At 43.1% G+C, this 72,089-nt stretch overlaps 1 protein-coding gene across 1 annotated transcript; it reads left to right on the top strand.

Annotated features, from left to right (window-relative positions):
* The first annotated feature begins 41,270 nt into the window (after positions 1-41,270).
* Positions 41,271-57,140, top strand: LFNG (LFNG O-fucosylpeptide 3-beta-N-acetylglucosaminyltransferase). The gene is made up of 8 exons (XM_077449150.1): positions 41,271-41,784; positions 51,622-51,670; positions 52,673-52,772; positions 52,888-53,041; positions 53,171-53,256; positions 53,679-53,844; positions 54,574-54,659; positions 54,774-57,140. Exons 1-8 carry the CDS (start codon positions 41,383-41,385, stop codon positions 54,838-54,840), a joined length of 1,110 nt encoding a protein of 369 aa, XP_077305276.1. The 5' UTR covers positions 41,271-41,382; the 3' UTR covers positions 54,841-57,140.
* Positions 57,141-72,089: the final 14,949 nt, after the last annotated feature.

The following is a 72,089-nucleotide window of genomic DNA, read 5'->3' on the forward strand; positions in this document are numbered from 1 at the left end:
AATTTCAGGGAGGTGGCAAAACTTATTTCAGGGAGGTGACGCAACACGACGCGACAATTCCCCCCCCCCCCCCATGACACAATAGTATATGTGTGAACATTTTCTGTGTGTGTGTATAATGTGTATAATGTCACCCACATGCAGCCTATTCCACACATACAGTGGTGTGAAAAAGTGTTTGCCCCCTTCCTCATTTCCTGTTCCTTTGCATGTTTGTCACACTTAAGTGTTTCGGAACATCAAACCAATTTAAACAATAGTCAAGGACAACACAAGTAAACACAAAATGCAATTTGTAAATGAAGGTGTTTATTATTAAAGGTGAAAAAAAATCCAAACCATCATGGCCCTGTGTGAAAAAGTGATTGCCCCCTAAACCTAATAACTGGTTGGGCCACCCTTAGCAGCAACAACTGCAACCAAGCGTTTGCGATAACGTGCAATGAGGCTTTTACAGCGTCCTGGAGGAATTTTGGCCCACTCATCTTTGCAGAATTGTCCTAATTCAGTTACATTAGAGGGTTTTCAAGCATGAACGGCCTTTTTAAGTTCATACCACAACATCTCAATAGGATTCAGGTCAGGACTTTGGCTAGGCCACTCCAAAGTCTTCATTTTGTTTTTCTTCAGCCATTCGGTGGTGGACTTGCTGGTGTGTTTAGGATCATTGTCCTGCTGCAGAACCCAAGTTCGTTTCAGCTTGAGTACACGAACAGATGGTCGGACATTCTCCTTCAGGATCTCTTGGTAGACAGCAGAATTCATAGTTCCTTTTATCACGGCAAGTCTTCCAGGTCCTGAAGCAGCAAAACAGCCCCAGACCATCACACTACCACCACCATATTTTACTGTTGGTATAATGTTCTTTTTATGAAATGCAGTGTTCCTTCTACGCCAGATATACTTGGACACACACCTTCCAAAGAGTTCCACTTTTGTCTCATCGGTCCACAGAATGTTGTCCCAAAAGTCTTGGGGATCATCAAGATGTGTTGTGGAGAAATTGAGACGAGCTTTGATGTTCTTTTTGCTCAGCAGTGGTTTTCTCCTTGGAACTCTGCCATGCAGGCCATTTTTGCCCAGTCTTTTCCTGATGGTGGAGGCATGAACGCTGACCTTAACTGAGGCAAGTGAGGCCTGCAGTTCCTTGGACGTTGTTGTGGGGTCTTTTGTGACCCCTTGGATGAGTCGTCGCTGCGCTCTTGGGGTAATTTTGGACGGCCGGCCACTCCTGGGAAGGTTCACCACTGTTCCATGTCTTCGCCATTTGTGGATAATGGCTCTCACTGTGGTTCGCTGGATTCCCAAAGCTTTGGAAATGGCTTTATAACCCTTTCCAGACTGATAGATCTCAATTACTTTCTTTCTCAATTGTTCCTGAATTTCTTTGGGTCTCGGCATGATGTGTAGCTTTTAAGGATCTTCTGGTGGACCTTACTGTGTCAAGCAGCTCCTATTTAAGTGATGCCTTGATTGTGAACAGGTGTGGCAATAATCAGGCCTGGGTGTGGCTAGAGAAATTGAACTCAGGTGTGGACAACCACAGTTATAGTATGTTTTAACAAGGGGGGCAATCACTTTTTCACACAGGGCCATGATGGTTTGGATTTTTTTTCACCTTTAATAATAAACACCTTCATTTACAAATTGCATTTTGTGTTTACTTGTGTTGTCCTTGACTATTGTTTAAATTGGTTTGATGCTCCGAAACACTTAAGTGTGACAAACATGCAAAGGAACAGGAAATGAGGAAGGGGGCAAACACTTTTTCACACCACTGTATACACCTCATATCACTCAGGCATAGCCTATGTAGGCTGCATGGGTGAGTGATGTGAGTTGTATATGTGTAAGCCTCATTCACACGGAGCTGCACAGACACAACCACTGGTCAAATGTGAAAGGCGTGTGGATGTGAGTGATTGGCCCCAAATGTGTGTCTGTGTTTGGGGCAGCTTCAAATAGACGCCAGTGCACTCAGCACCTGGAGGTTGAGACACAGCAAAAAAAAAGCCTGTTAATGCTATCCTGGCATCATCGCTCAGGATGAGGCCTAAAGTTGGCCATACACGGGTTGAATTTTGGATGATTTCTTCAGAATTGGCTGCAGTTCAAGCTGAACCTGTCAACACCGGGTGAAAAGTTTCAGATGAACAGAGACTGCGGAGATTCCTCTATGTACACAGTTTAGCATGGATGGAGGAATCTACAATATTAGTTCTATCTCGTTCAGCCCATGGTCTGAACAAGGCAAAAATTGTGCATGTATGGTTAACCCAGTGTTTCTCAACTCCAGTCCTCAAGGCACCCCAACAGGTCATGTTTCGATTATTTTGCACAGGTGATTTGATCAGTTTCACTGCCTTAGTAATTACCGCAGCCGTTTCATCTGAGGGAAATCCTGAAAACATGACCAGTTGGGGCACCTTGAGGACTGGAGTTGAGAAACACTGGGTTAACCTAACAATGCTGGAAAGTCCTGGTGCCAAAAATATACAGTTCAGAGAACAAGGTTTACCCCTAGATCTATCTAGGTATCAAGAGATACATTACAAAGTGTAATAGTGCTGTACACAGTGGAGCAGCCATGAGCTTGACCTCAGGAGTTAAAGTGGTTGTAAACCCTTACAAACCACTTTGACCTACAGGTAAGCCTAGATTAAGGCTTACCTGTAGGTCCAAGAAATATCTCCTAAACCTACACGGTTTAGGAGATATTTGCCAAAACACAGGCACAGCTGTCTACACGCCATAGACATCGGCGCACAGACGCACTGCGCGCCGCTGTCAACGGCAATATGCCGCAAGTGGCATGAGCGGGAGTGACGTCATCGTAGCTTCGTCGAATGAGCAGCGAGACCCACCGAGAAGATGGATGCTCCAGACTACAGGGGACAGCGGTGACTTTGCTGGCTCCTGTGTCAGGTAAGTGACACATAATGGACTACTATGCGATGCATAGTAGTCCATTATGCTTTACCTTTGCAGGGTACCAAAGAGGAAGTAAACCGATCAGGGTTTACTTCCTCTTTAAAGGGGTTGTAAACCCTCGTGTTTTTTCACCTTAATGCATCCTATGCATTAATGAATGAATGAATTGTTCTCGACTCTTGATTGGATAGATTAATAGCAGCGCAGCCAATGCCTCCTGCTGCTGTCAATCAAATGCAATGACACGGGGGCGGGGCTGAGTCCGGCATTCATGTCTATGGATGCAAATGCTGGACTTGGGAGCACACCCACAAGTTAACCCCCCAGAGAGCGCTTCTCCTAGGGGATTATCTGATAAGAGGAGGAGCCACGAGTGCGCCGAGGGACCCCAGAAGTCGGTGTTCGGGGCCGCTCTGTGCAAAACTAACTGCACAGTGGAGGTAAGTATGACATGTTTGTTATGTAAAAAAAAAAAAAAAACGCAAACCTTTACAATCACTTTAAAGTCAAACTTTACGACATTCTGGACGGCAACTCCTCTAAAAGTAAGCATAACATAAATAAGAGATCTGTAGCACACGAGTCCTACATTATAATAATCTTCTACATATTTATCAGGCTGTTTTCCAAATATTAAAGCACGGCATTCAAAAATGTCAACTTCCTGTCAAAACACTATTATTAGAGTTGATGGATAGACTTTGAAAGAGAAAAAGTAAAGTTAAGAAACGAGCGTTTTAGTTCTGACGCAATGCTTGTTTCATTATAGGTTGGCTGGAGTTTCCTGGCTTGACTTGGCTTTTTCTCAGTACGATTGACAGGAGGGAATGATAAGGAAGAACTCTGATTACAAAGCATCCCCTGGAAAATAGAGAGTGATGGGGATTTGGCTGCAGATGTGCGTGTGTTGTTAATGGAGGTCAGACGTGAACTGCACAGGGACTCGCTTAGATTGCAAGGTTCGCAGCTGTTTCTCTGTGAATCATTATCGGATGTGATGTAGTCCTGCTGGCTGCGGTACAGACGCATATTCTCATGTCACAAAGGAGAGGTGGAATACAACAAAATCACATCCAGGATTTACACAAAACATTCATTTTCTCTTTTCTCCATTTTTTTTTTATTAGTGATGTGTACAATGTAATAAAACACAGACAATGGGCACACAATGCACAGTCCTAGAGCCAGCAGAGTATCTGTAGAGGTCCAAAGCATGAATGGATGACAGATTGGCATTGGGCGTGTATGGTGATATTACATTGTACACGTGAAGCATTGTAGGCTACATACAGTATCTCACAAAAGTGAGTACACCCCTCAGATTTTTGTAAACATTTTATTATATCTTTCCATGTGACAACACTGAAGAAATTATACTTTGCTACAATGTAAAGTAGTGAATGTACAGCTTGTATAACAGCGTACATTTGCTGTCCCCTCAAAATAACTCAACACACAGCCATTAATGTCTAAACCACCGGCAACAAAAGTGAGTACACCCCTAAGTAAAAACATCCAAATTGGGCCCAATTAGCCATTTTCCCTCTCCGGTGTCATGAGACTCGTTAGTGTTACAAGGTCTCAGGTGTGAATGGGGAGCAGGTGTGTTACATTTGGTGTTATCACTCTCTCTCTCTCATACTGGTCACTGGAAGTTCAACATGGCACCTCATGGCAAAGAACTCTCTGAGGATCTGAAAAAAAGAATTGTTGATCTACATAATGATGGCCTAGGCTATAAGAAGGTTGTCAAGACCCTGAAACTGAGCTGCAGCACGGTGGTCAAGACCATACAGCAGTTTAACAAGTTCCACTCATAACAGGCCTCGCCATGGTCAACCAAAGAAGTTGAGTGCATGTGCTCAGTGTCATATCCAAAGGTTGTCTTTGGGAAATAGACTTATGAGTGCTGTCAACATTGCTGCAGAGGTTGAGGGGGTGGGGGGTCATCCTGTCAGTGCTCAGACCTTACACCGCACACTGCATCAAAATGGTCTGCATGGCTGTCGTTCCAGAAGGAAGCCTCTTCTAAAGATGATGCATAAGAAAGCCCGCAAACAGTTTGCTGAAGACAAGCAGACTAAGGACATAGATTACTGGAACCATGTCCTGTGGTCTGATGAGACCAAGATAAACTTATTTGGTTCAGGTGGTGTCAAGCGTGTGTGGCGGCAACCAGGTGAGGAGTACAAAGACAAGTGTGTCTTGCCTACAGTCAAGCATGGTGGCGGGAGTGAAATGGTCTGGGGTTGCATGAGTGCTGCCAACACTGGGGAGCTACAGTTCATTGAGGGAACCATGAATGCCATCATGTACTGTGATATACTAAAGCAGAACATGATCCCCTCCCTTCAGAGACTGGGCTGCAGGGTAGTATTGCAACATGATAACAACCCCAAACACACCTCCAAGACGACCACTGACTTGCTAAAGAAGCTGAGGGTAAAGGTGGTGGACTGACCAAGCATGTCTCCAGACCTAAACACCCTATTCAGCATCTGTGGGGCATCCTCAAACGAAAGGTGGAGGAGCGCAATGTCTCTAACATCCACCAGCTCTATGATGTCATCATGGAGGGTGGAAGAGGACTCCAGTGGCAACCTATGAAGCTCTGGTGAACTCCATTTCCAAGAGGGTTAAGACAGTGCTGTAAAATAATGGTGTCCACACAAAATATTGACACTTTGGGCCCAATTTGGACATTTTCACTTAGGGGTGTACTCACTTTTGTTGCCAGCAGTTTAGACATTATTGGCTGTGTATTGAGTTATTTTGAGAGGACACCATTATACAAGCTGTACACTCACTACTTTACATTGTAGCAAATTGTATTTTCTTCAGTGTTATCACATGAAAAGATATAATAAAATATTTACAAAAATGTGAGGGGTGTACTCACTTTTGTGACATACTGTATATGTTTCTGTAAGTGAGAACTAGAGATGACCATTAACGAGAGCTTTGGTTTATTTTTCTGTTAGCACAGAAATGGTGCCTAGTGGCCCTGCATTACAGTGCCCATAGCTGTTCCCCCTCCTGTTCATTCACTGGAGGGAAAATCAGTGAACAGACTTTCACTGGTCTCCCTCTGCTCTGCCTAGTAACACACACATTTTGAGTTAAAAGTTGCCACTGTCACCGCATTCAACATATTTTTTGCATATTATTTACCTACTTGTTTAGATTTAAAATGCCTTGAGACTGCTGCTGGCTGCTACTATCTTGGATGTGATGTCAGCAGTCCCAGCAGAATCGGAGCCATCTGATTGGTGGTTCCTTTAATATTGCCCTTTTTGCTCCTACCACAGCAAGTACAAATGGTTATGTATGAAAATAGAGGAGGGGCAGGGGAGCTAGGACAGCACAGACAGTATTTTTACACTTCCAGAGGAGGAGAGGGCTAAGACATGCAAGCAGAAAGGGGGGCATGCTAGGGAATTGACACTTTCTAAAGTGGCAGTTCTCTAGGAAGTTCAAAAGTGCATTGCAAGACAATAAAACAATATATGGAATGAAAAACACTGTAAGTAAGAATTTAACATACTTGAGTTTTCTATGCTTTTACCTGAAAAGTTGGTGACAGGTTCTCTTTAACACCCATAACACAATCAAACTGGGAGACGATTATCTCATGCCTTTGTGTACCCAGATAGCCATGGAGTGCTATTACATACAATGCAATCAGTGGCGGAACTACCGCCATAGCGACCCGCGCGGGCGCTATGGGGCCCGCAGCCGAGTGGGGCCCAGGGAGGATGAGGAATGCATACTATACTTGCCAAAAATTTTTTCCTTGGCACCGCTAAAAGTCCATGGCTCTGGTCATTTCTGTCTCTGTCACCATTTTACAGAAGACCAGTCAAGTAAGAACCAAGAGGCGGAGCCCAGGTGGCAATGAAAGTGTCTGCAATAAAAATGGAGCTCCTGGTTCTGCAAAAGGCGCGGAGACGAGCACAGTGAGCCCTGAGTGGTGCTGAGGCCCAATGGAGGTCCCTGGATCCCAATGCCGAGATATCCCTGTCTGACTGAGACTCAGCGGTCTCTCTCACTGGATGCCTCCTATCACATCGTGCTGCCCAGAGCGTCAGTGAAAGTCTGAGCAAGTAAATCTCCGGCGGCTGCACACCCAGGTGCATGAATGGGGGGCAGAACTCCTGGGGGGGTGAACTATCTTGGGGGGTCTGTACTCCTGAGGGGGTGAATTCTCCTGGGGGGGTCTGTACTCCTGGTGGGGGTGAATTGTCCTGGGGGTCTGTATTTCTGGGTGGTGAATTGTCCTGGGGGTCTGTACTCCTGGGGGGTCTGTACTTCTGGGTGGTGAATTGTCCTGTGGCGGATCTGTACTCCTGGGGGGGTAAATTGTCCTGGGGTCTGAACTCCTGGGGGGGTCTGTACAGATGGTTTGTCCAGGGCGTCTGTACTAATGGAGGAGGGTCTATATTGATGGAGGAGGGTCTGTACTGAGGGAAGACTATGGGGGAGGGGGTAACGCCATGTTTTTCCGCACCGGGTGACACCAACCCTAGTGACGCCACTGGTAACTGGGGGCAGCTGATGTAAGGAGGGACTCTACTGGGAATGCCTGATGTAAGGAGGGACTCTACTGGAGGCACCATGTAAGGAGGAACTCTACTGGGGGCACCTGATGTAAGGAGGGAATGCCTGATGTAAGGGGGGACTCTACTGGGGGCCCCTGATGTAAGGAGGGACATTACTAGGGGCACCTGATTTAAGGAGGGACTCTACTGGGAATGCCTGATGTAAGGAGGGACCCTACTGGGAATGCCTGATGTAAGGAGGGACGCTATTGGGAATGCCTGATGTAAGGAGGGACTCTACTGGGGCACCTGACGTAAGGAGGGACTCTACTGGGGGCACCTGATGTAGGGAGGGACTCTACTGGGAATGCCTGATGTAAGGAGGGACTCTACTGGGAATGCCTGATGTAAGGAAGGACTCTACTGGAGGCACCTGATGTAAGGAGGGACTTTACTGGGGGCACCTATTGTAAGGAGGGACACTACTAGGGGCATCTGATGTAAGGAGGGACTCTATTGGGGGCACCTGATGTAAGGAGGGACTCTACTGGGAATGCCTGATGTAAGGAGGGACTCTACTGGGGGCACCTGATGTAAGAAGGGACTCTACTTGGGGCACCTGATGTAAGGAGGGACTCTACTTGGGGCACCTGATGTAAGGAGGGTCTCTATTGGGGACACCTGATGTAAGGATGGATTCTGCTGTGAATGCCTAATATAAGGATGGACTCTCCTGGAAATGCCTGGTGTAAGGAGGGACTCTACTGGGGGCACCTGATGTAAGGAGGGACTCTACTTGGGGCACCTGATGTAAGGAGGGACTCTACAACCATGGCACCGTGATGATTGGAGTGCTAACACCAGGCATTTGGAGTATCTTTATCTGTTGATTGTTAAACTTTCTGGAATACATATATTGCTATTGTGGTGTAGGATCTGGGTCTGTTGTCCCTCCATCCATCTCTTTCCTTTCTCTCTCCTTCCCTTCCTATCTTTCTTTCTTTCCTTCCTTCCTCCATTCCTCATTCATCTCAGACTCGAACCACACCCACTTTGAGCCATGCCCTTTAAGCCACACCCACTATTTAATTTAAGCACCACCATTTTTTTGTGGGGGGTTGTTTTCAGGGGGGGGGCATACAACATTTTTCCTATGGAGCCCTGTGATTTCTCGTTCAGCCCCTTAAATGTAATTGCACTTTGATCAGTGGTCACACTATTGTTCCTCCAGGGACATCTTTAGGGTTCAGTCAATACTGTGATTTTTCATCCCTAGAAGGGTCTATAAACAACATAAGATTGCTGGACTGTAATGGGCGTCTTGCTGCCCTAGGCCCACCTGAATAATGATGGCCTTCTCCCAAGACTTCCTGCTCTGTTGCTCCCTCATTGTGAGCAGGAACCTCATAATCCTCTTGTCTTGAATTGTATTGTAACTGAACAGTATCGCTTTTGAAGCTCTGTTGGAGCTATATAAAGCTTGTATAATAACATGATAATAATTGTGTATCTTTGCTCTGTTCCCTCCAACTTGCTGCCCTAGACATTGTCCCCAACTACTCTTACAGTAAACACTACCTTGCCAGACAGTAAAAAAGCGTAAATAAAGAGACACAGAGAGTAAAGAGAGTATTTCACCAGGCTGCACATGATCACACCCAAGTCTCTCTGAGAATATAAATGTATACAGAGACATGAGAGTGCAGCTGGATGTGCAAGCCCAAACAGATAACCCCCACCATCCCACCCCAGCAACTCTATCATGATGCACCCACACAAAAAAAAGGGTTTGGTTTGGCCAAGTTCTCAGGTTTAATGCTATAGAGAAGGGGACTGTACTGCACATCTGAGATGGCCAATATGATTGAAACCTGTTTTCCATCCTTTGAAAGATGGCCAGCTGACATATACTTTACATAATGACATACGATTGGGTCACTATGACTATAGTCTTTGGGAAGCTTCCCCATCCCAAAGGAAAAAAATAAAAGCTCTCTTGCAGTGGGGCTGTCCCTACACTGCAGGATTTAATTTAGCTCTAGGGGGGTCACAAAAACCAGTTTTACTTACCTGCTCCTCAGCTCCCCCAGCAGCGGGCACTCTCTTCAACCACCCTATGCTCTACAGGTGAACTGTTCTTTGGTGTCTGCACATCCAAGGTATGGGTTGTGGGGGCAACCCCACTGCAAGGGAAGATTATTCCTTTCCATGGAGTTCAACTATAACAATCATCTTTAAGGTAAATTTGAAAAGGTAATTATAGAGAATGCCCTTAACAGGTATATCAATAATATGTCTTTGGTGTAGTGTCTCTGAAAATCTAATTTGAAATGGAAATGAGATTCTGAGATTGATTTATAAAATCAAAGTACAATAAAAACTGTTATGAGTCTCTTTTGAGACTCTTTTGATATTTAGGCCCAGACCAAAGGTTTTAGGATGTGCCCATGATGTGCCTGAGTGTGGCCAAGGTTTAGTTAAATTGGGGTTGTGTCCTGATTTCTGTTGTTCTAAGGAATAGTGATATGATATCATCATGTTTTGGGAACTAATTTTAGGTAAGAAAAGTAATGTTAAATCAGGATAACAAGTCCTTTGAAACATTTGAAAGGACAGTTAAAGAAACACGTAAATTGCAAGAATGCAAAAGAGATTTGACAGTATATATATATAACGTAAACCTTTACATAAAACTGTCATCCACTATTTCAGATTTCACTTGCAGAGTAAACACTTAGCTCAACCAGCTCTTCCAGAAAAAAAATTACGTTCCAAGTTTATAACGTAAGGTGATAAGCTATGGAACATGCCAGGCTGTAATGTAAAACATTTGTCATTAAAATAACTAGCCTACATATAGCACTATTTAATATTCACAGCGGTGGCATCTCATTCTCTGTATTTGTAGTTGGAAACATTCAGTTGTGTTTTTAAAGATAGTGTTGACAGGTCCTCGGAACAACATCACCACTTGTAGACGTTGTCATCGCTACAGCTGCTTACAAACTAGATTGCGGCCAACCATGCATGAACGACCTTACCACTGAACGATTTTCTAACAGAAGATCTGTCTACATACATTTCAGTTTGCACTAAATGAACTTGCATTTTGTGTCTACATAAAGGAAGAGGATAGGCTTGACTTAGGAAAAATAATAATGGTCAGCCAAGGTATTTTAACCCAACCGCCGATCAACTCTTCCCCTTGGCCCCGTAATGTCAGCGGATTGTGAAGGAGCCTACAAACATAGGAACGTGTATTCTTCAAGTGCTTCACAATTGCTCTAGGAACCCAAAAAAACACCGAACTTGAGTGTTGGCTTGCCTTTTCTGGCATCCCACTCCTGTTGGCACAACAATGTAATAGGCCCTATGCACATGGACGCACTTCAGCATAAATTATGCCTAGAATAAAAAGCATGTCAATTTCCCATGGATGGGGAGTCACTGGTGGCCTGGGTTAGGATAGTGCCAACCAATTTTAGTCTCAAGACGATAGATCTTAGGAGAGCTAAATATCAATAACCTGTAGGGATTTCTAATTGTTGATAGAAGAGTGTTTACTGCTGAATGGATCTTCATTATTTGTAATGGTAATGGTGGTCCAAAATTCACAAAAGCTGGTTCAGTGTCTGAGACACGCTTCATTTACTGCTACAGGTTAAAGCTTTTTAAAATAATCCAAACAGTGACTCTGAAAAACAGAAGAAACAACTTATTTATGAATAAGCTGGACTCAGACACTGCCGAAAAATGGTAAAGGAGTTAATGACCTGCCCTGAAAATGCACCCAGGGCCTTGTACAAGGAGAACAAAGATATCTCTTTCTAGTTTCTTTCTTTGTCTTATTTGTGGAAAGTAGGACAATAGAAGTAGTTTTACTTGTACACTGACCATTAATCTTCGCTGTGACCAACAGCCAACCTTCCCCTGTCCCCTCTCCCCTTCTGTTGTCTCTGGGAGTTAAACCCAAAAGCAAACATGAGAACTCAGGAAGATTGGGGCTGTCCTGCTAACCTTGTCTTTACACCCTGTTCAATGGTTTATATGGATGCTTGTGTCCCGTTAGTCCAAATCTACAATAGCAGGCCATAATCCAACTCCGGAGGGACTGCAGATACCTATGATCAGAGATCTCTGCCAAGGGATCTCTAGCCACTCGTCATTCCCCTTGTTGGCTGGCCCCAGAGCTCCATTGAACTGTAATAATTAAAATGAAAGAGGAGCTTGTTCCTTTAAGATTCTGACATTCTTTTTTATCTCCCAGGCATCAAAAGGAGAGCTGAGCCAATGCAGGCACCGATTAAACCCTTAATGACCGAAACCATGTTGCTCCTTATTAAGAAGGGCTACCAGCACTTTACAGCTTTTTTTGTATGTATCGGATTTATTTTAAGTCTAATATTGCATTGATTTGGTTTTATAATAAAAAAAATAAAAATATAAAGAGTTGTTTCATGAGTGGAACCTTCAAATCCTTCTCAGGTCTGTAACATAGATAGCTCTTAGGCCGCGTACACACGGGCGGACTGTTCGCCCAACCTTGTCCGCTGAACAGTGTTTGGGCGGACAGTCCGCTCGTGTGTGGGCTTTCAGCGGACAGTTTCAGCGGACAGTTGGACGGACAAGGTCTTTCGGAAATTCCGAAAAACTGTCCGCTGAAACTGTGTTTGAGCGAACAGTCCGCCCGTGTGTGGGCCTGTCCGCTGTACTTTCGAAATGAGCGGACTGTTCCCGCTCGGAAAGTCTGCCCATTTCGAGCGCGTGTACAGGTAGGCGGGGCCCGCGAGGGAGACGTCGCGGGCTCCGCCGCCTGGAATGGGCTTAAAGGGGAACACCAACGCCGAAAAAAATCGGCGTGGGGGTTCCCCCAAAGTCCACACCAGACCCTTGTCCGAGCACGCTACCCGGCCGGCCAGGAAAGGGGGCGAGCGAGCGCGCCCCCCCTACCGAGCCGTACCAGGCCGCGTGCCCTCAACATGGGGGGTGCCTTGGGGAAGGGGGGGCCGCGCGGCCCCCCCACCCCAAAGCACCTTGTCCCCATGTTGATGAGGACAAGGGCCTCTTCCCGACAACCCTGGCCGTTGGTTGTCGGGGTCTGCGGGCGGGGGGCTTATCGGAATCCGGGAGCTCCCTTTAAGAAGGGGGCCCCCGGATACCGGCCCCCCACCCTATGTGAATGAGTATGGGGTACAATGTACCCCTACCCATTCACCTGTGAAATAAAGTACAAATAAAAACACAACACAGGGGAAAAAAATATTTTATTGCACAGCTCCGGGGGTCTTCCGTCTTCGGGGGTCTTCTCGCCGGACTCCTCCGCTATGTGTGTGTAGCTCTTTTGCCAGCGGAGGAGTCCGGCTTTCTTCCTCCCCGCCGCCGGCCTCTTCTCCCGACTTCGGGGGTCTTGTCCCCCTCTTCGGTTCTTCTGCCGGGCCACCGCGCCTGGTCCGGTGGCCCGGTCTTCTGTCGCCGTCTTCCGTTCTTCTGTCGCCGCCTTCGGTTCTTCTGCCGGGCCACCGCGCCTTCTTGTAGCTCTTTTACAGGCGGTGGCCCGGTCTTCTGTCGCCGCTGTCGCCTTCCGTTCTTCTTCTTGTTCTTCTTGTTCTTCTCCAGGAGATGTTGACACGTCGCTCCCTCCGGCCGGAATGCCAGAGCCGCCCTGCGCTGTGACTTATATAGTGACAATGGGGCGGTGTCACATGGTATATGTCACATGGGTTGGTCACATGGTGACCCCGCCCCCTTACGATGTCATAGTCCCCATGTGACATCAACCCATGTGACCAACCCATGTGACATATACCATGTACCATAAGCCCCCCTTCCCCAAGGCACCCCCCATGTTGAGGGCACGCGGCCTGGTACGGCTAAGGAGGGGGGGCGCGCTCGCTCGCCCCCCTTTCCTGGCCGGCCGGGTAGCGTGCTCGGACAAGGGTCTGGTGTGGACTTGGGGGGAACCCCCACGCCGATTTTTTACGGCGTTGGGGTTCCCCTTTAAGCCCATTCCAGGCGGCGGAGCCCGCGACGTCTCCTTCGCGGGCCCCGCCTACATGTACACGCGCTTGAAATGGGCGGATTTGCCTCCTCCTTACGTGGGCGAGTCCGTTCATTTCAAAAGTTGAGCGAACTGTTTGCCCAACCTTGTTCGTCAAACAGTCCGCTCGTGTGTGGGCAAGTCCGCTCATGCAAATTTTGAGCGGACTGTTTGATGAAACTGTTTGCCGAACAAGGTTGGGCAAACAGTCCGTGCGTGTGTACGCGGCCTAAAAGGAAGAATTATGTTGACGGGTCAGCGTTTTGGCTACATATTAGCTACGTAAGTAATAAAGTATATAAACCCAATCACTAAAGTCTCATATGAACTTTAACATATAATATTCATTTCAAATGTAATTTTTAAATCTGGAGCTTTAATTAACATAACACCTAATGTATAGTTCCTGCCATGAAGTAGTCCAGGCACTTTCAGCTGTGGAACTGTGCTCCTGCATTGGTCACTCTGTATGAGTAGTCCAAATATGAAATAAAAGGATGAGAAAAAAATGTGAAAACTGTATCTTATTTGGAAAAAAGGCAGCTGCATCTGATACACATTGTTCTAGCAAACTAAATGATTTTTTTCTAAATAGAGTATATCCTGGACTTCTTTAGAAACTGGAGCGAACCCATCAAACCTATTGAGATAACATAGCCTAAAAGTGCAAGGTGGCCCCCACACCTATGCATACTTAATTAGCAGATACTGATTTCTTAAGCCTAAAACTATCTGTGTTCACAAGGCCTTTGATGCTTTGGGACCCCCATTCCACACTCAATGTGCAAGCTTCTTGAAAGTATATCTAAATACTAGGATACAATAGCAATGTGAGGTCATAGGACAGAACCAGTTAGAGTTGAAGGAGACCTCAGAGGTCTGCTCTCCTGGAAGTGTTGGTTTTTAAGTGGACTTTAGGGAACCAGTGCTTTGCAACTGAGTAGCACTGAGCATCATGGGTAGCAGGACAAGTAAGTATTCAGTTACTTGCTTTGCATTCCTGAGATTTTTTTATTACATGATAGAGTCTCTATAAGATGATTTTTGGTGGTTTTCAAGGGTGCACTGCAGAAGAGTCTGATTGACTGACCAAAGCTCTGAAATACAGGGGGTTACAGTAGGATGATATCAAGACCCTTATATATGTGTTTGGGGTCTTATGAATACGGATGTAGATTATTTTTTTCCTTTGGGTAGGGGGGCTTGAGAAGAAAAATGCAGAGCGAGTAATGCACAGACTGACGTTTTTGTGGGTGTGGGCAAAAGAAGTGAATATGATCAATAAAATTCCTTCATTCGTATGGCTTATGTGTCATGTGATAGAGCCAAGGTGGGGCCTAGGGGCCTTCGTCCGCTCCTGGCCGCGCCATATCTGAGGTCTGAATTTTATAGGTGACTGGACCCACAACATTACAGAGATTCCTGTGTACTATCATATGGGCATTGCTAACTTGGACAGAAGCCATTGAACAGGGGATATATAGAATGTGCTGGCAGGCACTCTGGATGGGTTTGGACCCCCGGACCCCTGTTTTCTATGCCCCGATTACAAAAACATACTAAGTAAATCTATAAGAATTACTCTTTTAAGAATGGATACTGCTGTTATTTTTTCATAGTGTATGTTTTAAATGTATTTTAATGTTAATGTAATTTTTTTTTTCTTCAATGCATGAGGATGTTTCGTTGGCAGTCCCCCATCCATCACCACCAAGGTCACATTTTGCAGTTTTCCTATACAATGGATGAAATGGTTTGGTCCCATCAGCTCAATAGGAAACACAGTCTCTATGGCTATCAAGACTATAGTTTTCCCTAAACAGTCTGACCTCACCTCCAGTTTTGCTTAGGGCAACGCAGCTAGTGATGATAAATTCTTTAAATATGATATTCTTCTTATCATGGGAAACAGTTTTGTTCTTACCAAATGTTCATTTGAATTGTTTTTGAAATATTCTAGTAAAAATGTTATTTTGATGTCTCTTTCTGATTTTCCTTTCTTGGTATGCCATAAATTTCTCATCCTAATTATGTAACGATTTGTGGGTGCTCTTTCTAATGTCTATCTAAGAGAAAGTTTATCCTAACAGGTTATGGTAAGTTGGGCCAAAGGGAACCAAAAAGCCCTCCATGGACTAGTACATAGAACAGCAGAGCCTTCTTAAAACAGAAGGTATTTACATATCTCCTTGTGTCATAAATACTAAACTTAAGGAGATTATTTCTCTTTTCATTGCATTGGGTGGAGGTTTCTAACATTCCTTTATGACCCTGTGGCCAACTCTACAACCACAACTGTTGAGTAACAGTGTAGTATACTGTTTGCTGTTATGCAGCAATTTATTCCACACTGCATACAGCTTCTTGTTGGCCATCATCACTGCAGTACATAGAAACAATGGCTTCTATGGATGTGGGCTTGGGAAGCAACCTGGAAAGTATAACCCAATAGGTTATGATAGGATAAGCCAACATAAACCAACAAGTTTGATGTCTGGCTATATAATGCTATCCATACACCAGTCCAAAAATTGTTCAAACCGTTTTCGTTTTCGAAAAACGAACACTCAGTTGTAAGAGCAAACAATATTGCCACCATGTAATGACCGCATTTTGAATGATAAATCATTTAATGGACTTTAATGAATCCGTTTTTTATCTATTTCGTCACATATCTGCAGTGCAAACAGCTGAATTTTTAAATTAACCTTTGAATTTATCGCTCGTTAGCAGAATTTTCCAACCTGTTCCTTTGATTTTTGGGCTCTATTTGTGCCCATTAACTGGAAGAAAAACAAACAGAAAAAATTTCTGCTAGTGTATGGCCAGCATTGGTAATACATTTAGCATCTTTGCTGAGAAACTTGTTTCCAGCAAAAGAAATCCCTTACTAGAGTTGTGGTCAGGTGAGAACAACAGTATAGCACAATCTTTTGCTTATCTACTAAGCATGAAGAACAGCTTGTAAAGAGCAAATATGACTGCAACCTATGTACATATACAGAAAAAAAAAGGGTTAACAAAAAAGTTTTTATAACCTTATAGTGTGCTAATATAGATGACAAGAATATTTTTTTTTAAATGTGTATATATATGATTTTTATTTATTTATTTACATCTGTAAACCAATAGTGTATACTAAAAAAATTATAACATGTACAAAATACATTGTTTCTGAGAACTGAAATAAAATGTAAAATGGTACTCACATGCTGCTTTGCATTCATATTAGAAGCTATCTAATCACAATGTATACACATGAACAGTCATTGCTTGGCTTGTCTGCTGCTGGACGCTAGTGATACACAGATGCCTCCGAGCAAAGGCAGGAAGTCATCTGGCAGGACATATGGACTATGCAATGAACAATTAAAAATGACATGAAAAGATGGAAGAAAAGAACATGGTTTCAGACATCTAAAAATATTCAGAGGCGATCGCTGCCGTTAGCATAGAGCTTTACGTTCCATATTAGTCCTTCATGACTTCGGGGGAAAGGGGCACCATAAATGAGTTTACAGATATTATTAGAGATAGGAGCCTTGTCACGGCCCCTAATGTTCTGGGTCTGCAGAGTCTCCACATGTGCTAGCATACAAGCAGGCCATTGTTACTGCCATTCTGAAGCCTTCTGTCACTGCACTGGGCTTGAACTTGCTGTGTCACTAACCTGTACATCTGTCTCTTTCTCTCCAAGTCCCAGAAGACAGAAGGCACTGTGAAATGTCAAGAAAAACAGCTTTGTCACATCAGAGCTATGGTGGAGATGTCTGCAGGCCTATCACCACCACCAAAGAAATACTAATAGTCCAGGGATTCATTAATGATCAATGTGCATAATAATTTTATTGAAAAAAAGAATGTATTTTACTTAACGTGATAATAAAGCCTATTTTTTTGAAGAAGAAGAAAAAGAGGTCCACAATTGCATTAGAACAGTGGTCTTCAAACTGCAGGCCAGGGGCCAAATGAGGCCTTTTGCTTGCTTTTATCTGTTTTTTTTTTTTCCTCCACTGTCAGCAACGGTGGAGAGCATAGTTCGTGCCACTGACACCAACAATGGTTTACTAACCCTCTCACTGACACCAACTATGGCACGCCATTCGTCCCATTGATACCAATGATGGGGACACTATTCTTCCCATTGATACCAATGATGGGGACACTATTCCTCCCATTGATACCAATGATGCAGGGCACTATTCTTCCCATTGATACCAACAATGCATGGCACTATTCTTCCCATTGATACCAACGATGGAGGCACTATTCCTCCCATTGATACCAATGACGGGGGCACTATTCTTCCCATTGATACCAACGATGCAGGGACTATTCTTCCCATTGATACCAACGATGGAGGCACTATTCCTCCCATTGATACCAACGACGGGGGCACTATTCTTCCCATTGATACCAACGATGGGGGCACTATTCCCCCCACTGACACCAACAATAGGGCACTCCTCCTCCCACTGACACCAATGATGGGGCATTATTCCTCCCACTGACACCAACAATGGGGCACTATTCCTTCCATTGACACCAATGATGGAGCACTATTCATCTCACTAACACCAATGCAGAACCACTTTTCCTCCCGCTGATACCAATGATGGGGCAATATTCCTCCCACTGACACCAATGATGGGACATTATTCCTCCCACTGACACCAATGATAGGGCACTATTCCTCCCATTGATACCAACAATGGGGCACTATTCCTCTCACTGACACCAATAATGGGGCGCTGTTCCTCCCACTGACACCAATGATGAAGCGCCATTCCAATCACTGACAGGCCCCGGGTCAATATACCCCCCTTTACAGGTGTCTACTTAGCCAGTCAGCTGCTAAGGAGACACCTGTGTGTGTGCACTCCCTAGTGTGCTGTGCATACAAACCACCACCCTGCTCCTTCCCCCTTGCACTTTGACAGAGGGCAACAGGAGCCTATCACTTGCCCTCAGTACCTACATCTAGAACTCACAAGAATGGGAAAGCAGTTCTGATCATAAGGACTCAGTGGCGGTGAAAAAAGGACCACAGGTAAGTGTTTAGGGATGAGGGCAGAGAAAGGTACTGGGGCTTTTTTTTACCTTAATGCTTTAAAGTGGTATTAAATCCAAAAGTAAACATTTATTACATTGTAAAAAAGTCCATAAATGCAGCGCTAGTTTCTACTATAAAGTGACCTTTAAATCACATATGATGACAATAAACGTCCACAACAGGAATGATGGAAGGACAGATGAAAGGCCCCACACCAGCTTCAGTGCGATAGGGACAACACAAACATCAATGGATAGTACATATAGATCGAAGCAGGCAACTCCACACATGGAAGAGATGTGCCAGGCCTTTACTGACTTTGGGCTAACCAAAATAATGAATATAAGACTCCCATAATGAAGTATTTAAAACTAATATCAAGGCTTTGTTATAATTGTACGTACAGTGCCTTGAAAAAGTATTCATACCCCTTTAAATTTTCCACATTTTGTCATGTTACACCCAAAAATTTTAATGTATTTTACTGGGATTTTATGTGATAGACCAGGGATATGCAATTAGCGGACCTCCAGCTGTTGCAGAACTACAAGTCCCATGAGGCATAGCAAGACTCTGACAGCCACAAGCATAACACCCATAACAGGCAGAGGCATGATGGGACTTGTAGTTTTGCAACAGCTGGAGGTCCGCTAATTGCATATCCCTGTGATAGACCAACACAAAGTGATACATAATTGTGAAGTGGAAGGAAAATGATAAATGGTTTTAAAAATTGTTTACAAATAAATATGTGAAAAGTGTGGCGTGCGTTTGTATTAAGCCCCCTTTACTCTGGCAACCCTAACTAAAATCTAGTGAAACCAATTGCCTTCAGAAGTCACCTAATTATTAAATAGAGTCCACCTGTGTGTAATTTAATCTCAGTATAAATACCGCTGTTCTCTGAAGCCCTTAGAGAACCTTAGTGAACAAACAGCATCATGAAGGCCAAGGAACACACCAGGCAGGTCAGGGATAAAGTTGTGGAAAAGTCTAAAGCAGGGTTAGGTTATAAAAAAATATCTCAAGCTTTGAACATCTTACTGAGCACTGTTCAATCCATCATCCAAAAATGGAAAGATTATGGCACAACTGCAAACCTACCAAGACATGGCCTTCCACTTAAGCTGACAGGCTGGGCAAGGAGAGCATTAATCAGAGAAGCAGCCAAGATGCCCATGGTAACTCTGGAGAAGCTGCAGAGATCCACAGCTCAGGCGGGAGAATCTATTAGTTGTGCACTCCACAAATCTGGCCTTTATGGAAGAGTGGCAAGAAGAAAGTCGTTGTTGAAAGTCATTGTTAAAAGAAATCCATAAGTCCCATTTGTAGTTTGTGAAAAGTCATGAGGGGGGCACAGCAAACACGTGGAAGGAGGTGCTCTGGTCAGATGAGACCAAAATGGAACTTTGTGGCCTAAAAGCAAAATGCTAATTGTGAAGGAAAACTAACAATGCACATCACCCTGAACACACCATCCTCACCGTGAAACATGGTGGTGGCAGCAATTTGATCATGCGTGGGCTCCATCGGACCTTTGCTGTCCAAAAATCTGATGGACTTTAGAAATAGAACATGTTTCAAATTTTTCCGACGGACTCAATTGCTACGGAGAAATCTGCTCGTCTTTATGCTAGTCCAATGGACGAAAACCGACACCAGGGCAGCTATTGGCTACTGGCTATGAACTTCCTTATTCTAGTCCGGTCGTACTTCATCACGTTCGAATCTGTCAGACTTTGGTGTGATTGTGTGTGGCCAAGTCCGGTCATTCAGAAAATTCCATCCGAACTCCGCCGAAAGTCCTTCGGGAAGACCGTCGGACCTAGTCTGCCGGAAAGTCTGTACGCAGCATTAGAGCCTGCAAAAGACTTACATAGTTACATAGTAGGCGAGGTTGAAAAAATAAACAAGTCCATCAATTCCAACCTATGTGTGTGATTTTATGACGGTATTACATTGTATATCCCTGTATGTTGTGGTTGTTCAGGTGCTTATCTAATGGACTTAAAACTGGGGCGGAGGTTCACCTTCCAGCTGGATAACGACCCTAAACATGCAGCCAGAGTTGCAATGGAATAGTTCAGATCAAAGCATATTCATGTCTTTGAATGGCCCAGGCAAAGTCCAGACCTAAATCCAATTGAGAATCTGTGGCAAGACTTGAAAGTTGTTGTTTACAGATGCTCTCCATCCAATCTGACAGAGCTTGAGCTATTTTGCAAAGAAGAATGGCCAAAAATGTTACCCTCTAGATATGCCAAGCTGGTGGAGACATCCCCAAAAAGCTGTAACTACAGCGAAAAGTGGTTCTACAAAGTATTGACTCAGGGAGCCTGAATACAAATGCACACTACACGTTTCACATATTTATTTGTAAAAAAAAATGTAAAACTATTTATCATTTTCCTTCTACTTCACAACTATATGTCACATTAAAGCCCCAAATTTTTTTTTTTACGTTTTTGGTTGTAACGTGACAAAATGTGGGAAATGTCAAGGGGTATGAATACTTTTTCAAGGCACTGTACAAAATCACTGATCAAATCGAGCATCAAAAAAATCCAACAAAATGGTCGCAGCTAGTAGCGTGCTTACGTCATGCACCAAGTCCTTTCTAAGGCGGTTTGTCATCAGATGACATCATCAGAGGCGTGGCCTGCTGACGCAAGCACACTGTATATAAACACAACAGCGAAAATTGGAAAACTGGAAGCGCGCACCCGGAGACACCCCGAACACTCGGGTGCATTGCAATGGAAGTAACTAAAGGCTGGTAAACGCTCCCGGAAGAGGAAGTGTTCAGATGCGTTTCGACTCCTGGATGTAAATGCCTCATGGACTCAATTTACTTTATATGAACATCCAATACATATTGAATAAAAAGAAACGTAAGTATATTACCACTAGCAGAGGAGCATAAAATGACCAGCTTTTATTTATTTATTTATGTAAAACCTTTATTACAGAAGGGAAAAAATATACATTTGGCGTAACTACTTATAAAATATTAGCTGGAGTTTGGTTTTAATTTCTTAGTGTATTTAAATCTGCTAGAACATCTAACACTTCCCTTCCCCCATACTGACAATGTTGCTGTCCAAATCTGCCCCCTGTTCTCATTCATCTAAAGTGAGGGCACTCTTATACAGGAGGTGTGTTACTGGCCAGATCACCAGGTGAAAACAGAGGGGAAAAGGCCTAAAAAAAGAAAACTAATGCATTCACTACATCTAATGATTGTTAAACTGCAATATATTACATTTTGGGTTTTGGTTTTAATACCACTACAATGAAAAAAAGACCTAGCAATTATTACTGCTTTATAAAAATAAAATACCAGCTTGCTTGCGCTATAGACCGATGAGAGCTTTTCACCAGAAAATGCGATCGTGTGTATGCTCCATCGGAATTTAGCTGGCCGAATTCCCGCCAGCAAAAATTTGAGAGCATGTTCTCCATTTTTCCGATGGAAAACTTTCTATCGGAAATTCTGATCATGTGTATGCAATTCCGACACTCAAAAACTCACACATGCTCAGATTCAACTACGAGATGGAAGCTATTGGCTACTGGATATTGAACTTCCTTTTTATAGTCCCATCGCACGTGTTGTACGTCACCGCGTTCTTGGCGGTCGGAATTTGGTGTGACCGTGTGTATGCAAGACAGCTTGAGCGAAATCCCGTTGGAATTCCGTCGGGAAAACAATCAGAGTTTTTTCCGACCAAAATTAGGATCGTGTGTATGCGGCATAAGAGAACTTTCTAAAAAGCTGTAATATATTACAATTTTGTTTTGGGACTTTAGATATACTTTCACAGTTGGGCATTGCATTGCTAAAATGCAGTTGGAAAATCCAAGCTGATTTCGACATAGACGAAAGCCCCGTACACACGATCGGAATTTCCAACAGGAAATGTTCGATGGCAGGCTAAATCCGACCGTGTGTATGCTCCATCGGACAATTGTTGTCGGACCTTCTGCTAACAATTGTTGGTTGGCAGGATCTCAAATTTTCCACGGACAAATGTGTGTTGTCGGATTTTCTCGAGCGTGTGTACTCAAGTCTGTCGGACAAAAGTCCAAAGTACAAACACGCATGCTCAGAAGCAGAAGTGGTCGGTCTTGTAAACTAGCGTTTGTAATGGAGAATTAACATTTGTGACGTGGCAAATTATGAAATCTCCAAAGATTTTCAAAGGCTTTTTTTTTCTAGTGATATCAAGAATAATATTATTATGTTTTTTTTTGTCTTTATTTGCGCAAGTTACCACAACACCATCATCCCGTAGTTTTTAAGATCAAAGATACAACTATGTTGGTGTCCCTTGTCAATTTTACATTGTATTTTTTAAAATGTAACTGTCTACTCCTAAACTGTCATTTGAAGTAAAAGACATAGCCAAGTATTATTCTAAACATTTTTTTTAATGTGCATAAAAAAAAAAAAAAAAAAATTAGACATGCTATCTGCCAATAGGACTTAACCAAAAAGTGCATTCTATGCATCCAAAAATATAGAAAATATACCAAATCAAATCATTATTCGATCAAAAAAATAATGTCAAAGCAATAACTCCAAGGCCAATAATAAATAACACGTTATCTCCTCCGATTCCGCAACATGTCTGGTTTACGAACGGCCGTTCAGAAACAAACTGAAAAGAGCAAACTGAAAAGCGGTAAATGGAAAACACGTAAAAGAAAAGCACGAATGAACACTCACCAAACTTCTACTCACACGAAATTAACAAAAGGAGCCCAAAGGGTGGCACTAAAGAGCTGAAAAAGCATGTAGTATGTCACCACGTTCGTAAATGTTGGTCAACATTTGTGTGGCCGTGTGTATGCAAGACAAGTTTGGGCCAACGCCCTTTGGACAAAATTCTGCGGTTTTGTTGGCCAAGAATCAGATTGTGTTTACGAGGCAATGCACTTTATTATCTAGATTTATTTAATTTATTACAGCTATGTAATATTAACTTACCAGCATGTCTTTGGAGCATGGGTGGAAATCAGAGCACCAAAGGGAAACCCACACAGGCACATGCTAATGCCAAACAGGTAGTTCCATGGCTGGAATTCAAACCAATGACCCTAGTGCTGCTAGGCAGAAGTGATAACCACTTAGCCACTGTGCTGCCCCATGTAAGCTGAGCACCAGTTGTGTCTACAGAACATTTGCTCCTATGTGAAGCCCTTTAACAGTATGTCATATCTTAGAAAACCTGGACAAATCATGCAGTAGGGGCTCTACCTATTCTTGAAAGCAATATGTAATGGATATGGTAGAAAGTGTATCCACCAGGTCCTTTGGATCCTACACACATGTGCCATGGCCCATTTATTCATATGGGGGAGCCATACTTTGCAGTACTACTAAAAACCACCATGAGTACTGTTCTCTATTATGGGGCCAAAACACACACATGTAAGATCAGGGGGATCCAACAGGGATATTTTCTAAAACAAACATGAAGTAAATGTGACGGACTGGGGTTTATATGGTCACAAAACAGACACCCCAAAGCAAAGTACATATTCATTTTTTTTTATATTTCTAAACATCTCCCTTCTATTCTATTAATAACCAGTAGATGGCAGAGAAGGTACACAAACAGAGTCTATATAAGGCCACACACCATGTGACTGGAAATTAAACTACTTCCAGCCATAAAGTCAGTGGTCATATCTCATGCTGTTTGTGTGATTCTTTGCAGGTATGTACTCTAAATTGTTCCTAATCTGTATTAACCTGTGATAGAAAGATTCCTAAACATCTTGAGCAGATGCAGAAAAAGTCTCAGCAGATTTTATGCTATTGTTTTGCTGTAATTAGAAGTTTAGAACAGCGGGTGTGAGAAACAAGGGAAAAGGGCAAAAGAACATGAAAATACTGCATTAGTCAGAACAAATGTCTATGATAAACACTAAACCTTTCTAAATAGGTATATTTAAACCTGATTTATTGAAGATTGCATAGATTTATAGAAGCACATGTTTTCTGTTATTTAATATAGAAAAAAACCTATTGTATGTAAAGCTTATGTATTGCATCATACAGACATGCAATGTGCACCATCTAGTGGTTAAAAAAGAGTACTACCATGAAAATATTTGTATTAAAGCAATGCATTGCTAGTATGATTATTGCACACTTAAAGTGTACCAGAGAGATAAAGATAATTATCTATAACACTGAATAACAGGGATATATATGTTATTAAAATTTAGTAATGTTCATTGTTGTAACTATGTTTTAGAATACTTTAGTTAAAATCGGTATTATATATATTGTTAATGGTTATAAACATGTGACTATAAAAATGTAAAAGATGTATTGTTATGTAAAAATTAAACTACTTCCAGCCATAAAGTCAGTGGTCATATCTCATGCTGTTTGTGTGATTCTTTGCAGTCCACGCCAAGCTGATCACCTTATCTCATCGCGTCTACAATCATCGGCTCTCTTAATTCACATTTTGAGGCCGGTAACATTTTGGGGGCTCGTGTGCCGGGATTCGTTGTGTTACCAGTGAAAGGGAAGTGCGAGACAAGCGTGAGCCTGCTACAGAGCTACAAGGAGAGTCGTGAGAGTCGTCTGCCTCGTGAGTGCAAGTCTTCAGATTGCAACAGAGATGGCGTCTCCTCGTCGTGCGCTGATGTGGGATATCCGGAAACAAATTCATCTGCTTAATGAAGAACAGCTGCATAGCCTCGCTATTACGCTGGAAGATGAAAGAGACGTGGACGTTCCATCAGTGACTGGTACCAACGAAATGGAACTTGTTGAATTTATTAAAGGCTACTTGAGAAGTGATCAGCTGGAAAAGTTGGAAGATCAAGGTATGTCTTACCTACTCATCATCCAAGACAAGATCAATGAACTAAAACTTAACAAGGAAAGTAAACCAACTGTGGACATTGCAACCGCTGCAAAAAAAATAAGTAGTGGGACTGCAAGGACTGAACAGGTATCGGAGGTGGTGAGATTAACTGATGTTGTTGCTTTATTGCCACGTAGAGAATTTAAAATGCATGGTGGGTTAATTTCAGATCATGGTTCGGACATGAGTTACAGTAGCGTGTGCAGACAAATTGACGAGGGTCTAACAGAAAAATTCCCGGAATCTGAAATTATACGCACAGTGTTGAGAATAATCAAACCTGGTAATTTTAAAGATATGTTGACTGACAGAGATGATCTTACTGTTGCTGAATTGAAAAGGTTTTTGAAGTCACATATGAGAGAACGAAGTGGTAATGAGTTATTTCAGGACCTTAGCAATGCTACCCAGCAAGAAAGAGAAACAGCACAACAATTTGTTTACAGGCTAGTGGGGTTAAAACAAAAAGTTCTGTCTACATCACAACATGATAGGCAAGAGTTTAACTATGACAAAAAACTGGTACAAGGCATATTCCTTCATACACTGTATCAGGGACTAAATGAGAAAAATTCTAATGTTAGACGAGATATCAAGCCTTATGTGTCTGATTTGACTTTATCATAGAGCAGGTCACCAGATCAGTTGATGAGGAAACAGAAAGGCAGAGACGCTTAAACAGTGCTCCTAAACATAAACCTATTACTGTTCATTCATCCCAGACACCAGGGAATAGCGAAAAAGACACCTTCCAAAAGGGAGTTGAGGGAGATGCTAGAGCAAATCACACTGCATTAATGGAACTAACAACACAGGTCTCTGCTCTCACAAAGAACCTGGAAAAGATGATGAAGCTAACTCCTATTGTTGGAAACCAAATGACTAAGCCACTAACCAATGTTCAAGTTCCAGATACAACTCACTGCAAGCCCAGGTGTGATGTTTGCATTAAACGAGAGAGTCAGAACTGCTACCATTGTTTCTACTGTGGTTGGACAGGACACAGAGCGGTTGATTGCTTGAAGAAAAGAAGGCAGTCGGGAAACGACAGACGGTCACTGGGAAAGGGACAACCAGTGACCACCTCAAATGATCTGTCCCATGCTAAGGTAAACAGGGTATTCACCCACCGGTCAACTAGAACACTCCCAAAAGAGAATGGATTCTCCAAACAACACGTAGCACAATTAATTGGAGGAAAATGCCTACTGTCATGTCGGATGAATGGTGTACCGGTTGACATGTTGATGGATACAGGAGCTCAGGTCAGCATTGTCGGGAAGGCATGGTTAGAAAAGTTTCTACCCAGCGTCTCCATTAGGCACATACAAGATTTACTTTGTGATGACAACTTATCCATTACAGCTGCAAATGGTTCTATCATTCCATTCATCGGGTGGATTGAAGTCTGCCTGGAATTCGAAAGTAGTGGACATGGAAACTTAGCCATTTATGTGCCAATGCTGGTGAGTGACTGCTGTAATGACAATCCAATTCTTGGGTTTAATGTTATCGAAGAATTGATCAGAGAAAACCGTGACCGACCAAACAGCACCCAAAACCTGACTATCTTGCTGAGTGAAGCTATGAAAGTAAGACAGAGTGTAGCGAATAACATTATCAATGCTGTCAGTCAAGCAACTGACCCAGGAGAAATATTCGATAGTCGTATGGTCAAAGTGGGGAAGAAGGGACTCCAGATTAAAGGAGGCGAGCTCTGTGAAGTCAAATGCAGAATTAGAGCGTGGCCGAAAGGAGGAATCATGCCATTTGAACCACTTCCCGAATATCCAGTCGAGGAAGGACTTGAACTATTTCCTTCAGTGGTAGATGTGCCAAATGGGTTCTCTAAACTGGTGAAGATACCTATACTGAACCGTGCTCAACATGACATCTACCTTCCACCCAGAACAGTATTGGGTACCATTTCTCCAGCAGCTGAGATTCTACCATTGTCTCCAAACAAAGACGATGGAAAGGGAATTGACCAGAAGAAAAGGGTGTTTCATGTAAACCAGTTGAATCAAGTGGACACTGGAAATCAGCTACCCACTAACAAATCTGTTAAGTGGCACCCACCTGTCAATTTGGAAGATCTCTCAGAAGAAGAACAGGAGATAGCGAGACAAATGTTATATGATGAATCAGATGTCTTTGCTCGAGATGAGGGAGACATAGGATGCATCCCTAACCTGAAACTGAGGATAAATCTGAAAGATGAAACTCCTGTCCAGAAACGCTACAATTCGATACCGAAACCCTTATACAAAGAAGTGAAAGAATATATCCAAAACCTTCTTGACCGAGGTTGGGTAACAAAATCTTCTTCCGCATACTCATCACCAGTTGTTTGTGTTCGAAAGAAGGACAGTAGCCTACGACTATGTGTTGACTTTAGGGAGTTAAACCGAAAGACGATCCCAGATAGACATCCACTACCCAGAATACAAGATCTGCTGGATAGCTTAGGAGGATTTACGTGGTTCTCAATCCTGGACCAGGGTAGTGCGTATCATCAAGGCTTTGTGCATGAAGACTCCAGACATCTGACGGCTTTCAGCACCCCCTGGGGACTCCTGGAGTGGAACCGTATTCCATTTGGATTAATGAATGCCCCAGCAGCTTTTCAGAGATGCATGGAGAATGTATTAGAGGGCATCAGAGACAAATGTTGTTCTCCATACTTGGATGACGTACTTTGCTACTCCAAAACTTTTCAGGAGCATGTCAATGATATTAGGCAAGTGCTTAGTCGAATGCGTGAGCATGGTATCAAACTTAGACCGAAGAAGTGTGAACTCTTTAAACGACAGATTCGATACCTTGGACGAATGGTGTCAGAAGAAGGCATAAAAATTGACCCAAAAGATCTTGAAGCGGTATTACATTTGAAAAGGAAAGAACCAAAAACAGTGGGAGGAGTCAGATCTTTGTTAGGATTCCTGAGCTACTACAGGTCCTTCATTCAAGATTTCTCTCGACTTGCTAAACCACTGTATGAACTTTTGCAGAACACTGAGAAAGAATCTGCTACATCCATCCCCAAAAACAATCGGAGGGAATCTACAAAGAAAAACGGGAACAAAGCACAAGTGCCATCTAAAACACTGATTCAATGGACACCCAAACATCAAGCTGTAGTATCCAGACTGGTGGACATGCTAACCAATCCACCAATTCTAGCATACCCTGATTTTGATTTACCCTTCGTCTTACACACTGATGCTTCCAATGAAGGCCTAGGTGCTGTACTATACCAACGACAAGGAGAAAAACTTCGTGTTATTGGGTTTGGCTCCAGAACATTGACTCCAGCAGAGCGCAATTACCATCTTCACTCTGGTAAACTTGAGTTTTTAGCTCTCAAGTGGGCAGTCTGTGACAAATTCAGAGATTACTTGTACTACACTCCAACATTCACCGTTTACACAGACAACAACCCATTGACATATGTATTGAGTACTGCCAGACTGAATGCTGTGGGTCATCGCTGGGTTGGCGAGTTGGCTGATTTCCACTTCGATATCAAGTACAGGCCAGGTAAACAGAATGCAGACGCAGATACACTGTCACGATTTCCGGTGGAACTCACGAAGAATCTGAGTGAGTACACAGAGCTTGTACCATCTGAGGTTGTGTCAGCTATGTGGCAAGGGAGCAAAGCTGTTGACGAAGAAGAGGCATTATGGGTGGCTTCATTGACTCTTCACTCAGAAAGTGATGTGGCCGAAGAATTGCTGAAAGGACAGACAATCTGCCCAATGACTCAGGAGAATATCAGAGCATTACAACAAGACGATACCAACATTAGAGAAGTGGTCTGGCTTAAGGAGAACGAATGGATTCCAAACCACAAAGAAAAGGAGAATATGACCAGCAAAACAAGACGTTTGATACATGAATGGAATAAACTCAGAGTCAATGAAGGAATCCTCTACCGACACTCTGGAACCCGAAAACAGCTAGTTCTACCAGAAAAGTTAAAACCATTGGTCTTAAGAAATCTTCATGATGACATGGGTCACATTGGTACTGACAAGGTAACCCACCTAGCACGTGAACGATTTTACTGGCCATTTATGCAAAAAGACATTGATGAATATGTGCTGAAGAAGTGCAGCTGCATCAAACGAAAGCGTCCAAATATCACCGAAAGAGCACCTATGGGTTCGATTACTACCAGTTCACCTTTGGAGTTAGTATCCATTGATTATCTTCACTTGGAGAAAAGCAAAGGAGGATATGAGTATATACTTGTAATAGTTGACCATTTCACACGCTTTGCACAAGCGTATCCAACTAAGAACAAATCTGGAAAAACGGCGGCAGAAAAGATCTTTCAAGATTTCATACCACGTTTTGGCTATCCAGAGAAACTCCACCATGACCAAGGAAGAGAATTTGAAAACAACTTATTTCAGACATTGCAACGATTGGCAGGGATTTCTCATTCAAGAACTACTCCATACCATCCACAGGGTAACCCAGTGGAGAGACTGAACCGTACTTTGTTACAGATGCTTCGCACCTTAGAGGAAGAGAAAAAGTCAGATTGGAAAGAACATCTTCCAAATATGGTTCATGCATACAATTGCACCAGGCATGAAGCCACACCATACTCGCCATTCTTTCTATTGTATGGAAGATCTCCTCGTTTGCCAATTGACCTAATGCTTAACCTAAATTTGGAAAAGGAATCAGAAAGTCAACCAACATTTACTCAGAAATGGGCATCTAGAATGCAAGAAGCTTACAAAATCGCATCCGAGAATAGCAAAAAATCATCTGCTAAAGGGAAGAAGTACTATGACAAACAGATAAAAGGAGCACCTCTTCAACCGGGTGATCGGGTCTTAGTACGAAATCTCTCTGAAAGAGGAGGACCTGGTAAACTTCGTTCATACTGGGAAGAATCAGTACACAAAGTGGTAGAAAGAATCAAAGATGGGCCTGTGTACAAAATTCAGCCTGAAAGTGGTAAAAAGACTATTCGAGTACTGCACAGAAATCTTTTACTACCAGTAAATGACCTACCAATTGAAGGACACATTCCAAGAGTATCGATGAAACAAAGACAATCAAGTAACAGAAAGGATACCAGAATGGATGTGGACCAGGAGGAGGAATGTTCAGATGAAGAAAGATGGTATTATCCTTATATACCAGAGACTACAGAAAGTCATGATTGTATTGTGTCTCAACCAAACTCTCAAAACGTACAGAAAATCCCATTAAGAGTTTCTGCTGAAGAGTTCTATCCTACAACTACCACACCCAATCTTGAGCAAGAACAAAATGATGGAACAGTAGTTGGCGACCAAATATGGGCTACAGACATGGTGGGACTAGACACTGCAGAATTACCCTTATTAAGTCAAGACTTACCTGTGAACCAAGATATGCAAATGGAAAATGATGTTGATGGAGAAGACTCAACTCCTGTCAGAAGATCTACCAGACAAGTTAAGCCTAAAGAGATCTTTACATATGACATACTAGGTCAGCCAAGATACATACCAAGTCAGATTCACACCATACAAACTCCTACAATGCTAGCTACTCCCAGGACATGCCAGGTAGTTAACGTAGCTCCTTGGTGGCAACAAGTACCTATTTGGGTTACTTAAATCACTAAATAGTGTTCAGATACCAATTGAGTTTAATGTCGGGAGCCATTAACTGAAGGAGGGGAGAGTGTGACGGACTGGGGTTTATATGGTCACAAAACAGACACCCCAAAGCAAAGTACATATTCATTTTTTTTTATATTTCTAAACATCTCCCTTCTATTCTATTAATAACCAGTAGATGGCAGAGAAGGTACACAAACAGAGTCTATATAAGGCCACACACCATGTGACTGGAAATTAAACTACTTCCAGCCATAAAGTCAGTGGTCATATCTCATGCTGTTTGTGTGATTCTTTGCAGGTATGTACTCTAAATTGTTCCTAATCTGTATTAACCTGTGATAGAAAGATTCCTAAACATCTTGAGCAGATGCAGAAAAAGTCTCAGCAGATTTTATGCTATTGTTTTGCTGTAATTAGAAGTTTAGAACAGCGGGTGTGAGAAACAAGGGAAAAGGGCAAAAGAACATGAAAATACTGCATTAGTCAGAACAAATGTCTATGATAAACACTAAACCTTTCTAAATAGGTATATTTAAACCTGATTTATTGAAGATTGCATAGATTTATAGAAGCACATGTTTTCTGTTATTTAATATAGAAAAAAACCTATTGTATGTAAAGCTTATGTATTGCATCATACAGACATGCAATGTGCACCATCTAGTGGTTAAAAAAGAGTACTACCATGAAAATATTTGTATTAAAGCAATGCATTGCTAGTATGATTATTGCACACTTAAAGTGTACCAGAGAGATAAAGATAATTATCTATAACACTGAATGACAGGGATATATATGTTATTAAAATTTAGTAATGTTCATTGTTGTAACTATGTTTTAGAATACTTTAGTTAAAATCGGTATTATATATATTGTTAATGGTTATAAACATGTGACTATAAAAATGTAAAAGATGTATTGTTATGTAAAAATTAAACTACTTCCAGCCATAAAGTCAGTGGTCATATCTCATGCTGTTTGTGTGATTCTTTGCAGTCCACGCCAAGCTGATCACCTTATCTCATCGCGTCTACAATCATCGGCTCTCTTAATTCACATTTTGAGGCCGGTAACATAAACTCCTTCCTCACACCATGGTTTCAAGCAGGGCCACTCAGTGAAGGTCGCTGGATCAATGATGAAGGTAAGTATTTCCCACGGTGGGCTGCACTCAGGGGGTAGACACAAGTTGTACCAAAGGTTCAGAATTTGAATGCCTAGGCAACACAGGCAGTCCTGGTTTCAAACTATTTGATAACTGAAGCCCAATTGCCCTAATGGTCAACTCCATCATATCTAATGTCAGTCACTCACATAATAACATTTTTAAATAGCATTGTGTAATATAAAAATTTAGCAGCACAGGCTGCTAAAGAATCCATTGTGTCCAGTAGAAAATGTTTTGTCTTGAAGATCTTTACCAACTTCCCTGGCCACTAGGTGGTGCTCTTTTGCTGCCTCAGATAGACCTAGCTGGAGAAATCCTAGAAGTTATCCAAGACATCCCATAGTATGGTGGCACCAAAACGGATGCACAACCATTATTACATTTTTAGAAAACAAAACTTCTCATAGCAGGAGCACTAATCTTGTAAGATTTACTGAGAAAGAACAATGAACACATGTCACTGCTATCCACATTGTAAATTTCTCTTTACTGGTCTAGTGGCTATATAACAATGCAACAATCAATTGTGCTAATAATAAGACAACAAGCTAAGGAGAATTAAGCACTTCTAAAAATCTTAACCATTTCTCCAACACTGACGTAGGATGAATGCTCTAGTTTGTCCTAGATAAAATTTTATGAGCTTTAAGCCTCTTACACATGATTGGATTCTCCACTGACAAAACCGCTGACTTTTGTCCGAAGGTGTGTGCCTGGATTTTGTCTTGCATACAAACGATAAGGAATTGTCAGCCTTTTTTTCATGCTTTTCAGTTCGTTTCTGAATGGTCGTTCGTCAACCAGCCATGTTGTGGAATCGGAGGAGAAAACATGTTATTTATTATTGGCCTTGGAGTTATTGTTTTGACCCAAGTCCAGTCCAGAGACAGGAGGTGTTCTTGGACCAAAAATTGGTTGCTTTATTATTCGTGACCAATTATGTCATATGCCTTTGCTGCAGGAGCTCCAGGAGAATAATCCGGATGATTTTCGGAATTATCTCCGGATGATGGACCCCTGCTTTCACCAACTCAGGGCATTGTTGACCCCCTATATTAAAAAGCAGGACACATGCATGAGGCTTTTATTTTATTTTTTGGTTGAATAATAATGATTTCTTATATTTTTTATATATTTTTGGCAGTTACATTACAAATACAGTGTAAAATTGACAAGGGACACCAACATAGTTGTATCTCTGATCTTAAAAACTATGGGATAATGGTGTTGTGGTAACATTCCCAAATAAAAAAATAAAAAAAAGCATAATAATATTATTCTTGATATCACAAAAAAAGCCTTTGAAAATGTGTTTGCAATAACTCCATCAGTATCACCAGCAAAGTAGCTTCATTATTATCCCATTAAGGCTGGGTTCACACCGGAGCGATGCGGGAACGCCGCGAATCCGCTGTGTTTTCCCGCATCGCATGCCTCCCGCCGGCAGTTCACACTGCCCTAAGCGGACTGCTGGGAGTGTCAGTGAAATGTTAATGACACCCCCAGATCAGTTCGCATATCGCAGTGCGATCTGCAAACTCGGACAGGAATCGGATCGCATGGTGTGAACACCCATGCGATCCGATTCTGCTGCGGACCAAAAAAAGGGTCCCGTGCGAGTTTGCGGCGGGTGCGATGCGAATTCAGCCATACTATCTGTATGGCTGAACTCGCATCGCACAGAGATCGGATGTGATTTGCACTGCAGTGCGGTGCGAATCCCATCCGGTTCTCGCTGCCGCAGCGGTGTGAACCCAGCCTAAAGAAGAAGAGAATTGTGCGCTGCATTTCGAGATTTCATAATTTGCCATGTCATGAATGTTATGTCTCCATTACAAATACTAGTTTACAAGACCGACTGCTTCTGGCTCGTCCTTGCTTCCGATCATGCGTGTTTGTACTTTGGACTTTTGTCCGACGGACTTGTGTACAAACGCTTGGAAAATCCGACAACAGACATTTGTTCACGGAAAATTTTAAAACCTGCCATCCAACATTTGTCTGCCGAAAATCTGACAATAATTGTCTAATGGAGCTTACAAACAGTCCGATTTTCTGCCAACAGCCTGTCATCACACATTTCCCGTTGGAAAATCTGATCATTCGTACGAGGCTATAGAATGAAATTCGTTGGCTCAGTGATGGCAAGAAAGAATGTTCTAATTTTTCTACTAACAGTCGAATGAAAATCTAACCTATTATGGCCAGCTTAAAATGGATGTCACTGCATCTGGGCACCACCAAAAATGAAAAACGCTATTTAATTCATTTTTAGCATTCAAATCAAACTTCCCCATCCATCCATATCCCCATGCTTTATTTTGTTGAGAAATCACAGAAAAACACCCCCTAGCATTTCTGGTAGTGGCCATCTTGAATAGGGGCAGATGATTCAGGTAGCATTAACTTCCTGGAATCCATCTGCCCTTGGCACAGGCATGCATGCAGGAGAGTGTGCTCAGATGAGAAAAGCCTCCTTCCTCTCCTCCCCTCCTGAAGACTCCTGGGATGTATGACATAATTTGCTTGGGCAAATCCTAGAAATCAGAAAGTAACTTAAGAAATACAACAAAAAAGGTTTAGAACAAGTAAATGTGATATACTTTCCTATCTATTTACTAATGCTAGCACCACTTTAAGGTAATCCCTGAAATCCTGTCTCTTCATCAGACCATCCCCCACAGTTATTACCTTTGTATCACTTGACCCTCCCCTTTAGATTGTAAACTCTAATGAGCAGGACCCTCTGATTCTCCTGTATTGAATTGTATTGTAACTGTACTGTCTGCCCTCATGTTGTAAAGTGCTGCGCAAACTGTTGGCGCGATATAAATCCTGTATAATAATAATATTCATTTAAGATGTACATAAACATTCCTTTCTGCCAGATCAGGAATCAGTGCATATTCTATGGAGCAGGACTAATCAGATCCCAACTAGAAATTATTGGAGAACAAAATAATAGAACAGACTCTTATGCCCTGTACACACGGTCGGACTTTCAGATGGAAAATGTGCGATCGGATTGTGTTGTCGGAAATTCCGATCGTGCGTGGACTCCATCTGACTTTTTCTGTCAGAATTTCCGACACATAAAGTTTGAGATCTGGATTTAAAATTTTCCGACAACAAAATCCGATTGTTTAAATTCCGATCGTGTGTAGAGAATTCCGACGCGCAAAGTGCCAGGCGTGCTCAGAATAAATTACGAGACGAAAGCTATTGGCTACTGGCCTCTTTATAGTCCCGTCATATGTGTTTTACGTCACCATCGGATTTTCCGACGACTTTGTTCGACCGTGTGTATGCAAGACAAGTTTGGGCCAAAATCCGTCAGAAAAAATCAGACGTATTTTGACGTCGGAATGTCCGACCGTGTGTACAGGTTATTCAACCTTGACCATTGGCTACTGTTTACCCCAGGTGTTATCCACCTTTTGAAGATCGAGGACCACTTAAGTGATTTGGCAACCGGTTGCAGGCCACAATAAAATGAAATGTATATGTGATGGCGTTGCGCTGTGTGTGGTATACAAATGTGTATACAAATAGCAGCAATCCACGAGCACCAAGCTCGTATGTACAGCCAGTTCCTGGTAAACCTATTGCTTCAAATTTGAGAACTTGCTATCACGGAAAAGTCCGACAGCAAATGTTCGATGAAGCATACACACGGTCGGACTTTCAGACAACAAGCTCACAACTAACATTTGTTGTCGGAAAATCCAACCGTGTGTAGGCGGCATTATGGTAACTTTAATTTAACTCTCTTGACAATGATTTTCCGCTTGTGTACTCATAAAAAACAAAACCCAGGTAAAGGGATTATGCACAAACCTCCACTTGTCTATAGGAATTCAAATACACTATTGATTGCAAATGAACTCTCACTGTATAGTAAATAGATCCCCACCTACACACCGGATAATGCTCATTTGCAATGCACAGGGCTGGATTGTTAAAGTCATTAAAGAGTTCACAAGCATGTGTTATATTCGTCAGACCTGCAGACCTACAGTAATAAATCAACATAATCACCCATCCTGTTATTAGAGCTTGTTATTGAAATAAGGTGGTGGTGGGTGCACACTTCATATAAGACACACTTCTGTCTTTCCAATAAACACTCTCGGCTTTAGCACGTATCAGTGAACTGCTGGCAGCAACACTTGGACAGGACAAACTGTCAGGTCCCCAAGTGGCTCCTGTGCTAGTGACGAGATCTATTTATATATCTGTGATACAATTTGAGATTCTGAAAGCAAATTCATCAGGAAAGAATGTTAACAGTCTTAACCAGATCATGCCAACCTTTGGAAAAAAAAACTTCAACTGCCTTCTACCCCTGAATTTGCACTGGGTAAAACAAAACTTGGACAAGTAGAGAACTTAATGCCTAAATCCAGTTTTGGTTTTTGAATCCATTGCCCTGAAATTTTCAAAATAAAAACACTCACATCCTCTGAAAGACTTACCACCTTGTGGTCCAGCGTCGGTCCTCTTCTGTGTTGAAGAATGCCCAACGTTATTCAACTCGCTTTCTGTGAGCTCAGTGCTTCATGGATCCACCAGTTCTATCATGCCCTGGGTCTACAGAAAGGGGTTTGAATGATTTTGGGCGTTCTTTAAACTTAAAAGACTCTCAAAGACTCATCACCTTGTGGTCCAACGTTGGTCCTCTTCTATATTGAAAAAAGCCCAACATCATTCAACTCACTTTCTCTAAGCCCAAGGCTTCAAAGACCCCCCCCCCCCCCCAGTTCTGGATCCACAGAAAGGGGGTTGAATAATTTTGGGCGTTCTTCAAAATGGAAGAAGACCAACACTGGACCACAAAGTGGTGAGTCTTTGGGAGGACCGCATTGAGGAGAAAGTGAGTACTTCATCATGGGGTCCTGCACTCATGGCAAAATGCTGCAGAGATAAGTGTTGACATTATTTTATGATTCCATCAAAATGATGCTTCGCTCAGAGAAGTGAAGATTAGGTAAAAACTGGAAGTCACAATCTGGGTGCCTAAACTGTGTCCTCCCATCCACCAAAATACAAGACAGCTATCGAGAAAATACAGCTGGCAACTCCATAGTCCTCAAGTATTTTATTTTGCCATACCAGCGAGTACACAGAGAGTGGCAAACGCGGTTTTGGCGATAAGCCTTGTTCACGGCACACAATTATTTTAGTGCCATTTCTCTACATCATTGAAGGCCATCCATTGATAAACAAGATAGGAGGAATAGGACCTCAAATAAATAAATACTTGTTTCCTATGATTTTCAGCTCCGTCTAGTGGCCATAATTCAGGAACATCTGACCTGGAGAGAAAATAGCCTAGTAACACTTAGTTTTGCGCCAATTTACACAGAAAACATGCAGTTTCACGTGATGAACAGCTCAGTAATTTTCTTTTTATAAATATACCACTAAACTCCAAACTTTATGCAAAAAAAATTATCCAAAAATACATATTGGGATGGCTGGAGGATTGGCTGGAACTGGAATTTAAAATCACATATGTGGCCTGATATCTCACATGCCTTTTCCATCCAAAATCAATATTTCTGCGGATTTTGGTGGCTCTGTGCTGTACTTTTCTGTAATACGCTGAATGAAACATCCAGCAGCAAGACTCCCTTATAGTGTCTTTGGCAGGTGGTGGCTTCGTAAGCAATGCTAATGTTTAATGTGGCTTAAACAAAGCCGAATCTTGTCCCTTGCGCCAGCTCTGTAAGTGACAGATTACAGTTTGATAAGTGTACATAAGATATGGCATTACCCAGCCATAGCAGAGCGGGTTTTAAACTGGTTTTGTCAGTCAGTCCCGGATCATTGCAAGAAGCCCCTTTAATGAAACACTCATTAGGCATAGGAATTGGTCACTTTAATTGTCCTAGATGTTTAACTTGTATTACAAGTATTTCCTGTTCTGGAGAACGCTTTCAAGTAATCAAGGAGAGAATTATTAAGCATGTTAATGACCAATAAAATAATAAAATGATAATTTAGCAGTCAGACCATGCCCGCATGTTCAACCACTAGCTTTAATCTTGTGCGTGCTGTTTACCCTGTGCCAGTATCAGCATTTACAAGGTTATTATGGCGCTGGCCAAAGGAGATTCCAATACCAATGGACCCTGTAAACTATTTTAAAGGCTAAAGCCGGCCATAGATGGACTATATTTCAGCCAGTTCAGTAAGGACCAAACAAATTGCCACCCAAGTATGGCCTCTCCCGCTTTACAAAAGTCAATCTAACGATCGATTTCTGTTGAGTGGGACTGCTGGAAAACTTTTATTGCTCAGTGGCTGCAGTCAATCGTAATGGATGGGGGAATCCTAAAAACAAAAAACAAATCTCCTGCGCCTGGGTGCTGGGTCTAGCGGTGTGTGATGCATTTAGCCCTTTTGTATGGAATGTCAATGGCCTTGCCGCCCTCCTCTGAACAATGAGTGTCCTTGGAACTCAAACATATAAAAAGAAGGCAGGGTGGTGCGACCTTGTGCATTACCAAAAATAATTTTAATAATAGTAAAACAGCAATGATCATCCTCACATAGAAACGTGGTATACAAGCATATCAATGCATCAGTAATAACAAGCACTGACTCTTAGGTCTATATCAGGAACCAAAGGTGTTGGAGGACCAGCCAGTATTGCAGGGTGGTTAACGTGTTTTGAAGGAGGACCATCGAATCATTGCTTTGGCTCTGAGCCGCGTCCTGCAGGACTGCAAGCTGTGGCAGCCAGTGTATGTGTGCGGGAAGGGCAGGGAGTCTGTGCCAATGGGGGTCAGCCCCCCTGGGTCCCAAACATTGGGGGGGGGGGTGTCATCCCGGCACACCCGTCCACCCCTCCCTCAGTCCTTGTCCTCCAGCGGCCACTGTATCAAGGTCCCGTCTCCTAGAGTTCAGTGATAGGCGGAAGAATGCTGGCATGTATTATAGGGGGTGGTAGCTTGTTACACTGGTGTTGAGGCTGCATTGCTGGGGACACTGGTGGTGAAGCTGCATTGCTGGGGACATTGGTGGTGTGGCTGCGTTGCTGGGGACATTGGTGATGAGGCTGCATTGCTGGGGACACTGGTGGTGAATCTGCATTGCTGGGGAGGCTGCATTGCTGGGGACATTGGTGGTGAGGCTGCGTTGCTGGGGACATTGGTGGTGAGGCTACATTGCTGGGGATATTGATGATGAGGCTGCGTGGCTGGGGACATTGGTGGTGAGTGTGCATTGATGGGGACATTGGTGGTGAGTGTGCATTGATGGGGACATTGGTGGTGAGTCTGCGTTGCTGGGGACATTGGTGGTGAATCTGCATTGCTGGGGACATTGGTGGTGAGTGTGCATTGCTGGGGACATTGGTGGTGAGTGTGCATTGATGGGGACATTGGTGGTGAGTGTGCATTGCTGGGGACATTGGTGGTGAGTGTGCATTGCTGGGGACATTGGTGGTGAGTGTGCATTGATGGGGACATTGGTGGTGAGTGTGCATTGATGGGGACATTGGTGGTGAGTGTGCATTGATGGGGACATTGGTGGTGAGTGTGCATTGCTGGGGACATTGGTGGTGAGTATGCATTGATGGGGACATTGGTGGTGAGTCTGCGTTGCTGGGGACATTGGTGGTGAATCTGCATTGCTGGGGACATTGGTGGTGAGTGTGCATTGCTGGGGACATTGGTGGTGAGTGTGCATTGATGGGGACATTGGTGGTGAGTGTACATTGCTGGGGACATTGGTGGTGAGTGTGCATTGCTGGGGACATTGGTGGTGAGTGTGCATTGATGGGGACATTGGTGGTGAGTGTGCATTGATGGGGACATTGGTGGTGAGTGTGCATTGATGGGGACATTGGTGGTGAGTGTGCATTGATGGGGACATTGGTGGTGAGTGTGCATTGCTGGGGACATTGGTGGTGAGTATGCATTGATGGGGACATTGGTGGTGAGTCTGCGTTGCTGGGGACATTGGTGGTGAATCTGCATTGCTGGGGACATTGGTGGTGAGTGTGCATTGCTGGGGACATTGGTGGTGAGTATGCATTGATGGGGACATTGGTGGTGAGTCTGCGTTGCTGGGGACATTGGTGGTGAGTGTGCATTGATGGGGACATTGGTGGTGAATCTGCATTGATGGGGACATTGGTGGTGAGTCTGCGTTGCTGGGGACATTGGTGGTGAATCTGCATTGCTGGGGACATTGGGGACTCCATATAGAGGAGTGTATTTCTCCCATGCTGGAGATGAAGGATCTTCCATTCTATGAATAGTGTAGGACCCCTGATAATGGGGGGTACTTTGACGCAGTAGAGGGCTCAGCACTACCTGGCCTTATGGTGAGACCAAATCCCCATATTATTTAATACGTTCTGGTGTTTTACATTTCCTTGCAGGATCGGATGTGATTGTTGTGTGTGTGCTGTAATCTATTGTTCTGCTTTATCCCCAATACAGATCTGGGGAAGAGTCTGCACCGGCCTGTGTGTATTGGACTTGCAATGAATTGAGTATGGCTGCAATGCTCTGCAAGACCATAAAGTGGACAATTCCTTTAAATCGTTTTCTGTTGTAACTGAAGACCGCACTAGCCCGCCAAATCTTCCTTTATACTTTGCATGTGCAATAAAGAAAAAAAAACGATTGTATATACAGTATATTATTTTCTGCTTTTAGACGACCATCCATCCGATCGTCTCCCAGATCCCGCTCTCAGTCCCCGGACAAGTCCTCTCTCCCGGCCAGCTCCCGCCCACGTGTGACACTCAGGGCACAGCCTCCTAGCCACATGGGATTCCATAGGAGGCGTGACCTGCTGTCCAGCCACGCCCCCGGCTCGGCCCCTTCTTGTATATCTTACGCTGTGTTGGGCGTGTTTTCTTTCTGCCTCCTCCCCGGTGGGCACGGCTCCTACTGTATAGCTTACTGTGGAGTGGGCGGGGTGCCGCTCTGCCCCTCCTCAGTGGGCGTGCCTGTAAGTAGGAGATTTTAAATCCCTGTGTGCGGCATTGTGCGCTTAGTGTGTGTGTGTGTACAGTCACAGTGTCAGTGATCGGAGAGCTGCGCTCAGCGGGATCCCATACAGCCTGTCTATTCCCCCCAATCTCTGATCGTAGCGATCCCAGTCTCCTGCACCATGCTGAGGAACTTCGGAAGGAAGCTGCTGCTGTCCATGGTGGGGGCCACCCTCACCTGCCTGCTGGTCCTGGTGGTAGATCAGCAGAACAGACAGCTGGTGCAGATGGCACAGACCGCCGACCTCTCCGCTCTGATCGGGGCACCCTCTGCCCAGCGTGAGGAGCCGCCCTCCTCCAAGGATGCCCAGACCTTCTCCGCTTATTTCAGCCAGCTCACCCGGGACAGGAAGGACGTAGAGCAAGTGGGGGCCCCTTCTGCTGGGGCCCCGGGAGCCAGCAAGCCCCCCATAGAGGAGATCACCGCTAAAGATGTCTTCATTGCCGTGAAGACCACCAAGAAGTTCCACCGGTCCAGGATGGACCTGCTCATGGACACCTGGATCTCCAGGAACAAGGAGCAGGTGAGACCCTCAACATCACCTCCAGACTGGGGGGGGCTGACACCTGATCAGAGATAATAGTAGAGGGGGGGTCATTGATCAGAGATAATAGTAGAGGGGGGGGTCATTGATCACAGATAATAGTAGAGGGGAGTCATTGATCACAGATAATAGTAGAGGGGAGTCATTGATCACAGATAATAGTAGGGGGGAGTCATTGATCACAGATAATAGTAGGGGGGCATTTAATCAGAGATAATTGTAGGGGGGGGGGGGTCATTGATCAGACATAATAGTAAGGGGGATTATTGATCAGAGATAATAGTAGAGGGGAGGGGGGCATTGATCTAAGATAATAGTGGGGGGGGGGGGGTCATCTGATCAGAGATAATGGTGGAGGTCACCTGATCCTTTACGCCTTGATCTTATCTACTCCTTCTACCATATATACTCTCATATGCAAACATTCATTAGGAGTTACAATCTGATCACAATGTTACATCTTCAGAGAAGTGAAGATCTTACTGGGTTGTCTGACAATAGGGTAGGGATCGCTGTGCCATCTGTTCATCCCCAGTGACATCAGGAGTCACAATGTTTCACTGGTCTAAGCTTCCATTTGTATCAACTCAACCTAAAAATGTATTCCATTGAAGCCTTGCTACGAATGTTAGTGTCACTGCTCAAGTAGATAATCGACCGAAAAATAATTGATAATTAATAGAAAATCGATTGATAGATAATAAGTGACTGATAACTGGTAGATAATCGAGTGATAGTTGATTTATAGATAATAAATCAATTGATAGATTATCGGCTTTTAGATAATTAATAGGTATATGGCTTGATAGCTGATCAATAATCTATTGATCAATACATTGATTTATAGATAATTGATCAGTAGAGAGATTTGTAGATGATTAATCAATACATAGATTTATAGATAGGTGATAGATAATTGATAAATCAATATATAGATAGGTGATAGATAATTGATAAATCAATATATAGATAGGTGATGGATAATTGATAAATCAATATATAGATAGGTGATGGATAATTGATAAATCAATACATACATTTATTGATCAGTTGGCTGATGGGTAGATAAATAGCTTTATAGATACAGATGTTTGTTAGATATTTGATTTCTAGATACAGTTGGTACATCAATAGATTTATAGATGATGGATACGTATTCCTGCAGGGTAGATGTCCCGTAATTTCTTCTCCTCCGTACTCTGGAAGGGTCTGTAATCCAATGGTGTTCCCATATATATGGAATTAGTTGGGTGGCCTTATGGCCTTCAGAATGTTTGATTCCAAGGATCATTATGGATGGAGCTCCTTTATTTTTAGAAAATGCCGGTAATGCTAATTCTCTCTCTGACTATCCTTTAATCCCTGACTATCCATGGTACTAAATCCCCTCTTGTGATATATATTTTCCTCTGGAGAGGAAGGACCTAGGAGGAGCATGAAATTCAGTTTGTTTTCTGGCTTAATCTGTCAAATAGGAAAGGGATCATATAAGGGCACATGGAGAGCAGATTGTTCTAATGTATTGTATATGACCTGATAGAACTTGTATTGTCTGCTCTATAGTAGACTCTACTCACAGGAACCCAACATTGTTCTATATGCATTCACATCTCTCTCCTAGACATTTTTTATTGTGTCCGCACAATCTGATGCACAGTGCTGTTTTTTTATTTATTTTATTTTTTTATTTTAGGTGATCAGTTGTCTGTTTTATGACTTGCAACTGGTTTGGCTAGAGCTTTCAACATTGTAGGGGACTTCTAGCACATATGTGGTATTGTAGAGAGCATTGCTGTCACTTCCTGCCAAAGGAAATGCTGCAAGTTCTGTCACTCTTGGAAATCAGCAAAATGCAGTAACCCATAATTCCACTCAGCATGCTTCTCATATAGTTTGGGCTGACATTTGATTGGTCATAGGCCTACTGAATCGGTATTAATTTTTTAGCATAAAATAGGATTGGGGGAGATGATCCTTAATTTTGTTGGCCTTGGATTTGACGAAGAAGGCCAGCTACTTCATCCCTACCTTGTGGTTTTAGGTTTAATCTTTTTTGTCTGACTTTTTTTTTTTCTTTCTGTGCTTTGCGCCTGAATTAAAGTTAAGGATTGAGGATGGGAAAAGGGTGGGGGGGGGGGGGGGGTGCACGGATAAATTTCACAAGGACTATAGAATGACATCCCTGAGAATGAAGCCCGGCGCTTTCTTCTTCGGTTTCTTTTTGCTTTGTTTGGTTTTGCAGGCTGTTTGAGTTCCCAGGGACCGAGCCTGTTCTCTCACGCTGTCCCCCAGCGTTCGCTAACAATGCCCCTTTTCTGCAAGGCCAGAGAAAGGCTTTTGCCGTCTCTTGCAAGGAGCTTTTATGCTGGGAACACTTGAAGTCCAAGCTATCGCGGTGGTGTCCAGGTCAGGTTGCCTAAGAGATGTAGGCTGATGAAGCCCCAAGATGAAAAAAAAAGCGGGGGAGGGGGGGTGTAATGAGCAAAATGAGAAGGAAGCTTTCTGGGGGCTCTTTGACAAGGCTTGACATTCCTTGTAGGGTTCTTGAAGGACAGCCGTTTGAGGGAGATGTGACCCAAATAGCCATTCAAGAATAGGCATGGAAGGCTACACTTTTATATTGACCAAGCACGATTGGTCTTAAAATTCGCTGAGAGATATCTTGACAGCTACTCAGGGCTTCCACTAAAGAGGGCCAAGATAATCCTGTTCAGCATCTCGAATGTAAGTTTAGTTAAGGTTTGCAGGCCCTCAAAGAAAGTCCAGCGTGAGTAATTGACTGCTTAGCAAAATTCCCAGGAAGATCTGAATATCAAACACCCTCTCCTGCACGGTCCCTTTAAGAACCAGCACTTGGCCAAAGAGTCTTAAGCGGAACTTATTTGCTATTTCATTTTTTTTTTTTTCATAAGATGAACTTCTGTTTTGTCAACCGTATGGACTAAATCAGTGCTTTTGCCAGGACCTTAGGGCACAAGTAGAAATTCCAGTTCGCTCACTTCCAGCATGCCCCTGGGTAGTAAACATTCAATGTTTAACCCAAAACACAGCTAATTCACCCACTCGCCCGCACGCCTACCCTGATCTTACACAAGTTTTTGATAATGAGCTTTTTTGTTCACTGGTAATTCTTCTTTTTTTGTTTTTATTTTAAATTTTTTTAGTTGACGAGTTTGAGGATTGAGATGTGAGTTCTGGCCTTTCCCCCCCAAGAGTGTTAACCCTTGGAAGTTTGCCCAGCTGCAGCAAAGGGGTTAATGCATAGTATTCCTCAACGCTTTTATCTGATTGAACTGCCCTATAGAGGAGCAGTGAGAAAATACATTTAGGGTTGCAGAGGACAAGGTCTCTTTGATGGATACAAAAGGCCAGGTTTCCTGTGTCTACTCCGGGGTGATACTGTTACCTCTCTATTGTTACTCATGACTGTTGTGATCTCACAATAGAAAAAAAGGGGCAAAGGGGAGATAATTAAAATGGCAGACCACCCCAGTTGGTAAAGATTTGACAAGGGAAGTGGAACCTTTCGCACAAAACGTTATTCCGTCCATTTTCTTGAATATCTCTGCTACAGAGATAAGCATCTGTTGTGCAAAGCAATCTACAGAAGCTGCCCCCTGCATAGGCGCCTGCGGCATAGCTCATATTTTTACATTTTGGCGCTGAAGTAAGGCTAACCCCGCGAAAGAGCTGTGATGGAATCTAATCTGGCATATTTAACTTTTTTTTTTTTTTCTGCGGATATTTCTCATTTTTCTTAGAGAAGGACAATATTCGCCCCTTAGGGGAATTCAAATGACAGTGACATTTAAGTACCATATGCTCTATCTATGTATCAGGTGACAAATGCAAAAATGTTCAATTCAACTAGGATATGCACGTATTTGTCAAAGCAACGATTTTTGGATGGTTGCTAAGGGTTTCTGCACTTTATAGTAAGGCAGTGGGAGGCTAGGTAACTACTAAACCCCTCACAGGCTTCTGCAGTTGTGGAACTACAAGGCCCAACATGCTGAGGGTTGTAGTTCTTTTACATCTTGGGGTGCTATTTTGACTGTTAACTTCCTGGTTATAGTCATATCTTATTATTAGGACTGTACCCCATGCACAGTTTGCATTCTTGATCTGGAATTTCCAGTAGTACAGTGCAAAATCTCTGCCTCTAGCAGTAGAGGGGTTAGGTCTACACGGAATGCAGTTTTCAGACGTCGACAGTCCCCCGCACAGGCCCTGTGGCAGTGACAAGACTTGTGCCAGTCATTCTGTTCTTAAACTGTTCTAAGAACCCCCCATCAGGCATTGTTTGACAGGCCCGTGGCAGTGACAAGACGGGCTGGCTTGCCAGGTTTTGTCCTCAGGTGTAACGGCTCTGAAGAGGCGTGCCTCACATGCTCCTGACGTGCTGCTCTGTGTATATATCAACAGAGATGAGGTAGATAGAGCTCTGCTTACTGTTTATGGTATAAACAAGAGAGTGTATATGGTCCAACCGAATAAGGTGGAACTGGTCAAAACTGGTTATGGCCTCCTTTAACAAGCACTTGGGGGTAACCAGTGCATCTGGCAGCGAAGTCCAACTCCCACTTCACATTTCTACCTGTTGCATTATGAATCACACACTTGTGATCAATATAAATCCTGCTGGGTATGGCGATTTACCAAATGTCAAAATATAGGGCAGACGAGGAAGAACCTTAAATAACTTTGTAGAAGGCAATGAGAAAGCTTGTGCAAGGCAGACAACAGAAGCTCCCTTGTAGTCTGTATTCTAGGGCCGACTCTGTCATGTTTTCTATAAAAAAAAGTGGTAAAAAGCAACACTTGTGATGGTGCATCAGTGGTGGTTTGTGGGGGTAACCCACGGCAATCATTCAGAAACTAGTAACTAGTACTCATCAGGTTAGAGACTGAGTTCCTAGGTCTGCACACCAGCTGGACTCACCATAAGTAGGAATGCCCCAAGGGGGGCAAGAACCGAGCCAAGAATGGTGACATAAGGAACTTGCCACAACAGGGGAGATTTACTAAGACTGAAGCACTCAGAATCTGGTGCAGCTGTACATGGTAGCCAATTAGCTTCTAACTTCAGCTTGTTCAATTGAGCTTTGACAATAAACCCTGGGAGCTGATCGGTTTCTATGCAGAGCTGCACCAGATTTTGCACTCTCTAATTTTAGTAAATCCCCCCTAAATGTCTCCAGCAGCTGACTATCCACCTGAGACCACTTGTAGCAAACCATAATTACAGCTAAGCTTATTTGAACAGTGAGCTGATATACAAGTTATTAGACCAACCAAGCTGCTGTGGATCCCTAGGGTTCCTTCAAGGGTTTCTAGGGGGTTCCTTGAGCTGTGGCCTTTTGACCTCACCTTGGATAATGCCCACGTGATGTCAATACCACTTGCAACAGCCAGAGGCATGATCTCAGTGATCTGTAAGGGTGGCATTCTGACCACCAATGTAAGGAGCATTGTTCCAACTGATGCCTGAAGAATTCATTTTAGTAGGGTTCCTTAATGCAAGCCATACATTATACAATTTTCTTGTTCAATTTCTTTTAGATTTACCTTCAACTATGTAGTGCAAGGGCCTACCTGATTGCATACAAATTGGAAAGTGTTTAGGTTTGACCTCATATTATATGGCTTTGGTAAATGTAAAAGGAACGTAAATTTTATGCCCAGCCTAAGACCTGAACATTATTTCAAGGGTTCCTCTGAGGTAAAAATGTTGATAAAGACTGTATTGGACAATATATAACCTTTATAACTCCCATTTGTACAGAGTGTTCAGAGTAGTATAGAATCAGCTAATGAGTGCATTTTTTAAATGCGCCGATAATGTAAACCCTTTAAATTGTAATGAAGGTGGGATCTCATCCAATAACACTAAGCTGTTTGTCCTGATCCGAGTTTGCTTAGGCAATGTTTTGGGTACACCTGTGCGAGTAGGGGTTGTTTGACAGGTGATATGACAAGCAGCTTGTTGCAGGTAGTAATTCTTCTTCCTCCTCCCATATCATCTTTATCATCTTGTTAAACCTGTCTGCTGGCAACACAGTGCGAGATTCAAATTTGAAATGATCCAATACATAGAATTACACCAGAATTGGGATATCATGCATTGCTTCCAAGATTGAACATATCAGCTATTACAAGCTTTAGGATCAGTTAGACAGCTTCAATCCTCCAGCTGTTGTGGACGTTTAAGTCCAGCATCCCCAGGCAGCTGAAGTTCTCGATGTTCTGCTGCATAGTATTGTTTTATTAGAGTATTGGCTAGAATCTACAAATAAAGTCCCTTTTTTTTTTTTCTTATGAGGCAAGCTGCCTACTGACTGTACTAGCTAGATCGGAACTAAAGGAGTAGGGGTCAGTGATGACCTGTTTTTGAAACCATGGGCTGAGGGTTCCTGTAATTGAGTTGAGTACCTGTCCGCATGGTAGCATTTTGGGTGGTTAACCTAACTTGTTTAAAGTGAAAACTGCTTGGTTTCTGGAAATGGAGCATGAAGTAGCACGTGGCTATAGCACGCAGGCCTCCCACGCACCTCACTTATCACTATACTCTCCAGCCAGCTTCAGACTTTAATGACATTCACTGTCACCCACTTGTTACCAAAGTTGTAAAACTTCAGAGGAATTTATGAACCGCAATTAACACTCGCTCTTTGCCCTGGGACCTGCAGTTTCTCCAAGACATTTTGTTTTCTTGCACGGGGGAAAAAAATGTATCGCACAATGCTTTCCACTGTAAATATCTACCTTTTAAAAAAAAATCCGATATTCTCTTCCACCAACCTTGACAGAGCTGCTTCAATGGCTGATATACACTTAGATATTACATTCTCAACCAGGGTTCCACGGAGGGTTCCTCCAAAGGTTGTTGGGGGATCCCTTAATCTGTGGCTGATTGAAGTCCCATTTGATGGTGCCTGGATAATTTCAGGTCCAGTGCCACTTGGCAGCACCAGTGGCATGACAGCAGTAATTTTAGCTGTTTGTAAAGGTGGCATTGTGACTACTACAATAAGGCTGGCATTCTTCCCCCTGGTGATTTACTTTTACCAGCAGTTCTTTGAGCCCAGAAAATGATTTTAAGGGTTCCTCTGTGTTGAGAAAGGCTGCTCCATTCTCAATACAGACGAACCCTTGAAATAACTTTCCAGGCTCAGGGAACCCCTGCTAAAAATGACTATATCAGCAACTTGTGGGCACTGGCAAAAATTATCCACTTACAGATGACCAAAGAGATCAATGGTGTCAGTGGGACCTTATCTGAGAGGCAGAAATTACTCATTGCTCAAGGAACCCCTAAAAACCTATGGAGGAACCCTGTTTGAGAAGCCCTGCTCTGGATTTAAAATGGTTGAATAAGGCTGGTATATAGTCTACTATTTCAGTGGCCTTTGTGTTCTAATTTTTTAAAGATCGTTGTAGGGTACTTGCAGTATATCAGACATATCTAGCGGTTTGTTAAATATAGACTGGTGTTTCAAAAGGCTTCTGGAATGTCTGACCCATGTTTCTAGTAGCTGGAGAGCAGATAAAGGTTAATTGTTTGAGATTAATTGGATTTCCTGGCTGGACTTCTTGGGCCTGGCAGGAAGGGGTGTGAGCCAAGGATCCTGCCGATCACAGATATCTCCGAAGAGGTGACACTTGGGGCTTTAAACAGGCTGTCCCTTCCTCCCTTGGAGCAAGGAGCAGGCAGGCAGGCTACAAGCTTCCGGAGTACACGTCCAATAAAGCGAAGGGGGGTGCCTGAGTTTTCTTTCCTGTCTCTCTATAGAGAAAAGGCTCTTCTTTTATGGCCAGGAATCATCCCATTGTCTCCGAGCTTTGAGGAGCACAAAGGAGGGGAGAGGATGGGGACTCAGAATCCGCCAGACCTGTAAAAAAAAAACAGTTAGCTATCTATTTTTAGTGCCAAAACCCACTCCAGCTGAGATGAAAGGTATAATAACCATGAAGCAAATTCTTTTCTGGTCCTATAGATGACACGACTCTGCGTGAGTCTAGGCTGGGACCAAGTTTACAATCTGCCCTGCAGAGTATTGCAAACAATGGCAAAGACAGAGAAGGGATCCTCAAAGAAATTAGGATCTTGCCTTGTTTAATATAGAGCAGGATTAATCGAAATTTATACTAACCGGGTTTGTAATGAACTGCAACTAGCAGATTTTGGTTTGGCCATTATGGACTACTTTATTGTGGTCTTTTAAGGCATATTTTTTATTTTTTTTAACGAAAAAAGCCACCTTGAGTCAATTCCGTAATTTTGTTCTAATAAAATGTATACCTTTCTAAATTATCGTGAACCCACCCTGCCCCCTCTGCAGTCACCCCCTCTGTGTCCCGGGAGGGAGAAAAGGGCTGCCACATCAATCATTTTCTTTTATTCTCCTTTTCAATTCACCAAGCTTAACCAGGCCAGCTGTATGCTAATGAGCAGGACACGTCTCGGCTTAAACTCTTGCTCAGTGAGTAAAGCTAGCCAGCAACATTTAGCCTATTGTTGAGAAACAGACTCCCAACTTTTCCCCTCTTCCCTTCTTAAGAAAGCCTACCACAGGCATAAATTACGCTTGACAGCGGAGCTTCCACTTCAACTGCACTTTGCTATCTCGCCTTCCTTCCCTCCTCCTCCATTGTTCTTTGTTGCTGTGTTTTACATTCTTTTTATGCCTCCTTTGTGTCTTGTGTTTTTTTTTTTTTTTTTTTTTATTCTTTTACCTAGAACAGGCAGGTGGCACGCCATCCTTTCTTCACTTCTGTAACTAATTGATGGGGCTTGTGCTGTTTTTTTTTTTTTTTGTTTGTTTTATATATTTTAATATCCGTCTCCCCACAACAATTTAGTAAAGAAAGTAAAGAAAACAGACAAAACCACAAAGACAGACGACATCTGCCGAACATTAGCTGTGTCAATAAGGGACGGCGGCCAGGCAGGTGGGGAAGGTAAAAGTGGGCGTGGCTTAGGAAGGTAGCATCCCCAGCCCTACAGGCCCAAGAGCCGCAATGGTTTTCAGTGCTATTTAGTTACATAGAACTAAGCAAGGAAAACAAAGTAAAGAATTTGGAAGCCGAGCTGGCAGATGTAAAGGCTGGTTCTGTACCACCCTCTGATATGTGGCAGGTTGAACACAGCCGAGACTCGTGCCATGAGAACAGCTGCTCTTGCCACAGTTATTAGGAGCGTCACATATAAAGAACAGTAGGGATTTTGTTCGGACACTGTAGCTGCCTTTTCTGTCATTTTAGTGGAGCAAAATGAAAAAGATAAAAATGTATGATTAGTTTAGGCAAGTTTTATAAATGTATGGACTACATACAAGAAAATTAGACAAATGCTTAAAAACCGATGAGCTGTGGACAAAGTAAAGCCAATGATGATGTGAAAAATTGATGTGAATGTCCAATATGCTTGTAAAGCCTTGCATAACATGACGGCGCTATACAAGTACCTATGATAAAATAAATTAAAAAATGTAATATTGAATAGCAGCCAATCAAAAAAAAAATACAAAAATATATAACATAATAAAGTTAACTTCCTTCAACATGATGGTCTTCTGATACCATCTCCATTTACTGGCTTTAGGGAGGGCTTTAGACTTTTTAACCAACACAGCTGTCGTTCTCCAAGAATCTGCCCACAAAAGGAGCCGGTCTTGGATTTGATCGGGGTAGCTGCAAATTATAAGCCCTCCTCTCTAACCATCTGCTTTTCTACATCCTATTTGTATAAAGGTTCCAGGTGCATTCCCAACCACAGAAATGTAATGTGCCTTTTATCTCCTTTGTATCTTTCAGACTTTCATCTTCACGGATGGGGAGGACGAAGAGCTGCAGAAAAAGACAGGTGAGGATGAAACTTCAAATCCCCCATTTGTTGTATAATCCACTTTTACTTTCTAATTGTATGTAGAAGCGAGCCATACAATACATTACAGGGATGCTAGCTTCTATATAAACATAGGCTTCTATTACGGTTAATTAAACAAAAATCTGAAATAAAAAGGACGCCTCTGAATGTTTTCTTAAAAATATTTAAATAATTACTTAGTTCGGGACCAATAATTTGATTTCCTTTTTGATTTGTAACCTCAAACGTCTTAAAGCCGTTTTTTATTTGGTTAACATATTTCAAGCTTGCCCCTGTTCTCTGGGGTTTGGACAAGTTGGTTAAGCAACATGGAGCTTTGTAAGTGAATAGGCCTGACAAAGGATGTTCTCCGTGTGCTGTAGGTCCTTTGTACTGTATTTTACCGTCCCCCATTGTTGGGACCTTTTAACTAGACTGACAAGGAGTAAGCTTTAAGCAGTAGCTAGGAATAAACCATTATGGAGAGGGAAGGGTGGAACACCAGCAGTGGGGTGGGTTTCTTGCTAATGTAGCGTGTGTATTTTTTTTTAATTCCCCCATTGAGTCTGGGTCACAGCCTTGATCCTTCTCATGTAAATTATTTCTATTCAGACTCTTTATACAGCGTCTATTGAGAGAGCACAGCCAGTAACAGGTGGCCTGATCTGGGAAAGTGCATATTCAATAGGAAGAGATCCCTTTAAAAAAAAAAAGGGGGGGGGGTGAGGGACTAGTAATTAACTCTTTCACGTGTTTACTCCCCCCAAAGCTGGTGTGGTGCCAGTCCTCCTCCCCCAGTAAAATGACAATGGCTCGTTCTATCTGCTGCTTCCCCCAGTGTTATATGGCATCCTCTGCTGTAACCTTATACTGTCAACCCCAGCAGCTGTATTAACCCATTGCCAGCAAGAGCTGAAATGAAACCCAAAATCTTTGTAGCGTGTGGTTATGTACTTTAGGCTTTGGTATACTGATCGTGTTTCTTTGTATCCCCTACAGATAATGTCATCAGTACAAACTGCTCTGCTGCTCACAGCCGCCAAGCCTTATCCTGTAAAATGGCCGTTGAGTATGACCAGTTCATAGAGTCCAACATGAAGTAAGTATCGCTGAAGTTGTATAATACAAAGTACATTTAAACCCGCAATAAAATTTAGGGAATTCTATGGTGTGTGGCAATCTCTTATGATGCTTGTTCGTTTTTTTTTTTCCAGATGGTTCTGCCATGTGGACGATGACAATTACGTCAATGTGAAGACTCTAATTAAACTGTTGTCACGATATTCTCATACAAATGATATCTATATTGGGAAGCCAAGTTTAGATCGGCCCATCCAAGCAACTGAGAGGATCAGTGAAAGCAAAATGGTAAGTAGGAGAGGCCTACCTAGATGTTCGCTTAAGCAGGGGGGAACTAAACTGCTATTTTGCTCTTGTTTCCATCTTGTTTGAGTAGTTTTCTAATGGTTCTATTTTATGTTATTTTTTTTTCCTCAGCGCCCTGTTAACTTCTGGTTTGCCACTGGAGGAGCCGGGTTCTGCATTAGCCGAGGATTGGCCCTGAAAATGAGCCCATGGGCAAGGTGAGGATCTTTATATTTAACTGTTTCCCAATAATTGGTTTAGAATACATATAAGGAAATGGGGGAAATTTTAGGTAACTTTAGTCATTACTGCTTTACAAGAAATACCTTCTGGGACATAGCATTTATATTGCAGCATTTCAAAGTAAATGTCCTGCTTAAGAAGACACCACTAGATACCTACTGATGCCTTAGCTAGCCTTAAAAGCCTCCTTATGATCTTGAATTTGATTAAGTTTTACTTTATTGTTGAGACCTGACTTTATGACCAAGGTCCTTTCCCCTATTAAATGAGAGCACCCTTACTGTCCACTGAGGCAACCTCATTGAACAGTGGAGGGGCATGTTAAAACAGGGATATTATGATCAATGATCTTGGCTTTGATTGACAATGTTTTTAACAGTTTGCTTTTCTTTGGCAGTGGGGGACACTTCATGAACACAGCTGAGAAAATCCGACTTCCTGATGACTGCACCATCGGTTATATCATTGAGTCTGTTCTTGGTGTGAAGCTAATACGAAGCAACCTCTTCCATTCTCATCTGGAAAACCTGCACCAAGTTCCTCAAATTGAAATCCCACATCAGGTAAGTTCAGTACCCAGTAAACTTTTTTCTAAAAGGAGGGACTGTCAACATTTTGCAATGGTAATGCTAATAGAGCAAAATTGGTGAAATGGTTTAAAACAGGGGTGTCCACCCTGTGGCTCATGGACCACATGTGGCCCAAAACAGCTATGAATGCAGCCCAACACAGTCGTAAACTTTAATGTTGATTTTTGGTGCGGGATTTTTGTAAAAATGCATTTACACTTCACAAACATGAGAAATAAAAAAATTTGTGTCTTTACTGGACTTTTATAAAGTTTTATCTTCCCAAAAAAAATCTCCCACTCTTCACAATCACGCCTTATTCAAGTCATCAGTTTTCGGCAGCACCTATATTTGTGAGCAACTATTCTCAAGATGCTCAGATATTTTGGTTCTAATTTTGCACTTCATCCTTGAAAACTCATTGAGAATTGCTACTACATCCATCAAACCAGACATTGATGCGCTAGTTTATCAAACGGTTTCAAATATCGCACTCATTTTATGTTGACCTCTTTTACTTTATAATAAAAAAAATTACAAAAAAATGAACTTTTATTACTTGGGTACATTATTTATATCAGTGATCTTTAACTTGAGATCTGCCCATCTGCTATCCTTTGTTAGTGTAGTCAATAGGTTGGACACCCCTGGGTTAGTAGATTTTCTGTTAGAAAGATGTAGAAATAAGGTCTTACAAATAATGAATTTATTGCTTTTCCCCAGGTGACACTGAGTTACGGAATGTTTGAAAACAAGAGAAATGCAATCCTCATGAAAGGAGTCTTTTCAGTTGAGGACGATCCATCAAGGTAAGGATCCAATTTTTTCTTTGTCTGCCAAGAAGTGCTTAGGTTTTTTTTAAAGTCTGAATCTTGTTAATAAAATATCCAAGTCTCTAAACATCATTTTTTTTTTTTTTGTAGGTTTCGCTCTGTTCATTGTCTTCTGTATCCAGATACTCCCTGGTGCCCCAAAACCTTTGCCTATTAGAAGACTTCAAATCTTCTGCAACCTCGTCCCAAGTTTCCCTGGTATCCGAAGGGCTTGTGGGACCAGTATGTCGTCCTTGCTGTGAACGTCGCCAGTTTCTGGTGCTGTGCATGGAACGCACAGTGTTTTTCGTTTCATAGGCTGCTGTGCGGCCAGTTAACTGTCTCTGCCTGAGCAGACAGTGAGAGCTTATTTCTGCAGAGTTTTTTGGCACCTCCTCATGTGATTGAGAGCCATGGGGACCTTCTGGAAGAGAGCCTGAAGATTGGCATGCTCAGTTCGTGTATGTCAACTCGCTCCATCAAAGACTTATAGACTTACTTTAAATGCTTAGCAGGGTCTGCAATTCTTATAGAATGTAAGCCGAAGACCTGCCTCTATAACTGTTGCTTCTTGTGAGCTACCTATAGCTACCTTTACCTAAATTTTCCAAAGTAGAGTACATTTTAAATCACCAATCCATCCAAGGTCCCATTAAGTGGGCACCTTGGTTATCATGCAATATGATTTGTGTAGATTGATTGCTTGGCTACTGAAAAATGTTTGGTACTTTTTTTATAATTTTTTTTTTGTACATTCTGGTGACTTCAATATTTTTCACAATTGGTGCTAATATTGTATGGATCTGGATGTCAAAGGTCCAGTCTACAGTTCTGGGAAAATTGTATTTGCCTTACCCTAGGGGATGTCTCCCCTCTATTTTAGGCTCCGGATTTAGGTATAAATGAAGACCCCCCCCCCCCCCGCCTTCCTCTCCTTTGTCTTCACCAAATAGAATTTTATTGTCTTAGAGCACCTATCCTAATATGGTGATATATTAATCACTTAATGAAGCAGTGAATAATGGAATGACTATGTGCAACAGGCAATAACCCAGGGCAACAAACCTGTTTCTAGCCACGGCAGTTAAGAGACGAATTCTGATTGGTTGTTGCGGGTTCCAGCACTTCGCACTTGCTCGTTGTACCTTACACTGCCTTATTAATGCCTGTTTATGTTTAGAGAATATATAGTGATTTTAACCCTTTTCTGCCAGTGCATTTTTTTTTCTGCTCTGGCAGAAAACCAGTTAAGCACATCTTTAAGGCACTTTGATAGTAAAATTAGAGCTGGACTCTTAAAAGCACCTTAAGCTGCCACACTGAAATGGGATGCAGCATTCACAACAATGGACAAAAGCCGAATTTAGGCAGGATTCTTTTTGTAGATGGTTTTTCTTCATTTTTATAGCCTTTAAAAAAAAAAATCTATGCAGAGGTCTGAAAATCAAAAAAAAAGTTTGCACCATCCCTTTCCAGTGTGAAAACTCAATAAGGTTTAGTAAAATAATTTGGGACTAATTTTGGCATGGAAATTAATTTTAACATTTTAACTATTGAAAACTAACTAAAAAAAATCCCTATGCCAAAACCTTTTTTTTAAAAGCTGTTTAAAACTTACCGCAGAATATTTTCTTCTGGAAAACTGACTTCAGCAGGTCGCAGAGTACAGTTATTCCAAGTCCAACCCAGGCTGCTTATTTTAAGCAGTGTTGTGCCATAAAATAAATGACGGTTTTCAGTTCTGGGTCACCTGGTCTAACTGCACAAGTGTATTCTGTAGATATGCTAAGTCACTTATGTTAAGGCACTTGAAGGTTTTAACCACGTGATCTGAGAAGTGATCTTGTTACCCATAAGCAAGGCTGGGCAAACCCCAAGAGCCATTTGTGTTGCTCCATATTTTCAGGATTTCAGATTGGACGGTCTCATGAACTGTCTTTGTTGAGTCTTGCCTATAGCCATCAATCCTGTTTGTTTTTTTATTCTATTTTATTTTTTTATTTTTTTTGCACCTGCAATGGGACAACTGACTATAATTCTTATGGGCAACAAGAATATTTTTCATAAGCGAGGCTTAATGCTTGTTAGAATCTTCAACAAAAGTTTTAATGCATCTTCAAGGTGGTAATTTTTATTTGGGGATTTTATATTATTGCCCATATTGGGCACTGTTTGTACAAAATGTAAAGATGCAGTGTTTTTTACTGTGTATCTAATGAGAGAACTTTTTATGTACCTAATGAATTATTTTTATTTTCTGTGGATCGGAAAAAAATGTTTATTGAATTCAAATCTTTATATATCTTAACGCGCTTGCATTATTAATGTCACAGCTCCAGTATCTGGGGTTTTATTGTTCTAGAATTTGTTTTGAAATCTAAAGAGAATAAAACTGTTCTCAGGGGAATTATACCTGGTATCAGGGCGATTCTAATGTATCTCAGTCTCTGCTTTAAATAAAGCAGTTTTTTTCTTGAATATTGTGTGTGTTTTTGATTACTTTACTTTTTCTTCATTCAAGAGGACAGTATATTGCTGCTCCGGTACATGCATATTTTAGTTAAAGTGGTTGTAATCCTTAGACATGAAATATGAACAAAGCACATCCCTCTTTAGCGTGTATATGTCTCAATTAAGAGCACAAAGTGCCACTTGTCTGCTGCTCTGTTCCTCAGCTATCAATATAAATCACTTCTGACATGTTTTCCTGAAAACCAAAAGAAAAAAGGTGATGGGGAGGCGAGCCCCAGCTGATTGACAGCCTGAGCTCTGTTACTGTGTGGTGTATGTAGGGGGGTGTGTCCCTTCCCTCCAATCCACTCTCAGAGCTCTGCAGAGTGTAACTTCAGCTCTCCATCCCATTTTTTTTTTTTCTGAACCTTCAGACAAGCTTTAAAATTCAGCACTTGAAACAGATGTAAAGACAAAAGGGTACGGGTAAAATATAGCTCCCAACTGTCCCTGATTTGGAGCAATGTCCCTCATTCCTCCTCATTTGTCCCTCATTTTGGTCTGATCTACATAGATGTATATAAAATGCACTTTTTATCTATCAAAGTGTTTCCCAGTGCTAAAGCTTTCATCTGATTTCTAAATGGCTGTATTTGTAAATTGCATATTCCAATATAAAGGATGGTAAAAAAAAGCACTTGTGGGTTTAACCAATTTTGTTTTTTGTACAATTCTCCTTTTAGGGGGCATGGTCAGGGGTGTGTCCTATGCCTGCATACTCTTGCTGATAGGTGTCCCTCATTCCCATCTCAAAAAGTTGAGCGGTATGGTAAAACTAATATAGGAGGATTTGTTCTATCTGTTTCACCTGAGGCCAGTCATTTCACTGGGCATATGTAAGGGTTTACAACCACTTTAGCTTTAATATTGTATTTGATTTTACATATTACTTTCTTGTTCTATGATTATGATTCATATACAAGTTAGTATTAGAGTAGTAGATGGTTTCTCAATCATGGTTCCATGGAACCCTGGGGTTCCTTCAGAGGTTGCGAAGGGGTTCATAGAGCAATTTCTGCTTCTCAAAGTTCCTACCTACACCATTGAAATTTTTAGCTATCCATAAGGGAGTTAATCCTTCCCAATGACCACAAGCATAAAGCGCATTCTTCCCACTGACCATCACACTAAGGCTGTATATACTGTATCAGATTAGTATATCAGCCAAGCAGTCTGCATCTCCGCTGAACAACTTAAAACATTTCTGTACAGAATAACCAACCAAGAGGATGTATTGTGTTTAGAGTGCCTTGAAAAATGATTCACACCCCTTGAAATTTTCCACACTTTGTCATGTTGCAACCAAAAACATAAATGTATTTTATTGGGATTTTATGTGATAGACCAACACAAAGTGGCACATAATTGTGAAGTGGAAGGAAATGATAAATGGTTTTCAATTTTCTTTTTACAAATAAATATCTGAAAAGTGTGGTGTGCATTTGTATGGCGTCCACACTTTGTAGAACCACACTTCGCTGCAATTACAGCTACAAGTCTTTTTGGGGAAGTCTCTACCAGCTTTGCACATCTAGAGTGAAATATTTGCCCATTCTTTGCAAAATAGCTCAAGATCTGTCTGATTGGATGGAAAGCGTCTGAACAGCATTTTCCAAGTCTTGCCACAGATTCTAAATTGGATTTAGATCTAAACTTTGACTGGGTCATTCTAACACATGAATATGCTTTGTTCTAAACAATTCCATTGTAGCTCTGGCTGTACGTTTAGTGTCATTGTCGTTCTGGAAGGTGAACCTCCACCCCAGTATCAAGTTTTTTGCAGACTCTAATGCCCCGTACACACGAGAGGACTTATGTCCGACAGACTTCCAAAGGAGTTCCGACGGAGTTCTGACAGACTTTTCGGCCGAACGGACTTGGCCACACACGATCACACTAAACTCCGACGGATTCGAACGTGATGACGTACGACTGGACTCGAATAAGGAAGTTCATAGCCAGTAGCCAATAGCTGCCCTAGCGTCGGTTTTAGTCCGTCGGAGTAGCATACACACGAGCGGAGTTTTCGAAGGGGACCGGGTCCGGCGGAGTTCCGTCGGGAAAATTTGAAGCATGCTTCATTTCTAAAGTCCGTCAGACTTTGGCGAATCAAAAGTCCGTTGCAGCCCACACACGATCGGATAGTCTGACGGACTCGGTCCTTCGGACTTTGGATGTTGAAAAGTCCGCTCGTGTGTACGGGGCATTACAGGGTTTCTTCTAAGATTGCCCTGTATTTGGTTCCATCTATCTTCCCATAAACTCTGACCAGCTTCCCTGTCCCTGGTGAAGAAAAGCATCCCCGCAACATGATGCTGCCACTACCATGTTTCACGGTGCGGATGGTGTGTTCAGGGTGATGTGCAGGGTTAGGTTTCTGCCACACATAGCATTTTGCTTTTAGGCCAAAGTAAAATTTTGGCCTCATCTGACCAGAGCACCTTCTTCCACATGTTTCCTGTGTCCCCCGCATGGATTCTCACAAACTGCAAATGGGACTTCTTATGGCTTTCTTTCAACAATGGCTTTCTTCCTGCCACTATTCCATAAAGGCCAGGATTTGTGGAGAGCAGGACTAATAGTTGTCCTGTGGACAGATTCTCCCACCTGAGCTGTGGATCTCTGCGGCTCCTCCAGAGTTACCATGGTCCTCTTGGCTGCTTCTCTGATTAATGCTCTCCCTGCCCGGCCTGTCAGTTTAGGTGGACGGCCATGTCTTGGTAGGTTTGCAGTTGTGCCATACTCTTCCCATTTTCGGATGATGAATTGAACAGTCCTCCGTGAGATTTTCAAAGATAGGGATATATTTTTTTTTTTTTTATAACCCAACTTTAACCCTGACCTGTCTGGTGTGTCCCTTGGCCTTCATGATGCTGTTTGTTCACTAAGGTTCTCTAACAAACCTCTGAGGGCTTCACAGAACAGCTGCATTTTACACAGGTGGACTCTTATTTACTAATTAGTTGACTTCTGAAGGCAATTGGTTCCATTAGATTTTAGTTAGGGGGTATCAAAGTAAAAGGGGCGGAATACAAATGCATGTCATACTTTTCATATATTTGTAAAAAAAATTTAAAACCATTCATAATTTCCTTCCACTTCACAATTATGTGCCACTTTCTGTTTGTTGATCTATCACATAAAATCCCAACAAAATACATTTAAGTTTTTGGTTGTAACATGACAAAACATTTCAAGGGGTATGAATACTTTTTCAAGGCACTGTATATAGGGCTTTTTGAGATGGCGTCAAGGAGGCTGAACAGCAGTACACAAGAGCATACAGAACCTGCATACTGCCGCATCCTGTAATAGGGCATCTTACAATGGGTACTCCTGTTTTGGTGACAACTGTCTAAAAGGGCATCTTCACTTCCTGTTGTGCCTATAGAACAGGTGTCTTTTTTTGCCATCTGTGTCCCATTGGGGAGATTTCCCTTGACTTCCGGTTCCATAGTCAACACAGGAAGTGAGAGGGAATCAATTGGGGACCCCCCTCCCCAGGTCACCCACACTAGTATCCCCATTAGAAGATTCCCCCCCCTATTCCTTTTCTGGGGACAACCCAATATTTGAGGTTTTCTTTTACTTTCAATGATAACAGTAAACAAAGACAAATAGAGAGGGTGAGGGTAGGGCTTATTTGTGGGGTAGGGCTTATATTGCAGCCATCACCGACAATCGCGCTAGGTCTTATTTTCGGAGAAACAGGGTGTATATATATATATATATAAAATTAGCAGACCCTCGAGAATAAAATGGAGGTTGTTGCACTGGTCTATTTCACCTCCTTCCCCCCCCCCCATATCTGTCTTCCATTAGGCAGATTCCCCTTCACTTCCTTTCCCAAAGCCAAAACAGGAAGTGAGAGGAGATCCCTGGAATTTCAGATTCTGCTTCTTCGTTCCTCAGCTATCAGCATGAATCCGTTCTGACAAGTTTTTCTGACAACCAGAGAAAATGTGGTGACGGGGGAGGGAGCTCCAGCTGATTGAAAGCCTCAGCTCTATTCCTGTGTGCTGTGCAGAGAGGGGTGTGCCTCTTCCTTCCAATCAGCTCTCTGAGCTCTCCTCACTGAGCGCTGCATTGTGTGAGTTCAGCGATCCTCCCACTTTTTTCTCACATCTCAGACAAGCTGTACAAATTGTGGACTTTGAAGGCTGCAGATAAACAGGTACAACTTATTTAGGAGGATTTGTGTATCACCTGAGAACCACTTTAAGGGAAATCTCCCCAATAGGACATATGGCAAAAAAAAACCCTGACAGGGTTAGACACTCCCCCAATCTATCTATAAGACATCTGAGTCATGGGTTTAAATGGCAGGGCAGTATATTTCATCACTATAATGGTGTACAATGGCAAATTTTAACACAAGGGCAATAATGTATGTTTTATGATGTTAAGCACTAAACACCGGAAATGTTGAAGACAAAACCGCGGTTTTAAACGGTTCTGTGTCTACTTCCTCTTCAGCTGCCCAGAAGACAGCGCTGATACCGAGAACTGAGTCAAGTATTACCAGCCGATGAACTTCTGCCCACAAACTTGCTCTGCTCAGCAACCGAGCAAAAATAAGAAAACTTATCGGAAAACACCATCTGATGGTGAATCACAAGTTAGGAAACCAGCAAGAAGCTTTGTGGGTGAAAAGTTGACAGATCTGCTAGAAAGATGGTACACTATCAGGAAACGGCATCACTCAAGCCACCTCTTAAAGCAACAGCCCAATTAGCTTTAATAACTAAATACATTTGGAAAGCTGTTTAAAAGGCATTACCAAAAAAGAGGTTTTTAGTATTTCTGAACAAACTGCAGCTTTGACCAAAGCCCTTGCTATAGGCGCAGGACATTTACATACCTCCCGAAGCCTGAAAACCCCCCAGAGATGGCATCAGCCCACCCTGTCTTGTTGCTAGGCTGTTGCTAAGACACTACAAACTGTTACTGGTCACCTCTACCATTAAAGGAGTCTGATTCAAATCCCTGGATGCAGCAACTCTGAGTTCAGCATTTTAAAGCTTGTTCCTGTGTTCATGGAGGTACACAGTACCATCTTGGAATGACTTGGCACCTCATAGCAACAAGGCAGGATGGGATCATGCCATCTCTGTGAGTTTTTCAGTCAGACTTCAGGAGGCATGTAAATGACCTACACCTACAGCAAAGGGCATAGCTCCCAACTGTCCCTGATTTCGAGGGACTGCCCCAGATTTGGAGCAATGTCCCACTTTCCCCCTCATTTGTCCCTCATTTTGGTCTGATCTATATAGTTGTATATAAAATCAATTTTTTATCTTTAAAAAAGTGTTTCCCAGTGCTAAACCTTTCATTCAAATTCTAAATGGCTGCATTTGTAATTTGTAAAAGGAATAGTAGTGGTAAAAAAAGACCTTGTGTATTTATTTATTTTTGGTTAATTCTTCTTTAAGGGGGTGTGACCGGGGGCGTGTCCTAGGCCTACATATGTTTGCTAGTAGGTGTCCCTCATTCCCATCTCAAAATGTTGGGAGGTATTGCAAAGGGCATTATTCAAGTGATACCAATGTCTTGTATTTTATTCCTTAAAAATAACAAACATGTTATACTTACCTCCTCTGTTCAGTGGATTAGCACAGAGCAGTCCAAATCCTCCTCTTCGGCTCACCTGGCCCCTCCCTCCTGTCTAGTGCCCCCACAAAAAGCAACTTGCTCTGGGGGCACCTGAGCCGAGCCGCAGCTTTGTGTGTCCATTCAGACACAGAGCTTTGGTTCGGCCCCACCCCCTCTCTCTCCCAATTGGCTGACTGACTTTGAAAGCAGTGGGAGCCAATGGCAGTGCTGCTATGTCTCAGCCAATCAGGAGGGAGAGTCCTGGACGGCTGAGGCACTCATGCAACATAGATATGGGGCTCAGGTAAGTATTAAGGGGTTCTGGGTCGTCTGCTGTACACAGAAGTTTTTTTTTAACTTAATGCTTCGAATGCATTAAGATTAAAAAATCTTCTGCCTTTACAAATCTTTCAGGTTTGGTCAAAGCTGCACAGTTTTTTTGGGGGTTTTTTTCTGCATGCGCCACTTACCTGCATTGGCAGTTTTTTGGTGAAGGTGAACTATGGCTTTAAAGTCTTTGGGGTTGATTTATTATAACTGGGCAAAATCTGGTGCACTCTGCATAGAAACCAATCAACTTCCAGGTTTTATTGTCAAAGCTTAATGCCCCATACACACGGTCGGACATTCCGACTACAAAATGCATCTGATTTTTTCCAATGGATTTTGGCCCAAACTTATCTTGCACACACACGGTCGCACAAAGTTGTCGTAAAATCCGATCTTTCAGAACGCGGTGACGTAGAACACGTACGACGGGACTATAAAGGAGGCAGTAGCCAATAGCTTTCGTCTCGTAATTTATACTGAGCATGCGTCGCAATTGTCTACACGCGATTGGAATTTAAACGCTCGGATTTTGTTGTCGGAAAATTTTAGATCCTGCTCTCAAACTTTGTGTGTCGTAAATTCCGACGGAAAAAGTCAGATGGAGCCCACACACGGTCGGATTTTCCGACAACAAGATCCGATCGCACATTTTCCTGTCGGAAAGTCCAACCATGTGTACAGGGCATAACCGAGCAAGCTGAAGTTAGAAGCTGATTGGCTACCATGTATGTACAGCTGCACCAGATTCTGAGTGAACCAGTTTTAGTAAATTCCCCTTACTGACGGTTCACACTGAGGCAGCACGACTTGCAGCGTGACTGCCTCAGGCGACCGGGATCCGACTTGTATAGAAGTCAATGCAAGTCGTCCCAAAAGTCGTACAGGAACCTTGTTCTAAGTCGGAGCAACTTGAGTCGCTCCAATTAGAATGGTTCCATTGCACAGAATGGGGCACGACTTGTCAGGCGGCCAAGTGGCCTGACGAGTCGCCCCTGTGTGAACCGGCTCTTAGGTGTTTGCTTTTTTTCGAAAGCATTCACGGCTTGAGTAGAAAACTCTTTCCCCAGCTTTGTAGAAGGACCCTAGCTCTTTGTGTAGAACAAATGATCTCTCTGCAGAGGTTTGACAGCCCCCCCCCCCCCCCCCCCCGCCAAGTCAGAGCTGGAGAATGAATTTAGCTGAGTTCAGAGCTATAGGTCTGAACTCAGCAGGAGTGTCAGACCTCTGCAGAGAGACTACTGCTACCGCATAGAGCAAAGGTTCCGCTCTGCAGCAGTTTGCTTTTGATCCACTTCTGAAGTGCATTTTACATTTTTGCACATGCGTTTTTTGTTGCTTTTGCATTTTTTTAATGCTTTTTTTTTTTTTTTTTGACCAATTTGTTGTTGGGCAGATTACAAAATGCAAATTGCGGCAAAGACACACTACATACTTTTTTGTAGCTTCTCCGTAGAAGTCTGTTGGACCAAAAGTGCATGATTTGCATTTAAAAAAGTCCCTGGGCCCTTTCCAAAAATGCAGCAGCTGAAAAAAAAAAAAAAGCATATGGGGGGTATTTACGAAAGGAAAATCCACTTTGTACTGCAAGTGCATTTGGAAGTGCAGTCGCTCTAAATCTAAGGAATAGATCTGAAATGAGTGGAAGCTCTGCTGATTTTATCATCCAATCATGTGCAAGCTAAAATGCTGTTTTTTATTTTTCTTGCATGCCCCCCTCGGATCTACAGCGACATGCGTTGCAGTGCAAAGTGGATTTTCCTTTAGTAAATAACCCCCATAGATGTGAACGTGTCCCATAGGAAACCATGTTAAATGAACTGTAGTGTGTTTCTGCAAAAAGCACCAAAAATGCATAGGTATGAACCAGGCCTTAAGCTCCAGTTCATTTCTAGTTCATTCATATTGTATTCAATCAAGCCCTGATGAAGGGGGCATTTTTAGATCCCCGAAATGCATTGGATACTTTCTGTAGTGTTATTCTGACTTTTATTGGAATAATGTTGTATCTGGACAATTTAGCAGTGGTGTGCTGCTTCAGTTTGCATTTTTTTTTTCTAAAGAATATGAACTTAAACACTTTCAGTATCGATGTCAATGGCATGTATTTGGCTCGTTTAAAGCAGAACTTTAAAAAAGAAGTAAATCCTGATGGGTTTTCCTTCCTCTTTTGCTCCATGCAAAGCCTGCAAATTAAAAGCATAATGGGCTAGTACTAGCCCATTATGTGACACTTACCTGCAAACGGATCCATCGCTGTCCCCTGTGCATGCTGCATCCATCTTCGCCCCTCTTCCTTCTGGGGGACCGCGGACTCCGGCTCTGTGACTGGCCAGAGCTGTGTGACGTCACTCCCCGGCACACGCTGAGGAAGAAATGGCACGGAGGTCCATTTCCTTACAGCGTATGCACCAATTACATCATTGGCGCACCACAAGTGATATATCTCCTAAACGGCGCATGTTTAGGAGATATTTCCACTACCTATAGGTAAGCCTTATTATAGGCTTACCTATTGTTAAAAGTCATGAGGAAGCACTTACAACCACTTTAAGGGTTAATACTCCTGAAGTCAGAAGAAGACCCCCGGAGTTGCCTATTTTTATTGACACTTTTTCCCTCAGGTGAATGGGTAGGGGTATACTCATTCACATAGGGTGGGGGGCCAGGATCTGGGGGCCCCCTTATTAAAGGGGGCTCACGGATTCCGATAAGCCCCCTGTTGCAGACGTGAACAACCAAGGGCCAGGGTTGTCGGGAAGAGGCCCTTGTCCTCATCAACATGGGGACAAGGTGCTTTGGGGTGGGGGCTGCAGGGCACCCCCCTTCCCCAAAGCACCCCCCCATGTTGAGGGCATGCGGCCTGGTACGGTTCAGAAAGGAGGGGGGGCGCTCGCTCATCCTCAACCCCTTTCCTGACCGACCGGGCTGCGTGCTCGGTAAGGGTCTGTTATGGACTTTGGGGGGACCCCCACAAAATTTTTCGGTATAGGGGTTACCCTTAAAATCCATAGCAGGCGACGGGGCTCACAAGGTGTCAATTTTGCCGATGAAGGGGGCGAGATTACCTTCCTTCTCTAGTCCCGTTGTACCTGAAGTCACGTTCAAAATGAATGGACTTTAGTCTGTGTGTGGACAAGTCCGTTCATTTGGAAAGACCGGCGGACCAGCATACAGACGAGCGGATTGTCCGTTCGAAAGCCGAGTCCGGCGGACAATTTAGAGTCAAGTCTTCTTTCTAAGGCCGCTGGAATTTGGGGAAGAAAAAGTCTGCTGGAGCCCAAAGTCTGCCGGATAGTTTGATCGTGCGAACGCGGCATTACTGCAGCACTTTTTTTCCACTTTAAACAAAGTTAATTTCATACAAAACAGACTAGTATATCATGTTCATATTTATTAAAGGCACAGACGAGACCATGACCTATTAAACATCAGGGGCTGCCAAAAAAACTGTGGTTTCGTGGTCAGCATGGTGGCAAAACTAGTCCTGTGTTAAGCAACCAGGGATGATATCAGCAGATATTTCACTCCTACGTTTGTGTGTTTAGTTTTCTTCAACAATCTAAAACATGACGAATTTATTGCCTTTTACCTAATTTAGTTCAACAGGTTTATTCAATAAAACAGTAAAAAGTGCACTGAAAACGGGCAAAGTACGTAAAGTCATATCACCAGTCAGCCCCCCACCTACACACATCCTTCAATCAATACGGAGGAACTTCGACATGCAGTATCATGCTGAACGTGATAGCAGTAGAAATGTATAATCCAGTTGATGGATTTTTACACCAATAACATTTGATTTTCCAAGACACATGAATGATGTTTGAAAATATAGTTATGAAAGCAGTATAATTCTGCTCATTCAGTGGTGGTAAACCCTTTCATACACACACTGACTTGACTGGCCTCAGGGGATACCCAGAGATTAAACAAATCCTTTTACATAAGTTGTAGCTGATTATCTGGAGCCTTCTCTCCTCTACAGACGTCTAAAGCACACATTTTACACATAATTTCTGATCTCCAGAAAGCAGGGGGCAGGGATTTAATGCCACAAACTGCACAGTATGGAGCAGGAAGCTGAGTGTAACCTGGGATCTAAATGGTTGTTTAGCCTGACTCGCCAGGTGAGCAGAGATTACCTGGAGCAGAGCTTCAGCCTGGGATGGTGGTTGGGAGGAGGCAGGGAGGGGGATAGCAGGAGGGGGGCCAAGTTGCTGCGCCATGAGTTGTACTTGCCTCTGAGTTGTACTTGCCCCCTGGGCAAAAAGTTGCCGGTCAGTCCCTGAACAGGAGCTATAGGCTCCTGCTGCTGTCATACTCCTGTTAGAAGGAACCAGGGGCGTGGCTTGTGGGCACGGCTTGTGGGCACTGTGTGCGTCTATGGATACACACAGCCCTGCTTTCAAGCATACCCATATTGGTAACCCCTAGCAGCCAGTTTGCTAAGAGGGCACCTGTAGGACAAAGGAGCAGACAATGCCGGTAGGGAAATGCCAAAGAGGCAGAGGAAGCAAGAGACCGCTCTATAAGTATAACCTCTAGTATCATTTTAACTATTTCCCATCCCATGTATAGACAAGTGACGGCCGCAAGGTTGCTCTCTCATCCTGGGCAGCCGTCATATGAAGTCCTCGGCTATCTGGCCACCTAGGGGGCGCATGCGTGTGCCCGCCACGTCACATCGGGAGCCAATGCGTGTGCCCGGTGACCACGATGTTCGCCGGGCACCCACGATTGCTTGTCACAGAGCAGGGATGTGGATCTGTGTGTTATGCTGGATTAAAACACAGATCTGATAGAAATACACAATGTAGACTGAGATTCACGTAAAAATACACACAGCTTAAAATAAATAAAAAAACATGCAAGAAGAATGTTTGCTTGCACATGATTGGATGCTTGAAGTAAACAAAGCTTAATTTTATTGACTAAACCAGGGGTCTCCAAACTTTCTAAACAAGGGCCAGTTTACTGTTGTTCAAGCTTTGGGGGGGGGGGGGGGGGGGCGGTCTGTCAGCGTTGGTAGAAAATGCCCTGGCGTAAATGGAGGTAAACCATGCCCCATCATTGGTGTTAGTGGGAGTAGAGTTCCACCGATAACACTTTTTTAAGACCAAGTACAAGTACCGATACTTTTTATCAAGTACTCGATACTGATTACCGATAATTCCTTTTAATCACTGTCATGTGACAGTGGCACTAATATGCAGCACTGATGAGCACTGATAGGTGGCACTGATTATGCAGCACTGATGACCACTGATAGATGGCACTGATTATGCAGCACTGATAGGTGGCACTGATTATGCAGCACTGATGAGCACCGATAGGTGGCACTGACTGATGGGCACTAACTGATGGCTGGCACTGACAGGTGGCACTAATAAGCACTGAAATTTAGCACTGATTGGCAATAAATTTAATGAATGATAAGAAGAAAGGAAGGAGTTTGCAATGTTATATGCTGCGACGCCCATCTTGGTACACCTTACGCAGTAAGCAGCAGCAGGCATCTTGTTACACCCAACTCAAACTATATGGGCTGGGTGTAATAAGATGTCCGCTGCAGGCTTACTGCGGCTCAATGCAGGGTGTACCAAGATGGGCGACGAGACGTTCAACCTCTGATGGAGACACGGAACACTTCCATTATGGAATGTGACGGCCCCGGTCAGCGATTCTGATGGAACATGCAGCTGCACCCTGCACTCCTTGCCAGCTTACCTTCCTCTACTGCCAGCCTGTTGAGGACTCGCTCTGCACTCCGCACTCCCCGCCCACTGACTTCTGGTTGCGAGCAATGCCACCTCTTCATTCCCAGGTATCGGATTAGGCATCAGGAGCATTTGTGCGAGTACAAGTACAAATGCTTGGTATCGGCAACCCTATCGTGCAACCCTAACTGGAAATAATAGTGCCCCTATGGCAAGACATAGGCAAGTAAAGGGGATGCATCCAGCCCCCGGGCGCAGTTTGGAGCCCACTGGACTAAACTCAGTGATTACTGTATTTATTGGCGTATAACACTCACTTTTTCACCATGAAAATTGGGTGCAAATAGCGTGGGCTTGTTATACGCCAATACTACAATTTTAACTGCCTCGGAGGGGACAGGGAGGGGGCGGGACGGACCTCTGTAATAGGAAGTCCCGTCTCCTTGGCCACCATTGGACCACTGTTCTGTTTATCATAGGAGATTCACATTGTATACAATCTGTCGGCACTCATCCCGCCCCACTCCCTGTCTGCTCTGGGCTGCAGATGGGCATCGATCAGGCTGCATTGATGGCAAGGGTGAGGCTGCTGCATTGATGGCAAGGGTGAGGTTGCATTGATGGCAATGGTGAGGCTGCATTGATGGCAATGGTGAAGTTGCATTGATGGCAATGGTGAGGCTGCATTGATGGCAATGGTGAAGTTGCATTGATGGCAATGGTGAGGCTGCATTGATGGCAATGGTGAGGTTGCATTGATGGCAATGGTGAGGCTGCATTGATGGCAATGGTGAGGCTGCATTGATGGCAATGGTGCGACTGCATTGATGGCAATGGTGAGGCTGCATTGATGGCAATGGTGAGGCTGCAGATGGGCACTGACCTTTATTTTGCTTCAAAGTTCCTTATTTCAAATTTAAGTTTTGTTCCTGAAACTTCCCTCTTAAAATGAATGTGTGTTTTAACCCGATAAATATGGTATTTGCTTACCAAGTTGAAACTCCTATATTTCCTACAGCAAAAAAGCTTCTATAGCCGTAGTCTCCCAGGACCTCGGGCCTCAAGGGCATCCAGTAAAAAAATCAAACAAGTCATCTTTTTTTTGCAGTCAGAGGCTACTAAAACATGGCAGCTGCAGAATCCACTCCTCCCCAGAGAATGCAAGTAATAACTGAAGCAACCACTAACAGCTCTGCTATGTAATTATAATTAACTGAAATGAGATATTATTTAAACATGGTGCATTTTATATGATCCAAGGCCATCTTCCTAAATGAGTATCTTTTCTGTATTATGTTTAGATTACAGTAATGGAAAAATATTTGTTTAATAATTAGTTGCACTCAGTTCATAGCACTGCCGGGACCTTAAAATTCTTTTCCCACTAAAAATACGGAAATCTATAGGGGATTTACTTTGATTGTGTGTGGAGAGTCTGTGTGGTATTCATTGAGTATTTGTACAGTGGGGCTACTCAATGAACACATCTTTCTAAAAATATCTCTGTTTGGTCATGTGAACCCGAGTAAACATTTCCAGTATTATTAGGAGAAGTTATAAATGACTCTCCCATACGCCAGTGTTTGTATTTTGCTTTGTCTGTCTTTTAAGATTGTTTATTACCAGATGGGCGTAGAGGCAGTGGAGATTACACATAGGATTATGGGCCCAGATCCGTCAAAACTGTCTGTGTTGCCTATTGCAATCAATCAGAATTTGAAAAGAGTGTAAATCCTAGTATTGGACTTTCTTATCTCTTTTCTTTTGGTCTGGTATTTATACCCATTGAAAGTGTTTTGTTATATCTGACGAGTGCAACAAAAATACCTGTTCACCCTTCCATGAATTCAAGCAAGATAATAACTTCCACACTGTCTGCCTGTATAGACTGCTATTAGTTAGCATAGTTCCGTGTTCTCTCTGTGGACTACAGAAGACCTCCCTCCGTGTAATAGAGGACAGGGGGAGGTATTTTATAGCCCTGTCCTAGGGTGACAACGTTGCTCCTCCATAGGTACAGTACAGTCACTGTGTTAATGACATGTGAGGGAGGGTTTTGGATATAGCCGGATGCACCCCACTCAGCTTCTGCTGCCATTCCTGCAGTCAAGCCGGCTGCCACTGAAACCATACCCACTCTGGGCTTTACAGTATACTCAGATCCTTCCTCCTGATCGCTTCTGCACAGCCATGATGATGATGACTAGCAAGGGTGCTGTCGCCAAGTTAGAGAGCTTTGTTCGCACCCCTGCTATGAAAACCCTCAGAGGAGACCCATGCACAGCTGATCATGTGGCCCAAGATAGCACCAGCTCCCATGTGAATAGAACAGTAATGGCGAACCTTGGTACCCCAGATGTTTTGGAACTACATTTCCCATGATGCTCGACTACACTGCAGAGTGCATGAGCATCATGGGAAATGTAGTTCCAAAACATCTGGGGTGCCAAGGTTCGCCATCACTGCACTAAAAGAAAGGATGCTGCTGCCAAGTTACAAAGCTGCACTCGCACCCCTGCTATGAAAACCCTCAAAGTAGACCCATGCACAGCTGATCATGTGGTCCAAGATGGCTCCAATTCCCACCTCACTAGAATCAAGGATGCTGTTGCCAAGTTAGAGCTTTTCTCGCACCCCTGCTACTAAGCCCTCAGAGAATACTCATGCACAGCTGATCGTGTGGCCCAAGATGGCACCAGCTCCCATGTCACTAGAAGCAAGGATGCTGTTGCCAAGTTAGAGAGCTTTGTTGATACCCCTGCTATGAAAACCCCCAGAGAAGACTCATGCACAGCTGACTGTGGGGTCTAAGGTGGCACCAGCTTCCACATCACTAGAGGCAAGGATGCTGTTGCCAAGTTTGAGGGCTTTGCTCACACCCCTGCTATGAAAACCCTCAGAAAAGACCCATGCACAGCTGATTGTGTGGCCCAAGATAACACCAGCTCCCATGTCACTAGAAGCAAGGATGCTGTCGCCAAAGTTAGAGATCTTTGTTCGCACCCCTGCTATGAAAACCACCAGAGAAGACCCATGCACAGCTGATCATGGGGTCCAAGATGGCACCAGCTCCCACGTCACTAGAGGCAAGGATGCTGCTGCCAAGTTAGAGGGCTTTGCTTGCACCGCTGCTATGAAAATCCTCAGAGTAGACCTATGCACAGCAAATCGCGTGACCCAAAACAGGCCCCAGCTCCCATGTCAGTAGAAGCAAGGATGCTGCCACCAAGTTAGAGTGCTTCGCTCATACCCCTGCTAAGGGGGGAATAGGCAAATG

This window comes from Lithobates pipiens, unplaced genomic scaffold, assembly GCF_037356315.1.
Source record: "Lithobates pipiens isolate NorthernLeopardFrog02 unplaced genomic scaffold, aLitPip1_a1.2 Scaffold_22, whole genome shotgun sequence".
NCBI classification, from domain to species: Eukaryota; Metazoa; Chordata; class Amphibia; order Anura; family Ranidae; genus Lithobates; species Lithobates pipiens.

Coding starts and splice junctions, on each gene's coding strand:
- LFNG (XM_077449150.1), top strand. CDS start 41,383: ATGCTGAGGAACTTCGGAAGGAAGCTGCTGCTGTCCATGGTGGGGGCC. Junction 41,785..51,621: donor TCTCCAGGAACAAGGAGCAG/GTGAGACCCTCA, acceptor TGTATCTTTCAG/ACTTTCATCTTCACGGATGG. Junction 52,773..52,887: donor TTCATAGAGTCCAACATGAA/GTAAGTATCGCT, acceptor TTTTTTTTCCAG/ATGGTTCTGCCATGTGGACG.